Raw genomic sequence first — 72089 nt, forward strand, 5'->3', positions numbered from 1 at the left:
CCCGAGGGGAAGGGGGCGGGAAAACCGGCGGGAAACTTGTCTTCAGAGCCCCCCAGCGAGCGCCCGTCCTGCCAGGTGCGATCTGCCCCGCTTGCTCCTCTCGGGGGGTGTTTGCCTCAGCACCCCGTTTGCGAGGAGAGGGAGAAAACCGGACATTTTTTGGTTTTTTTTAAGCGTGTCGGTAATCGTAGGAGCGGCCCCGGGACCGCACCGGCGCCTCGGGGCACAGGGGACCCTCCTGGGGCCCCCGCCCTGAGGGAAGGGAACACTTGACCGCCCGTGAGCCGTCGTCACACTGCTCATCGGACACGGCGAGGTCATGCTGAATACAGTGATTTTAAAGTATTTGCCAGGAAATTAGCGGAAATAGATTGGATTACGTTGACCCTGCTCCTTGAGTATTCCTTATTCTGCTTGCAGACCCGGCAGCTTGAGCGCGATTCTCTGACAAAGGGGGACATTGTCCTCATCACCTAACATTGATATCACAAAACTCAGCTAATTATAAATGTAAAGCAAATAATGGAGGTGGGGTTTTTTTCAGAATAAATGTTCTATTTCATAAAGGAATATGTTTTTCATATTTAAAAAATACTGTGTTTGTTTCCAAAGCATAGCTGGGGGGGAGGTGGTTTGTTGAGCAGCACCCAGTTGTCATAACAGCCCACAGCCATTGATGGAAAAGATTAGGCACAGTTCTGTGGCACAAATGATCAAAGGCCCAGTGAAGCTCCTCACTCCCCCTCACCTAATACTTCAAGGAAGAAAACACCATTTAGTAATAGCCATGGAATCCTCTGGCCGTTCCATTTGTTGAGGAAACCACTGTGGCATGAGCGTGGAATACCATGAAACACACGTGAGTGTAGTAGAAACTCGGCATTTTGATGTTGAGTTGACATTGTCCAAAAGGCAGCTAGCCAAGAATTCATCATCCAGAGGAATCTTTGTCCCATATGAGATCACAGAGCCTTTCATTCTGCCCTAAACCAGATAAAGGTACAACAGAAAGGATCCCAGCAACAGAATATGGAAACTACATAAGAAACAAGGTGTTCACAGTGTCCACAATAATTTGTTTCTCAAATTGCTTCAGTATTTTCTTTCAGAGACTTCATCCTGTGTAGGCTGCTCATCAGTCACTCCCTAAACTTACATGTTTTTTTATTTCAGCTTTTCAGACAGCAACAATTAAGGCATAAAATTCCTTGCCACTTCACCATTGTTCTTGAATTTCCTTTTGTCTGAGGGGTCAGTATTCAAAGCATCTTACTTCTAAAATTTTAAGCAACTTGACATTGCATGTTTCATCTTAATATTAAGTCTTAGTGCATTCCATTCGGACTGTACTCTAGCATAGCCTGATCTCTGAACTGTTTATTCTGTTCACGTAAATTTTGCACTTTCCCTCCTCCCCCCTCCCAGTATCTGATGAGTTTATTCACTTCAGTAGGTTTTACCCTACTTCCCTCTCCTCTAGTGACAGATATACTATCTGCGTCTCCCATGCCATGTTGTTTAGAAGTCTTAAAACAGATTATGGGTTGTTAACTATTTGAGTTTTTTTTCTTTTTCCTTCAAACATTGTTCCTCACCCTGCTGTTAACCATTTGGTCTAGCTCAAAATCTCTTCATTTGAATTTTAGAAAGTTCCCCTGGGGGGCCATCACTGGTAGGAGGTTAAGCTTAATTGCACAGTGATCAGTTACTAATGGAGATCCAGCTGTAGTCTTTGCTGATAGCTGTGAACTACTCCAAACCTATTCAAGGCCTCTGCAGAGCACACTTCTGCTGGCAACAAAACAAGATCTGAAAACTTATTTATAGCATTATGTGTTGCTCCTCCAGACCATTTGTAGATGTTTTCAGTCAACCAGCCATTATAGGAATAGCTAATAATCTATTTGTCCATCGCATGAGTTAGCACACTAACATCATTGTTACTGCGACGGTGGTGGTGAAGCAAGAAAACCTTGTATGCTGCTTCTATTACTAGAAGTGTGTAACCAAACATAATAAAATCCACAAATAGCTCTTGTCTAATATCCCATCCCAGTGCGCTAATAGCTCCATAGAAAAGATGCTAAGAGTGTATTCAGTTCTGTGGGCAGGAAGGAGTAAAGTGGAGATAAATAAACTCTTGTAAAGGACTTGGAAAAAATGGATTGGTGAGGGGTGGAGGAAACAGCAAAAGCCACGAAATGTTTGAATAACAAAAGTAATCTCAGGATAACCATTAATACTCCATCTGTGCTGAAAAAAAAAGATTCCTGTTACAGATGGAACAGAGAAAATTACTCAAATTTCTTCAGAGACGCATAATACTGCACAGTTAGGATGTGCCAGAGTACTAGATAAAGGCTGGCAAAGCAGCTAGAAAGGCATCTTATTAAATACAGTCTAGAATTTAATTTGGTTTGCTCTTTGCTTACATGTTTTCAGCTTAAAGATTTTCAAAGTCTATTAAATAAACTACAAACTATCTTGCTGGGGGAGGAGGGGAGTTTTTTACCTGCAAACCTATCTGGTTTGAGAATAAAGTGAATGAGGATGGAGCTTTTAAATGGGGCTGGTTTGTCTTCTCAGAGACAGCATATCTTCATTCCCATGAGATCTTGCACTGTGTTGGTTTTGGCTGGGATACAGTTAATTTTCTTCGCATTAGCTGGTGTGGGGCTGTGTTTTGGATTTGTGCTGAAGACTGTTGATAACGCAGGGATGTTTTCATTACTGCTGAGCAGTGCTGACACAGCGATAAGGTTTCTTCTGCCCCTCACCCCACCCCACCAGCAAGTAGGCTGGGGGTGCACAATGAGTTCGGAGGGGACACAGCCAGGAGAGCTGACCCCAGCTGACTCAAGGATATTCCATACACTGTGGCATCATGCTCAGCATATACAGCTGGGGGAAGAAGCAAGAAGGGGAGACATTAAGAGTGATGGCATTTGTCTTCCCAAGTCACTCTTACATGTGATGGAGCCCTGCTTTCTTGGGAATGGATGAATACCTGCCTGCCCATGGGAAGTGGTGAATGAATTCCTTGTTTTGCTTTGCCTGCGTGCACGGCCTTTAAAGACAGTTAAACTGTCTTTATGTCCACAACCGAGTTTTCTCACTTTTATGATGCTCTTCCCCCATCACACTGGAGGTGGGGAGGGAACGAGTGGCTGCGTGGACCTTATTGCTGGCTGGGGCTAAACCACGACAAGCACAGAGAGGAGACTGAGGCCAAGGACTGCTGTTTGAGCCAATAATAGATCTGATTTCAGCAAGTGCCAGGTTTTTGCAGAGACTGCTCAAAGAGTAAACCAGTACCCCACTGCTAAAGGCAAAAGCCAGAGCAGCTTTCTTTTCTTTATGCAGTGATCTCTCCTCACAGGGCAAAAGTCTAAAATATCAGATATTCCAAAATGTTAGAAGCTGTCCCTGTATCTTATTTGCAGGTTAAAAAAAAAAAAAAAAGACTATTTCTACTTAGCCTATTCGTAAGTACATAAAAAGTCAATTAAGACAGTTCATAAAAATTGAAGAGGAAAGGCTTTAAAAGTTCACTGATAGGTTTTCTATTAGGCTAATACTTTAAAGCTTCCTTAGCACCTTCCATCATCTAATTCTTTCATTTACCTTTATGAACACCTCTGGAGCTATGTATTACATCTTTTTAATATTTGAGGAGATCAATAGTTTAAGTACCAGACCCTTGAAAAAGTCAAGCAACATTGTTAGACAATGTTTATAAAAGCAATTGGTCCCAGAGGAGCAAAAGCCTACTTAAAGCAGGAATAAGTGGAAATTTCAGAGTTTTTAGGTTTCTATTTAACTTTCAAGATAAGTCGTGTCTATAATACAAAAAAAGTAAGATTAGACATAACTGAGAATCAAACTACAAGTGGATGAGAACACAGGAACCATGGTCACCTTTAAAATATCTTTTCAGTGTTCAGAGTTTTTTTTTCGCTGGCTTCCCACTGTATTCTCACTGTATAAAATACAGATGGTTTTTTTCACCTTCACATGGCTACACAGCTTGTAGCATGTGTTCCAAGCTACCTGAGAGACACATAGCTCCCAGAACAGCTTCCGCATGTTGGATTCATCAGCCTCAACCACAGGAGCTACAGGTGCAGATTTTCCAATATTAGCGTAACAGATCAAGATTAACCAAAATTCAGCTTTTCTAAAGTACCATGGAATACAACTCCTAAACTTCAGTTATACAACATCATTTAAAAAACACAAGGTTCTGCTGAATGAAAATTGCATTCAGAAAACTGGATGTCAGTGAGCAAAATACAGAAAATGGACACTTCCCATCCACTGAACTGTGGAATTTATCAGACACAGATTTTTTTTTGAAGTTCCATTACGTCAAATATACTTCTCTTGATTGTACATATCACTGTAATATCTGAATACTTTCAAACAGTGCACTAAACTAGGTAACCAACATCTGCTCCTTCTTCCTCTCATCAAAAAGGCAATAGTATTGTGTTGGAGTCTTTGCTGCGTATGGTGAGAGAAGAAATGCTCAAAGAAACAGTCCTTAAAGCAGAAGGTCTTGAGATTCTAGATGATTATTAGTTACTGTTGAAATTTGTTTACCATCTTGTCATTACTGCACAGACAGGTTTTACCCTTATTTCAAAAAGTTCAGTTACACCCAAGAAATAACTCTCAATGGCTTTGGCACTCCTGGTCTCCATCCCGGAGCTGAGTCCAGGCTGTTAAGAGTCTTCAAGAAGAAAATCAAGACCTGGAATGTAACTAATTTTTTCTAAGTTTGCTAGATGGTGAGGATTGCATATGCTGCTGTGCTTCACTTGAAAGCTAAAAAGATAATTGAAGCTAAATGGCTGCTAAGATAGGATAGCAGCTCCAAGAAAAAGAGGGCGGTAGAAAAGTATTTTTTGTCAGTGCTGCTACGTGAGACCATCAGAAATGAGTAACAAGGTTCTCTAAAGCCATCTATCTACATGCAAAGACCAATTGAAAATATACAATCACCAAGAAAACGGTACATTTTCCAATATGTTTTGATCTTACCATCAGTCTATTATTTGTCTTGCCTCAGTTCAGATTCAGTTGCTTACTCTTCATCCATGAGCTAATTCCATCTCAGCAATCTAAGCATTGGGTCATCATGATAATTGAAGTTACATGAAATAGGCAACTGAATGAAGTAAAGCTGATTATTCAAAAAGAAAGAAAAAAAAAAGTGCCAGGAGCTTTAAAGCTAGATTACATGAATTTCTGCTCATCTCAAAAATGCAGGAAATTATTTTCCTTGAATTCTGCAAGATCAAGTGTGCCACTGATTAAAACTTTGTCTACTGAAGTGGAATAGCAGAACACTGATGAGTTTGATTGTCCTGCAAGCAAGATATTTTCAATGAGACTGTTAACAAAATGAAGCCACTATGATAATTTAATTCCTAGTTCAGGCCTTCCAGCAGCTTTTCAACATGAGTAATCTCCATCCGTTCAATACCCCCAAAATCATAAATAACAACCAGTGAATACGTGCCATTCAAATGTCAGCAGGCATGAACTTATGAGGTAGTTCATAACTTTTATAGCCTCACCACCAATTAACAATGTAAATAAATTACTAAAGCCCTATCAGATTATAATTTCTCCAAAATAACATTCCTGTGATTATGTTTCTGTGATTACAGTTATGAAGTAACTAATCAGAGGTGGGGGGGAATCCCCGAATAACCCAAATTAGCAGGAATCAAGATGGTTGGCATGAGTCCCTGCCTCTAGTGTAAAGTACCTTCACATCTGAGAATACACCCCAGCTATTCTGCCTGCTTCTGGGTACATTTGGCTCATTAGCAAAATACTGAGTGATACAACAGGAGTAGACTCAGCATTATTTTACCAATCATGGAAAAGATGTCATCTAAGAATGGATGCACTGAAAGGTATGATGAGATCTCTTGTCATCGCTCAGATAATGAAAAAGACAGGAGGCTTCACCGTTCAGCACATTATTCAAAGCTGATTGATAAAGCAGTAGCACCTTCTCATCACAAACTGCATTACAGACATTCAAACAATATTTGGCAACTCCTTTGGCACTGTATGCTGTATCATCTGGGGAGAAACGTGGAGGAGGGAGGAAGACAGACTCCCTGCCACACACTGTACAACTTGGGGGAATTGCATTTAACTGTCTTTTGCACAATCCCAAGAAAAGCCTTGATCAATACAGAATTCCATTTTTACACAAGAAATACCACAAAGAGGCAGCAAAGCCCCAGAAATAATTGATAGATATTTCAAAGGGATTTGACAGAACATTAACTTTGTATTTCTTCAGTGACATCATCTTACTCGAGCCAATTAAAAAAAAAAACAAAACACCTTGCTAGGAGAAAACCTAGGCAGGCATTAGAACCAGACACGGTTTTGCAGCTTGTAAGTACATGTCCTTTCTTTGACATATTGGCCAAAACCAAGGGAAAGATAAATCATTTTGCTTAAAGCCAGTTAAAGTTAATGCAATGAAAAGGCAATTACAATGGCTCTGCAATTTTTACTTTTTTTTAATGTTGAAGTTTTGTAAGTAGTAAGAACAAAGATTTGCTGCTGACTTTGTTCCTAATGTAGGAAGTTCTGTTCTCAGTCTAGAAAATATAGCATTGATAGAGTTGTTTTTATGATCAAATTAGTTTGATCAAGAGACTGCTAAAAAAAGCAAATTAATTTCTGAAACCTCACTGTACCTAATGAGAGATCTAAACATTAGTCTTATATCAAGCCAGTAGACTACAAACGTTTGGATCTTTAAGCTTTACTTGCAAAAATAATATCCATTGCAGGCAATTATAGTGTGAAGAACAAATGTGATTATGAAGGAGATCACGAAGTAGGCCATTACCATTTCATATAATTGAATATTTTCCTATTAACTTTTTTCCATGATTCTTCTCCAGAGACAAACAGGTTTCTGTAGGCTGCAGAAAAATCAGAACTCTACCACCACTTTACTGTTCAGCTTCGTATTTGACAGTGCTTGAGAATGGAAAGAACAGATATTTGAATAGTATTTGGATTTACATAGCAGCAAATTCAACAAGGAGCTTTAGAGCAAAAACTCTAACACTGGCTTGCTTATACAGAGAAACTGTTAATTGTCCACAAACTTACTGAAAATTAAATGTCTGTTTTCAACAAACAGGGTAGATATTATGGTGAACATCAAGACTGGAATTTTAAATTCTTGCCAATTCTTATATTTGATTTCTGCTCTTAATAAAATTGTTTGTTTAAAGTGTATAGAAGTAGCAGTAATTTGAGTTTTACTTCCATTATATTGTGTAACACATTGGAACAAAGCTGTCAATGCCCCCTTGGACAGAGAGATGCTCAGAGGAACATGTGACTCACACTGCGTCGAACCTGCTGCTGCTGCTCTACAAATTGTTAAGCCTTTCCGAACAAATTGTAAGCCTTTCAGGAAGGTTCACAGGGCATTCATTTCTTTAAAAGAACAATACTATCCCTGTCACAGAAAAGGCTTACCAGTTACTTCTTATTTAACATGCAAAATGAAACAACCTCAAAGATAGCATTCTAAGGATTGAAAGGTCAAATTTAGTTTGCAAGTCTTTAAAATCATACATGAATTTTGATAGCAAACACCTGCATTTTCATAAAGCTGAAAAGGTTGATGTTTTTGAGGTTAAAACTGGTTACTAATATAAGCAGAAGTGGTTTGACTACACAGCTGAATATTTAAATGGACAAAGTATTCAGGAAATAGGTCCACCAGCAGCCTTCCACTCTATGAAGCCCGGTAAGTACTCGATGCTCTCAAGTGTTTATTGTTTATGCTGCTAGAATCAGTGAGGCTGGGAGCATTAATGTGATATGCTTACAAAATAAACACTGAATTCAAATGGAAGGCAAGAGGCCTACTTTAGCTGAAAGAATAAGACCAACCCAAAATAATACATGTTTAAAGCCACAGGAAATATTTATTATCAACATTAATTTGTGCTATGTTTTATTTTTCTGTACAACAAAACTACTGCATAGCTTTCACAGCTGGAAGAACCACTCAGAGCTGAGATGTACACAAATGAAAATTATTTTATCATCTGTCCAACATACATTCAGTGTTCCTGAGAAACTACCATATTTGAGTTAAAACTGCAAAATCATAACACCTACAATCAGCAGAATTAGTCTTGTTACTGCTGCTACAGGAATGTTATTTCACTACTGTTACCATATTTAGTTTAATCCCTTGATACTGGAAGCTTGGATCTCCTTGATGCCAACCATTTATCTCAAACACATCAGTGCAAATTAGAGGCAGCCCAAGCTTGTCATTTGCAAAAGGAAAAACGAAGAGAGGGGCAAATGCTCTCATAATGGTTTCATTCTGGTTTTAAAGTTGCTCGTTTCAAGATCAAAAATATCTCACATTTGTATTACTGGGGAATAACACCCAGTTGTAGGAACAGTTCTAGGAAGCATACATATCCCAAGCCAAAGCTACCAGGGTCAGAAAGTACTAGTAGAAAAAGGAACTAGGTTGACCAAGTAGATCATTTTTCCCTCTGCTTCACATAAATCTAATGTCACATACATAGTCGTGAAGTTAAATAATTTTAAAAGGTCAACAGAGTACCAGAGTAAGATTATACTTCTAATAGTAAAATATGTTTATGTTTATTATTAAAACCTTCAGCTGTTCTAAAACCAAGATAAATGTCTACTCCTTACAAATTACAGTAAGTGAATAAATCTGTGTACTTTAGAATATAACTCTCTGCTTTCTACTGTCATAGTGTGGTATGGCTTTTTATTGCTATATATTACCAGAAAATGAACTAGACCAATCTGATTACAAATTAATAATTGTAGCTTGACTGGATGGAAGAAAAACTCTTTGCCCTTTGACTTTTGCTAAGCTATCTTTTCAAATTACATAGTGAAAGCTAATTTCAGCATTTTTGCTTTAATATGGCAAATAATGAGCAGTTCCCAGTATGCACTGTGTAGCAGTGCAGGTTGAAAATTAGACGTCACAAACCAATGCTGTGTCACAGGCCCTGATGCGAAAAGGGATGTGGTGATCAGAAATGGTGGCAGTGCTCTGTCATGAAAAACTGATGCAAGCGATACAGAACGTACCAACCTGCAGTGGCCCGTGCCTACTGCTCTCCAACTTCAGTGAATGGGCACAGCACAACTAATGGAGACACTCCTGTGAACCTTAAAGGAACTTCAGTACCTGTCTTTTGCACTGCACTACATAGAGATCTCCCAAAGGCAAGAGTGCAGGGGGGGTTTATGACATCGCGACATGGCGAAGCATGAAGTCACCACTTTTTCTTTTCTCTGACAAAAATTCTAATTGCTGTTAAATCCCTACAAATCTAAACACAGTATAACTGGTCACTTCTTCATGTCTCCATAATGCTGATACATACCTAAACCACATGTACTCAGCCATTAGTAACTACCTCTGTATCTAACAAACCTAAATACACTTGTTACATCACACCAATTATTAGCCCTTTTACTGCTTTGAGGTATTACACAGCAGCACAATTATGATGGAAGACTCTCCTCTTTTCAAAAAATATACCCCTTTCACTTAGTACTGTTTTCCTATTACCTAACCCATTCTGTATTTTCAAAAGTCCCACACTACAAATAGTTTATTATATACAAACCACATATTTTCAAAAACCACCAGAATGTCTCTGATAAAAAGATCACTGTAAGTAAACAAAGACCTTTTAGACCAATCTAAAGCAGATAACCAGCTAATCCTAAGGAGCCATTACTCAGTACTCCAAAACAAAAATGCTTACACCCTGGCCAGCAGTCTGAATGCTCTGGTGGCATTAGTAGGGCAGGGAACACGGAACAGCAAATGGCTGCAGCTGGTGGGGGCAGCTCTGTACTTTATCCAGGATCCCTCACTCCTCAGGCCAGCAGGAAGGGTCTTGTAGTCAGTTGTAGCATTTCACAGGGCAAAAAACAGGGGAAGCTGAATTTCTATTTGACACCAGCAAACTTTTGATTTCCAACTCTTCCCCCCACTTACTGCATTGTGCAGTATAAGCAGCCAGAGCTCTGATGATGGGAAGGACTGCGGGTATCTGTAACAGTTTTGAAGAGAGGCAGTGACCTTCATATGCTCATAGATAAAGCAGCCTCATTCCTACACCTCCTTCTTGGTTTTCTTTTGTTCCTCTGGGCAACCTTTTTTGACAGTTTTCCCATCAGAAAAATGGGAATGAGGTTTTACCTTTCAATACTGAACTCAAGAAAACCCAGGGCTATTCTCAAACCCAAGCTCCTCTGCATGCATCTGCTCTACCCCCGAGACAGCAGCAGCAAAGAAGGTGGCTCCTGATACAAGCTTCCCTTTCAGACCCAGGAAACATTGCTTGAAGAAGCCCTGCTATCCCTGTCACTACTCCTTCAGAGAGGGCCAGTAACTCCTTAGATACCTGGCTCCCCTCCCACTGCTATATGGCTCTAAAATTACATCATAAGTGAGATCTGCAGTAAGTCTAAGGTGTCCACAGTGATTTAAGTGAGTTTGTGTTGTTTCTCCCCGAACCCTTGAACACCTTCTGTTATTTGAGATCAGTACTGGGCACAGAACAGACTGTACATGCCTGCTCCCACCCCCGGGCCTTAGCGAAGGAATGACTGTGTCACACATGCAGTCCTCATGAGAAAATGCTTTGTCAGTTCTTCGGTAAGGGGAGCGTTTTTCAGAGATACACTAGTGTCATGCAAGCACCAAACCCACTAGGTTCCCCACATGTCTAGGTTTCCATATATTCCCGAAGCACTAGCCCCCAGACTCCATCAGGGTCCCAGCAGGTAAGCTGTTTCCCATTGCTCGCATTCCCACTGTCAGGAGGGGAGGGGGCACCGGGCCTGCTCTGTCCCTGGTGACAGCTGGGACACCAACAGCCTTCCAATTCAGTCCATGACACCGGTGCCCCCCTGGGCCTTCAGGTGGATTGCACAGGTGTCACCGGCTTAATTGGAAGGTGTCAGGGCTGCACAGCTGCCAGAGGACATGAGTTTGGCCAGTAGTATTTGCATTCCTGGTAGCAAAGACAGAGCAAAGTGAAAGATCCCAGGTCAGCTGTCACAGCCCAAGCTGAGTTTGTGGGTATGACAATTTTAAAAAAGGAAAAGAGAAAAAAAGGGCCAAAGTCTCTCCTGTGTCAAGTTCCACTCACAGCCATAGCCATCTGCTCCCCCATCCCCAAGGACCCAGGCTATGGCAGCTTATGTCAGCTGGTTCTGGGGTCCCTGAGGGGTTTCATGCAGAGAATTGGCTGTTTGTGGCCCTTACCAGACCTAGGAAAAGTTGTGCAGAAGCTGGTTCTACACTGTTCAGCTTGAAAGCTGCAGACGAATCCTAGAGAAATTCTCTTACCTGGGGAGCGGCCAGTTTTCAGCACTGCACAAAGCAGCCCCCTCACACTGGGGGATAAGCAAGTCAGGCAAAACCAGCCTGAGTCATCCTAGAGCAGGAATTTGCAAAACCAACATTTGTATGTTTAGGAATACTAGTATGAAATCCAGCTGCTTAAGAAGTTCAGAATCCCTGTTTTAAATAAAAACTCTTCCACCTGCAGTCAGAAAACTCCATCCAGTTCAACATTTTATGCAGAGTCAACCTCCCTCCTTCCTACTGAAAATGATTTTGTAGGGCAGGAGAGTCCAGACCCATTCCACAATGCCTGAAGTGGGGGAGATCCTCTACTCCCTCACTCACTTATCAAACTTGAGACAGACTCCCCAAGTCCCACTGCATATTATAAACCCACTCAAATTTTAATCTTCAGACATTTTTTCCTTCACAATTACTGTTTTAGTTGCTAACAAAAAGTTTTCAAAACTTCTCTATGCCCCATCATATAAAAGGCATTTTAGAAAAAAAGTTGGAATACAAGGAAGTCCTCAAATTATTCCATTCCAAGTAATTTTATAGTCCATTGCTAGTATTTAAATAGGATACACCAAACATCAGTACTTAAGATTCGTCTGAGGTTAGTTACCAGCTCACAAACATAACCTATTTTTACTTCAGCCTTAGAGTATAACAGCGCACAGCTCTCTTCCTAGGGGACCCAGTTTTAGCAAGAGCTGAACCAGCTTCTCTTTGCCATAAGGACCAAAGCTCAGTGTATGCCAGGGGGAAGGAAAAACCGAAATCTGATCAAATACATTAAAACACAGAATGGCTTGGGTTGGCAGGGACCTTAAAGATCCAACCCTCCTGCCATGGGCAGGGACACCTTCCACTAGACCAGGTTGCTCAAAGCCCCATCCAACTGACCTTGAACACTGCAGGGACTGGGCATCCACAACTTCATTGGAAAACCTGTTCCAGCACATCACCACCTTCACAGTGACAAATTTCTTCCTTATGTCCAATCTCAACCTACCCTCTGCCTGAGTAAAACCATTGCCCCGTGTCCTGTCACTACAGGCCCTGGCAAAAAGCCACAACTCATTCTTACAAAACCTCTGTAAGTATTAAAAGTCCACAATAAGGTCTCCTCCTTTTCTTCTCAAAGCTAAATAGTGCCAACTCTCTCAGCCTGTCCTCATAGAGCTCCTCAGGTGCTCCAGCCCTCTGATCAAATTTTACTACAAATTCCTCATGGGATTAGCCTTCCCAAATTGAAAATGCTGTCAAATCATATTTCACCAAAAATCCGTACAAAATTACAACGGTGCAGTGTGACCAGTCCTACAGTGTCGCTTACACTATTGTTTGTGTTGATCCTAAATGGTCCCTGAACACTGCCCAGCAGGGCAATTCCTAACTCACCACAGACACTCCACGTTACAGGACACATTACTACAGTTCTGTCCAAGAAATATTTAGGGCTATGTTTGAAGAAAGCATTCTCCTAACACATCTGCATGCATTTCATTTTTCCTAAATAATTTAAACAAGTTTGCAAGGGATCAACATTGTATGCATTACGCTGATGTCATCATCACTGTGCTGCTTAAACATCCGCACTTTTAATATTAAATTATTAAACTACTGCCATGTCAATCAAACAGCAGTTTACTGGGAGACTAAATGGCTTCTCATGTTTCAATCAAAACAATAGAAATACTGACATACTGTGGCACAAAATTAGTATAAATAGACTTTATTGAAGTCAGTACCTTTGTACTGAAGCTGAAGATTGTGTCTACAGAAGCACAAGTTGTAACATTTCACAACTTCTAAAAGGAATGTCAACAATTACAACGATCATGCATACCATGGTCGATAATCACATTTTTAGAAGCATTTTCAACCATTTCTAAAGAAATGCTTATAACATTGTTATATATAGAACTACTTTCAATAAACTGCAAAACATTGATTAGCTTTTCCAGTATGAGCTACAGTGTCAACACAAAAGGGAGGCATAAATGTTTAATTTATGAAATCAGAATGGAATATTTACTGTAAAGAAAAATTAAAAAGCTTTCAAATAAAGGCCATTATTGAACCAAAGTGAAGAGCACAACTTGAACTTTGAATCCTTTCATCTCTTAAAGCTGTCCTCTGAATAACTTCAGTTCAAAGCATAAATTCAGTACTGTGAGTATTCCTTGGACTGAAGTTTGGCAATGATGCGATCCAACTGTCTCTTTGCTTCGCACTGTGGAAAATTACTCATGTCATAATATTGAGGGGCAATTTTCACCAGCCTGTCAAAAAAGGAAAAGCTTGTTACTGATACTCAAACTTTAAGATGCATCTTAGAGAAATTCTACAACGGAGGGAAACAAACGTTATCCATTATTTTCAGCTCATTCTGCAATTCTAAGATTAATTGAATTTTACACACATGCACACACACCTAAAATCTCAGTGCCATCCTGTGCAAGTGCTCAAGTCCAAAGCAAAAAGCACTCACGAGTCTCATGATATGCCCTGTGCAGCCACGTGCCCCTTACAGACCCTCACCGCTGCTGCAGTACCTGCCACGGTGGCCCACACAGCCAGAGCTACTGCCTAATGTCCAAGGCCACCAGCCACAGAAGTCCACCCAAACGTCAGTTTGTGTCTGAGTACAGTTCAGCCTTAGGTGCTTTAAGCTTAAAAACATAACTAGGGCCATAGGAACCTGCTTTACGCTATACAGTGTTTGCTGAGAAAAGATTTCTAAGGAACCACATTTTTCATTAAGATACTACAAACTATATATGCTGCATTTTCCAGCTTAAGAATCTTTAAACTCTTCCTGCACAATAGAAAAATTTCAGCAACTGAAGAGGCTCCCATATCCCCAAAGCTTACAACTTGGCAGCTTAAGTATAACCTTAAAGATAGGCAAGACGCTTCAGATCTCTGCTTGTCTGCAGAGGTTCAGGCCTCTATTTCCTTGATATATGCTTGTTGAGGAATAAATATCATGACAAGGCAATTTGTACCACTATTACCACCTCTTTCTTTAGTATTTTAAGAAAGCACAAAATCCTGTTCAGCTTCTTCTGAAAGAAATCAGACAAGTGAAGTCCTAGATCTTGAGAACAGAGGCATCTACTGGAATCTCTTAACTCAGGTATGCAAGTGGGTGCTTGGGCATATCCCCAGACAGGATCTTTCCAAACAGGCTTACTGAAGTAACTGTTTCTAAGTCAAGCATTTCTCTGTGCACTGCGTACAGAGCCCAGGCACCACAAGTTCTAAACACAACTACCACAACAAAAACCTTTAGTGATCTGCAACATCTCAAGTCCACGCCACTGCCATTCCTCAAACCATTTTAGTAAAACTGGCTTCAGGAAGAGTGAAAAGAATTACCTCAAGTTAAGAAAACCAAAAAGGAAAACAAGAGCTGTACAGTAGATCACGACTGTTGCAAGACTTCAGCTTACCATTCTGGCTTGATGTCTGTACATGTCCGGATGTAATTCTTCGTTGTAAGAACAAACTCATTATACAGCACCCATTCTGGTTTGTGATCAAGAACAGTGGAGGGATGCAACTGCACCACCTGGTTATCTTTTACAGTTAAGTAATGCCCCGTTCGCTCCAAATGTGCCACCTAAATAAAAAGACATTCTTTCATTACCACAGGCAATTTTTAAATGAAGCAATTTCAAGCTGATTGTTAAGTGTTCTATACAAAACGTGCTATTCCAACTTTCAAACCCCCTCTAAATTTGGCACATTACTTGACCACTTCAACTATTCATGTTTTTTTATAGACACAATCAAGATGCCAGATGTTTTTGCTAACTGCCATGGTAAGTGTATATTCTAATATACAATTCAAGCAATATACAAAAATAGATATCACCCAAAGAAAAAAATCATTATTGAAACAACAGCAATGCAAACACAAGTACTGCAATGGAATTGGACAGGTTTGCAACATCACACAAAGCCAACTGTGGTCTACTACAGACATCTGCTTCAAACATTTAATTTGCAGTAGCCACTGTGGGACCAGTAAGCCACAATGTTATCCTTTTATGAGAGAGGTCTTGTTACAGCATGAGCTTCAGAGCTGGAAAATGTAGGTTCAGCAACACACTTCTGCTGTGACCTTGGTGAAAATCAATTAACCTCTCTCTGACTAAGCTCCTTGCTCTGTGAAAGGGAATAATGCCTACCTTGCCGAGATGCTCCGATACCAAATCTTAATGAGCTAGGTAAAGCAGACAGTTATCCTTAGAAGGATATCCTCTGTGCAAACAGCTAATCTAACAGAACAGGTAACTAAAATTAATCCTTTGATATTAGAAATTGAAGATAACCTCTCCACTCATTAACCACACACAAATACTGTAAAAAGATTAAACAGGATGGACGATGGCTGAAAAATGTCAAAAAAGACATATTTTAGATCAGATCACCATCAGCTGGTTTCCTTTAATATAGATGCATACTCCCTTGTTTTCTTCCTTTTTTTTTTAATTCCTACGTATAGTTTGTTTTTTTTTTTCCCCTAGTCAAAAGTGAATTCCACCTATTAGATTAAAACCTCAGGACTTCTAAAGCAATAGCTATCTCAAATTTTAAGTTAGAACAACTCCTTCGTAAGGAATTACTTACTTTGAGTGTGCTTCTCTTTTATATATTATGACATTATTATCCAGAATATGTTTTAGGACTAGAACAAAGTATTTCAATAGACTGCAAATCTTTTCACCCAAGATTTGAGAGATTACACTTCTACTTTATTTCAAGTCTGGGAAGCCAAGAGAGATTCCTTTAAATGGAGATTAACAGCACACTGTCTTTAACAATTTAGGCTTAATTTCATCCAACTCAATACAATGTTTGCAAAATTAAATAGCAGTATAGCTGCAAACCAGACTAGGCTAGACACTCATCTGTCACAGACCTAGCACAAAGACAGCACACCAGGCTGTAAGATTAGGCTTTTTTTCAAAGGATGTTCTGTTTAAAATCAATTCGATTTTTTAGATCAAAATACACATGCATACAAAAATATCAGAGTGCTTTATCTGTTCCAGTTCTTCCTAGAAAAGGACAGAACAAATCATTTATTTAGGTTTCATTTTAGAAATGCATGCTGTTAAATTCAGTACAATTTACCTTTAGCATCTCAGTCTCGCTCAGATGTACTGAAGTAGTAAAGTCTTATAATCTACCTTTCCCAAATACATACAATTTCCTTTTCCATGTAACTTATAATGATAGCGTAGTTGTATTTCTGGATTAATTTTTATTATTCTGAACTAAGTAAAAAGATTCCAAAATAACTAATTAAGCATACTCAAAGAAAAATGCTACAGAAACATACAGAGACCTTTGAATTTCCAGGGAAGGACAAGAATTGGAATAATATCAATTAAGAAGAAAATGTTTCCTTAGACCATTGATATCAGGGATTAAGCCATCTTTAGGTGGTTACATACTACTGTGACTGACTTCGATCCCAAGCCAACACTGACCCACAGTATTTATCCTATTTAGATGTTTCTAGAAAGTGTGCCTGTTGCCACATGCATCAGTGAAGAATTTCAGGGTCAGTAACAGCAATGCTATGAGAAGTACAGAGTGAAGCTATAGCTCCACAGCAAGCCATGGTGATGTGCCAGCTGCTGCACTTTTCTGCTTCCTCCTGGCCTGAGCTGTTTCAGCACAGCTGATAGAGCCCATTCTTGCTTCCCCTTTGAAGGTATAAGTGGTCTGCCAGGTCACTGAGCTGAAAGAATTTAGAATGGCTCAGGCAAGCACCAAGGGTGACATAAGGGAGCGAACAGTGACACATGGGAGGCAGCAGACATACTTACACTCCTTGAAACCCTGGCATGCAACCAATTCCAGTGCCTGCAAATGCAGGGGTAGTTGGACCAGGTAGTCCTCCAGAGGGCCCTTCCACCTCAACAATTCTGTAATGTTTTTCACAGCGTAAAAACCCACGAGCTTCCACAGAAACCACAGGATGATACAGAGCATGTCTAGTAAATGGGTTCATTTTTTGATGAGTAGTGGTAGTAAGCAAGATACTTACACACCTGAACCCCAAGATCATCAAAGAATCTGTCATTAGTTTAAAACTTTTGTGAATTAGACTACCTAAACATGACTCTAAAAGGATGGCCAAGAGTCAAGCCAGCTCATCTCTACAACAGATTACTCTGCAGCCCCAGAAAGCCCATCTGGCTGATGACTTAAGAGACAATTATAACGCTTTTATCAACACGACAAACCCAGACGACAACAGTGGCACATGCCACCATAGGAAAATGTTTTAGTTCAAGTTCTTGTCACTATTTTAGTAAAAATTACACATTCTTCCCTCTGAAATTTTAAATATGCTTGTGATTATTTATTAGCTATCATGTCATTGAACCTAGAGGCCCAGTAAGGGGTCTTTAGTCAAATATGTCTAACACTGTAAATACAAATGCATTTAAAAGGTCAAAAGCAGAAAGACTATCACAAGATCCAGGCTTTTTATATTTAAGGTTACAAGCTTCGGCAGGTTAGTTTTGACAGTTAGTTTAGATTGTTCCTTGTCTGTCTTTCTGACAAAAGAATACTAGCATGCACCAAAGGAGCACTGTCAGTTGCCTGGATTTCTGAAGTTTCTGCTTGCAGTGCACGCAAGAGTGTTTCTGAATCTATTAAAGAGTTTTACACCATTCTTCTGCACTCTTAGAGTGGAATGAATATCATTAAATGCACCAGTGACCACCTTCGTGTCATAGGTTTATTTTATTACCATTCTATTATTGTAGGAGCCTGATTATGTAAAGACTTCAAAATATACATAATTCCATACAAGAAATAGCACCAACAACTGAGTAGCATCAGGAATGAGATTTTAATTAGTAGGCAAATCATCTGACATCCAATTTTCTGTACAGTATTGGTCATTTAAGTTATCCTCTGCAGTGACCATGATATAACATGTGTTTGACTAAGCCACATCTTCTAGAAAAGGTTCCAAGTTTGATCTGTATACATTTGTGTCCAAGAACGCCAATGGCATCCCGGGGTACATTAGGAAGATCATTGCCAGCAGGTCCTGGGAGGTGATCTTGCCCCTCCTACTCAGCCCTAGTGAGGTGCATCTGGAGTGCTGTGTCCAGTTCTGGGCTCCCCAGTACAAAAGAGACATGGAGCTCCTGGAGTGGGTCCATCAGAGGGCAACAAAGATAATTAAGGGACTGGAGCATCTCTCTTACAAGGAAAGGTTGGGGGAGTTGGGCCTGTTCAGCCTCATGAAGAGACAACTGAGAGGGGACCTCATCAGTGTCTGTAAGTATCTGAAGGGAAGGTGCCAAGAGGATGGAGCCAGGCTCTTCTCAGTGGTGCCAAGCAATAGGACATGAGGCAATGGGCAGAAACTGATGCACAGGAAGTTCCACCTGAACATGAGGAAGAACTTCTTTACTGTGCAGGTGACCAAGCACTGGAACAGACTGCCCAGAGAGGTTGTGGAGTCTCCCTCACTGGAGATATTTAAGCACCATCTGGATGCAAACCTATGCAATGTGCTCTGGGATGACCCTGCTTGTGCTGGAAGGTTGGACCAGATGACCCACTGTGGTCCCTTCCAACCTGACCCATTCTGTGATTTGAAAACATCACAGGACTTGCTTCCACCTTTGAATTCTGATGTAAATTTTCAATTATCAATTCTTCTTCTACCTCTAATAATAGATTGGAAATACAATGATAAAAATCTAAATTCTTTATGACATCTGGTAAAAAACAAATAAATCACTAAGAGAAAGATAACTCATCTTTAAGATATTTTGTCACTTGCTTCCCTTTTCCTGTTCAATTTAAAGTTTCCTTAGCTTACTTCCTGTAGTATAACTTTTTTTGCTTACTCTTTACCACACAGTTACTTCAGCTAAGCTTAGTTTTCCATGAATATCATGGATAAGTCACCATTAAGTGGTTACATACTCCTGTGACTTAGTTCAATCCTGAGCTAACACTGAGCTACAGTATTTTACCCTATTTAGGTGTTTCTATAAAGTATACTTAGTTCTCCTACTTGAGTAAATAATCTACATCTAGTTCTTGAATTTTATTAACAAAGTACAATTATATTAGTTGTAGAATTTGCCAATTCCTCTCCCTTCTTAAGACAGGCTATGTCTGGCACTGAAGTATTGAAAAAGCAGTATTTCTCTCATGTATTTTAATTTCAATGAGCAGTTTCTTAGCAATTTTGCAAGCATCACCCTTGCTCTATTTTACATATATTTTGCATATTCTGATGTGTGATACAGAGACATATTTAAAAAAAAAGTTTTGCACAATAAAAACTGTAAGAAATCTTAGATTTAGCATGCAAGTTTTACAAGACACTTAACTTCTTGTCAATATCTATCTTTCCCAAGTTTTACTATACACAGAATTGTTGACATTTTTAACTATTCTACTACTCACTTTGTCTATGGCTATTTTACTGGAATTCAAGCTTGCATTTAAATATGAAGGGTAAAGAGATGATTCATCACCAACAGAAATCTCACATTTACCCATCACTAACACCGAATCGAAGGCAGGCAAACATACAGTACTTAGTACTGGTTATGTAATTAGTACTATTACGACAGTTAATACAGGCCTGTGCTGTCTGACATCAACCACAGGTCTTGGTTAGTGCAGAAGATTCTACAGTGCAATTTTATGACTGGTTTTAGGACAGTAAGCAATTACCAACATATAAAACAGTTCAGCCAATGAGAACTATTTCAGGACAATGGCTGCTACTGCTTTTTCCACTTCATACTGCATTTTTAAGCTTATAGAGTTTGAAGAATCACTGCCATGTGTTGTCCACAGACGTAGTAATTTACATATAGAAACTATCTATGGTATGTGCACACATTCTGCAAGTGCTCACACTTGGAATTTCACACATATTCTGTACTAAGAGGACAAAGAATGATGTATGCCTTTCACTACTTGAGTTTTCTGAACAAGAGCCCCAAAATGCCAGAGTCTAAGCATCAGCTTAGAGAGGGTATAATGCGTATACAGGCTACACTTTTAAGTACTTCAGCTGCCAGTAAATAAGACCTCTTGAGTATTTGTAATTTTTCTGCTGAAGGTTACTCAAAGCAACATGGAATTCATGAGGTCAAAGAGGTATCACGCTACCATGGAGGTTAAAGAGTCAAAGAAACCAACGAAAACGGACTCTAACACTTTAAAGCAGAAGAGAAACTGCTGAAATGGCTTCCACTCCAAATACCTTCAACAGGTCTTGCCATAGCTATCTCTTGATTCAGCCCAAAAATTCCATTAGGCATTGTGGGTGAGAGAGGTGGTAAACAATCCATTAACCATGAAAGCCCAAGGAGACTTCTGGAGAGGCTTTACTTTTCATCTGAGTCTACTACTCTATTCACAGCAAAAATATGAAGTCAAATCTTTCACTTCTGAGACACAGAGAACAAAAAGCTACCTGCACCAACAGTGCAGTTCCCCATCCATGGGAATAGGTGTTTTCTAATAGGAACTCTTCTTGAGGAAGAGTTTCACTCCGAGTAACATAAAACAAATTTGACAGCACACCAACTTCCAAGTGCATGACCTCCCCACAGGTCCAAGTAAGTGACAGAAGCCATAGGGTATGGTGCCAAACAGAAGCACAGCTGTGACACTCAAACATGTCTTGGGGCCCAAAATGGACTGTTGGGCAGAATTGTTGTCTTTCAAAACATCTATAGAATTAAAGGTGTAGGTGGGAACACTAAAGTGTTCCCCAAAAATATGCAGAAAACATGTCCCAAATGCAACACCGAACACAGTGACTAACCTGCTTGTCTGAAAGGTTACAGCAAGCCAGGCTTTAGAACCATTTTAATATTTAAAAGCAGCCAACAGCCCTAATCTCGTATTTGCATTATAGTGAAATGCAGTTCCTGACATTGATATTCTTGTATTCTGAAAACCCAGAAACAAGTGTCTGTTGCAGACTGGTTGGCTGAGCCCAGGGAAGGCAAAGGCACTGTTTCCTTGGCGGGGCGATTTAAACGAACACGGTGCCCAACTCCGTGCCCCAGTTCAGATGTGCTGTGTGGGTGCCTGTCAGGCAAATGGCAAGAGTTTCAAACAGCATACTACAGACCTGCTCCAGTACTCCAATAATCTGACTCATGTAATTTAAAAGTGAAATATAAGTATGGAAAAGCATACAAGAGAAAATACTCTCCTTCTAAAAAGATTACATCTAGTTAATGTTTATATACTATACTTTCCTGTTTTGTATCAGATTGCAAATAATTTAGAACTACATATTCAGCACGCCTTAGAAATCTTTATACGTAACTTTTTAAGTTACTTCCTCAGCTACCCAGAAGTTAGTGGCCATCTCCTGACTGGTCATGCCAGAAATGATATTCTGATACTAGTAAAACTGCCTACAAATTCTCTTCCAAATAAGATTTGTTTAAAGAACGTGCTACTTGAGTAATAATCAAGCAACCTGACAAAGACTAGGTGGCAATATAGTTAGCCATGTATAATTTAAGTAACGTTCATTAAGTTTTGACAAATTATAACAACCATACTAACATTATGAGTCACATAAACACTGAACTAAGTTACCTATGAGAATACACACATACCTGCATGAAATACCCAGTAACTAATGCCTTTCTGATGTTGATGTAATAGTCTCGGCTGGTAAAGTCTGTGCTTCTACGGGGCAAATTAAATCTATCCATGATTCGTGACAGCTGTTGGCGTACATTGTCTGCAGACATCAGGGACCTGTAGTTAATGAAGTTGTCATAACACCACTGAACCGACTCATGATCTGCAACATTAGAAAACATGAATCAAAATTAGAACATGTAAATAAAATAGCAACTAACCAACTGATCAGTCAGATGAACCAGAAAAAAATATCCATAAACTTTTATAGATGACAGCAGCTTTTAGTTTGTTCAGCTGACTTCCTGCATTAGGTAACTTGCCAAAACTGCTTTCTATTCAGGAGGCGTGTGGTCAGGACAGAAAAAAAATCAGGTTTTTTTTCTCCTCACCAACACAATATACACACAATCACTGATGTTTTGCTGAAATACCACACACCACTAAACTTTGGACATTTCAAAAATCACACCCTGCAAGTAGAAAAATCGTCTTCCAAACCTGCAGTGAAAAACATAACTTTATGTAAGGAACACTGCAATCTTTAACTGTAGCATGCAAACAAACAAGATGATTGTACATAACTTTGCTGTATTTTAGAAATGAAATTCCCTTAAATTAAGCATTCAAGTAACAGCTAAGAGCTATACAGACTGTTTTAATGTGATGCATCTCACAGCAGTTTAAGTAAATGTAGGTGGCTGGTAAAATACAGCAACTGTAACACAACTCTGTACTCTCATGTTACCCTTCCTACTGCTGAACGCTCTAAGAAGAAATCTGCTAAAACAGCAAGCCTCTGCCATGCTGTCAGGATAAATACCTGCATGTTTCATATTCCCTGCCAATTCTGTTACTTTTCAAGTAATGCCCTTCTAATCATTGTCAGTTTAATAATCCAACAAAGCCTGTCTTAACAAGAATTAAAACTTAAGGTAACTCTTGTACAGAATGAGACTTTTCTTAATTTGCATTGAAAAGAAGGAAAGTTACATAATTTGAGGTAGGTCCAAGTTCTTTCTGTGCTTTATCTTACAGAATATATTTTAAATCAAGTATGAATGATGAAGCTCTTGTACAGTTAGGATTCTACTGTATAGTGAAGTACCACAGCATGTTACTTTCTGAGTCATCTGAACTGTGCATCATAGACAACCCATAAATATTTTATATTGTTCTAGAGACAAACAGTAACGATATTTTATCTTCTGAGTCCAGAAATCAATTCACAATTTCAAAGCAAAACTGAACAAAAGATGAATCCCAAAATAATTCCATCCCTCAGTAACCAGAGTATGAAAGCAGCAGCTTTCAGAAACATGCCCACACTGGATGTTTGCAAGACATCTTGGATCCTTGTTAACTAAAAAGCTGACAGAAAAACACAAGCAACACGTCTCCAATTTACAGGCATTAAACAAAAGTTTCTCAGTTATTGTTTTAAACACATGGAATAAATTTGTTGGGACTTTTACTCTGAAGGTATCCTTATTTTGGATTGTCACATGATGACAGTGTTAGAAGGTTTCAATACAAGTTTTCTAAATCAAAACTGAAACAGAAAGGAGCACTAAGTTGCAGGGTTTCTACTCAAGGTAAAAACTGTTGCTTTTCTGTTTGCTTACAGGAAAATGCAACTGGAGCATGTAATTTAACCTCGCTGGCAGTTAATAGTAATCTTTTTACTGGCCACCAGCCTAAGTCACGTAAAAAAAGTGCGACACTTAGGTAGTCATTTTTTAAGAGAACTAGCTTTACCTGTTCATTCCTATCTTTTTCAAGCTGCTAAAATATCCTTCAGCTATGCTGTGGAGGACCACACATTTTCTCTAAATTCCATACACAGAAATGACACAAATTAAATAAATGTATTGCATGGTTCTAAGTTACTTCTTGTTGATGCATCATCTCTTTGCCTCTCATCTATTCTAAAGCCTTATTACAGAATTCCTAACTATATTAAAAAGATAGGATTAAAAAGGGTTTGGTTCTAGGAACATATCATTCTCCAAATTCACAGCACTGAATTCACACCAATTTCTGCACTGCTTTCTCTGATAAATCACTAAGCAATTATGCAGATTTTTTTATAATTAATGTCAGATAAACTTCAAATACTTCTTAATTATAGGAACACTTGCTTCCTTCTGTCCAAGGTTACTCGGCATTGATTTAAAAGCCTGGCCTGTCTCCATGCTCATCAGTTCATTACATGATTTCTTGGGTAGTTTTTTGGTTTTGTTTGACCCTCAAAGGCAAGTAGAACTTAAATAATAAAACCCAAGCCCAAGCCTTCCAAACTGCCCTTGGAACCCAGGAACTAGAGTTGACAGCACAAAGCATTATAAATAATTTCCCAAAACAGATAGACTTACTTTGCTTGAAAGCATGGTAGACATTCAGTAACGTCAAATGATCTCCATCTATGTGGGCAAACCTCATCTTGGCTTCATCTGCTGCTTTCTTTGCTTCCGTGGGGCGAACAAAACACTGTGGGACTAAACAAGGTTGGTATGGGCCCAACACAAACGCCCATATCGATGAGTCACGCATTCACAGATAGAGGAACAAGGCCTAGCTAGGTCAGTTCACAGAGCATAGGGCAGGGCAGGATGGCCTCCAACTGCATCTTGGACTGTTTACTACCATGATTTGGTACATCAACACCTAACCACATCTGTAAGACAAGAGGGTTTCAAAGCTACAGAGTACCTGATTATTTTAATAGAACTATATGTAGGCATCAAAATCTCTAGTCTGAAGGCCATCAAGATTACCTGCTGGAAGGCTAAACAGATCTTAGTTCAAATCCAGTGCTGATAGCTCTACCAGGAGCTAGTACCCCATGGAATAAAACACTTTAACTGCAAATTTGCTTTTTCAGAAAGCCCCTATAGACAGAGTAAAGAAGATAGTTCTGAAACTGTACTGCACAGTACAGTCTAAACAAACATGAGTTTTAATTATCAAAGGTCTGTTACTAGCCAGAACACACTCAGTCAAGTCTCTTCCCAGATGGTATTGTTATCAGCACTGGTATACAGAAACATGTGAATGAAGGTATTAATAAGTCTAAAGGCTGTGATGGTAGCGGTAGTGGTGGAAGGTTAAACTGTCCTTTGGCACTACTTCAAATAAAAAACATTAAAAAAAATGCAACATGATGAGCTTTCTCCTATCATTTTATTCTCTTACACACATCTGACTCAGTCTGACTTGAATCAAGAAATCATGTTTTTCCACCTCCTTTCCAAATACAAACTAGCAAAGACCACAAATAGTATTGCAGCCAACCTAATTCACGGTCTGTCAACATTCTAGTAAGTTTGTAAGATTGATACTAATTCAGGAGATCTTGGAAGTATTTATAAGAGGTCTGCTGGAGCAGGGAGGTTGGACCAGGTGACCCACTGTGATCCCTTCCAACCCTATCCATTCTGTGATTCACTTTACAGAGATATACAGTGGAAAAAAAATCAATTGTGTTTAAAGTAGATGTAAGTTTTAAGAGGTTAAATTTCAATAAAATTAATGCTAAGATGTTACAAATCCTTTATCTATTTCCATCTGTTTGAGACTACATTAGCTTTCGCATAACTGAAGCCCAGCAATCTCATGAGAACATCTCTTTGCATATGATCTATCAGATGAGGGCTTTTTTGTGGGGTGTTATGTGGTTTTATTTAATTTTATTCTTAAATTTGCATAAAAGCCCCAAAGCACTAAATATGTGAGCTGAATACTGGACGGAACTTGAGAAAAAAATAGACACTGCTACAGTGAATCACATGGTAACAAATCAACAAAGACCAATGCATTAAAGAAAATGGAAATGCAGGTGTGAAATAAACACCCTGAATAGTGGGTCCTGCATTTGAAAAAAGAGATAACATAACTTTAATTTCAAACTCAGATTAATAAAAGCAAAGTCCAAATTATTTTATCACTGTCTTAACTGTTTTGAATAAGTAATAGCACTTTCCATACCACAGCAAGACACCAAAGCTCTTAATAAAATGAAGTACAATCATTTGATCTGCTCATTTATTCAATGCTATTTTTGCTCCTTTCTGGTACCTAGTTTCCCATTCAGTCCAAACTTGGTTTACTATCCAAAGCCTGACAATCTTTATGAGGACTTTAGGCACCAAAACATAAAATTATGCTGCTGGTTTATAAAAAAAGTGCTTACTTTGGGAAATAGTCCTCACAAATACCAGGATTATGTGAGGAGTTTTTTTAAGAGTAGTATGTTAGTTATAACACACACATTAATCATCTTCAATCCATTTTTTATTCCTCCCCCCCAACTTATTAATCAATATATGAATTGTGCCTTAAAACAAAAAAAAGCTAACATGACCTGGGAAAAGGTAGACTGGAAAAGGAGTAAGGCAAATCAGTTGAAAGCCATTGACAAAAATATTAAAGTGACTTGTTCTGTAGTAGTTATTGGCGGGAGAAGGAAAGAGAAAGACAGGCACCAACCTACCACCACCTCCGCAATTAAGCCTACCATTTAATTAAAAAAAATATTATGATTCTGCCCTGCCCATCTGCTCTGAGTCTGAACAATCATAACTCTGCAACAAACATTATCTTGTTCTTAAAAACTTTCATATATATATATACACTGTAAGACTAAACTGAAGCAACAGATTTTACACTTAGTCAAAATGTTTTTTTTTCTCTATCCAACCAAGTTAAGTATGTCAGCAGCACACCTGTGCTGTGGAGAGCACTGGTAAAATAGCACACCCCAAAGACAAAAGAGTACTTAGGAGTAAGAACATCCCCATTTGTTGCTGTCCTATGACCTATAAATATAAACCAACATCAGTTCTATGTAACTGGGAAATTAAATAGAAATTTGTGTGGTAACATTTTCCTCCCCATCAAGTTCTCTCAGCAAGCTGACACAGAGCTATTCATGTGACACAGCAGCAAAGTACAGCTGTGCACTTAAGTCAATTCTTATAAAGACACATCCTCACCCCAAGTTTCTTTTTTCCCTTTAAAAGTAATGACTGTTCTCCAGTTTCACCACTTAATGACTGAAAAGTGCACTTCATGTAAAAGCTTGTGGTTTAATATAAATTAGACTGTAATCCCTTTGGGAATACTGAGATTTATCAAAGTGCAGAAGAATGCACAATACGTAACAGATGTCACTGCCTTAAACTGAGTGGCTGAACTGACGTTTCTGATCCTGTCTATGAGCCTGAACAGAAATTTCAGTTCCATTACCCTGATTCCCTCCCCCCACCCAACAACTCAAATATATACACTTTTAACTGATATTAGGAGTAAACTCTTCAACCATTTTATATGTCTTAATTTCTTAACATTACTACTGATTAGGCTCAAGATCTCTACATAAATCTATAATGACTGAACCCATATATGAAGTTTTAAAAAACAACTCTAATTTTATTAGAAATACATGATTTTTTTTATGTGGAAAACTCAAATTTCCCCCAAACTGAAGATCTGCATTTTGTTTAGTATCTCTTTTCCTGCTATTACCTGACAACATGGCAGTAATAGATAGGACCTCATTAGAACAGTTGTAGTCACAGCTTGCAATAACCATTTTAGCCAGCTGTGGGTCCAATGGAAATTCAGCCATCATGGATCCCAATTCAGTCAAGTCTCCATCATCATTTAAAGCAGCCAGGTAATTTAAAAGCTCTAAGGCTCTCATCAGAGTTTCAGGAGCTGAAAGAAAAAAAGTATGTAAGTAGGCACATTAACTAAACTGCTCTGAATCAGCACAAAATGAGGAAGCACAGACTATTATAAGCTATCTTTTTTTTTTTTTGTTCTCCATTCACTAGCATCCAAACACAAAACTGCTACCAAATTCAGTAATACACACCCAGGTGTGAATGAATACAGGTGCAGGGGAGGAAACAAAATTCATTTACAAAAGCTTTAATCACAAGGTTTAAATATTTGGAGATTACTGCTTTTCAAAATTCAGACAGCAGTGGCATTGTGATATACTCAGTATCATAGTAATATCACTTCCTCTCCCTGCAGATACCTTTTCCCTTGTTCCATACCAAACAGATCAATACAGCCCTAAACTCTCAGCCATGTCAACTTTAGGTATCTGCAGTCTTTCACGAAGCCAGCAAGAATGTTCTCTTAATCCTGCATCTCTCATACAGAGTCTGTATTAACCCACAAAATAAAAGAGAAGGAAATTCAAGTATTCAATTATAGAATTTATAGAACTTCTAGAATTCTAGAAAAATAGAACTATTTAAAAGCTTACAGATTATGCTTTATTTTTATTTGAGGGGGAAAAAACCAACTAGCTAACATATTTATATATGGGTCATCTACATTTTTAATTAGCAATATAAACCAGTCATTTTGGAAGCATATATGAACATTTAACACTTAGAAAGAAGATTCACATTAACTTAATAGTTTGAGCCAAAACCATGTATTCGGCTTTAACAACACTAGCCAATTTTACACAATTAGAATGTGTAATCAAGGTGATAAGTAAAAGAATTTCAAATAATAGACTTTCTAATGCCCATAATTTTCTCTTATTCTCTGCAGGCAAGGGGCATTCAGCAGATTCCTTGGTTCCATTAAAAGCTTTTACACAGACAGAAATACAAAAAGCTTGTTTTAATATGACATAGAACACTAAATTTCACGATAAACAAAAGACATTCCTTACAGACTACAATTAAAAAAAAAAAAAAAAAAAAACCAGAAAAAGAAAAGGTAAAGAATTTATTCCATGTTGTCATTATATAAAATAGTCACAAAAATAAAGATTGGAAAGATGGAAATAGATACCTGGAGGATCCATAAAATCAAAGTGCACCAAATCATCTATACCAAGCTTCTTGAGCTGTAATACTACAGATCCTAAGTTAGACCTCAAAATTTCAGGGTATGTGTTGTCCTGGGGGGGAGGGGAAAAAAAAGACAATTCAAAACACTTGTTCTTCCAAACCCTGTATAGTCCAGAAGCATTCAAATTCTGATTTTGTTTAACAGCATGGTACTCAACTACCTGAATCAGGTGTGCTCATAAACGTAATCTAAAAGAAGTAACCTTACCTGCATTTCAGTTTTGTAAGCCTTCTCTGTGTAGAGCCTGAAGCACTTGCCTGGTCGAGTACGGCCAGCACGGCCAGCTCGCTGCTGAGCAGAAGCTTTACTGATCGCAGTCACCAACAGAGACTCCACTCTGATACGAGGGTTGTACACCTATTTGAAAGTGGAAGCAGAGCAGAAAAGAAGGAAAAGAATAAACGGTTCATGGATAAGTCAACTATCTGAAAAAAAAAAGACTGCTTTAAATGTACTGTCAAGCACAGCTTCTGAGTAGGAAATCACAAGTTGTATATATTTGAAAGCAGAAAAAAAACTTGCTACAAAATGCTCTGGATCGGTGTCAGAGAGCTTCAAATACAACTGTCTAGAGAACAGCATTTTTTATTCATCTGCTAACAGCAACTCCTGCCAGGCTCCTTGTTCTCCTTAAGTGCGTGTATTTTTAGATTAAGATTTTCATGGCAAAAGGAACACGTCCAATTTGTTCTAAAGAGTGCTAAACAATCATGATGCTCTAAAAATTCCATAAAAAAAGTTGTCTTGATGTAATTATGAGGTTGAATAATCATGTTCTAGAGATCAGAAAAATCTAACATTAAGGTTGAACGGAACTGTAAAAATGAGGCTGATGACAAAACAAAACTCTATTTCAAGGGTACATGCAGATTGCCACAGTAAAAAATACGTGCTGGTATTTACTGTAAAATTTCCACTGCAGTCATAGATAAAACAGCAGCCCTGCCAACTCAATAGGGCTCATGGAAAGGAATATACTGTAAAAAAAGGCAGTATCAGATAGTAGTTTCAGTTGAAGATGTTCTTGGTCCCTGTTTTAACACCTTTCTGGTGTAAGCATAAACTATGTACAAAAACTTTAGTTCTTTCCACAGAAGGTATTCTTCTGGTATAAGAACTACCTGTGAAAAAAACTCAGCCTAAATGGTGATGGAAACTTGTGCATGAAGATGCACTGGCTTATTGTACTCACATTCTGCTGTATGTCTGCCACATTTTGCCAAAGTTTAAAAGGCTGACAGTGTGTATCAGTGTTAAACAAAAAGTCTAAGAAACCAAAGTGTAAAGAAAGTTACAGTTAGTGAAAAAACTAAATTACGATTACGATATGCGTTTTATTCTTTCTTTAGTTATTGGGTTGACTATAGGCAAACTACTTCTGTTCCTCTGAACATCCTATGATGTTCCAAGAACCACAATACAAGCTTGATTACAATCTTCAGGACTGCAACAGGACATGATAAATACTGATATAAAACAGTATGTATAATTTCTTTCTTCTTATTTTAGTGCTGGAGTTTTCTATTGAAGTAACTTAAAAGAAGAGGAGGCTTCTAGCACCAGTTTTAATTTACTTTCATACAATTTCTTGGTTTTACTTGAGCATTCTCAAGCATAGAGACAAAGTACAAAACCAACTATTCTAAAGTATCTAGAAATTCCACATTCCAGGTCCAATTCTAAGTTCCCACGTTTCTTTTTATTTTTTAAAATAAAATTCTTCTATCTAAAATTTGCAGACTAAATGCAAACCTGCAAGTTAAAAATAAAACAAAAACTCAACAATCAAGTTTAAGATTTCAAGTGGAAAAAAGACCTGGTGTCTGCAAAGGGAACAGTTACCTGAGCAAACCAGATTCCAGCATCTTTCCTACTATAAAGAAAGAGAAGATAGAATAGTATTTACCTTCTGTTTTGCAAAGCCAGGATCAATCACAAACACAACACCATCTATTGTTAATGATGTCTCAGCAATGTTAGTGGACACAACCACCTGTCAAGAAAACCCAAAACACCAAACAATTAAATGAAACTACTGCATTGTGACGCTAAAGAACTCTGATTTTGTCTCTGCACAAAGGATTTTCAGCAAACTTTCCTTCACTGCATCAGTAATGACCAGAGCTGCACTTTAACACTTTCACAAGATGATCTGAAATCAACCAAATGAACTTCTAGTGAAAAGAGCAAATTTTGTCCACTGTTTTTGCTCCCCTGTGAGTCTATTAACAACATAACAAATATTAATTTTGAGAAAAAGAAACCAAAGAGCAAAAATTTTACTTATGAAACCACTATCCAAATTTTTTCTCACTTGTCTGGTACAAAATGACAAATTACACTGGATCCCTTTAACATCATCTGTTAATTGTAGCTTTTTACCTTTTTTTGAAAGCCTGAACAGTACAAACTGGTTAAATAATATTAAATCAGAGATTATATACAGTACCAGCACAGTATTTTCTTTTATTTGATTTGCAATAAAGTGGTTATCAATACATTCCAGCTAAAATCCTGAACAATGTGTATTAATATTAACTTTGTCTTTTTCTGTCTCCAGATGTTCAAACACCGTTACAGATCTTTAATGTTACATTCTTAAATTTCTATAAACTTTCCGAAGGCTACATCTCATGTAAAAATTAAAGGCGATACCAGAGTTTTGAGGCTTCATTTGCCACCATTTAAATTTTGTGTCCAGAGATGCAGTGTAACAGTCTATAGATACCATTAGCTCTCATCCCAACAGTAGCCACACTGAATCTCATTATTAGCACGTTTAATCAGCTATCTCAGAAAAGACCCAAAACTTGTTCAGCACTTCATCAAAACTACTTACCTCTCATGTCTTAATTTCAGAGCATTTTGTCATCACTGTTTTCAGTTGAGCAATTAGAAGTGGAGAGGCCCCTAACACTTTGTTCAGTATTACAATGAAGCCAGTGGCTGGACTAGATTGATAATCCTGCTGATTTTCCTTCCTGCTGGCTGATCATTTTGCCAGTCAGCTACTTATTACACTCAGCTTGTCTCTTCTTAAGTAGACTTAAGGTCTAAGCTTGCCCAAATACTACAATATATTGAAAGCAATACTTTGGTGGAAAAAACACTGTCAATTTGGAATTATGGTGTTTCACTCTGAAACAATGCACTACTTAGAATTCCTCAAACAAACAAAAAAAAAATCCTGTACACATTTAATTCTCATGTAACCTGCACATATTATAGAAATAGATATAGAAATAAAGGCCGCAAACATAAATGCAATTCAGTGCAAAACTGCAATACATTTTCATAAAAAATTTGCAAGACAAAAATATGCAAATTAAACTGACACTTCCATGTTAAAAGGCCAGTCAATCCACATTCGGCTTGCTGTTACAGAATGTACCTCATCAAAAAGGTTCCAAGTTTTTCTGTATCTGCTAACGTACACAACTATCCACACCCAAAATCTTCAAACACCAATTACAGAGAAGCAACAAGATTTTGGTCCTGCTTTTAATCACCGACTTCTATTAGGGCACTTCAATACCAAGAACTCAACACTGTCAGTATGTTTAGTCCAAAAAGGTACAGCAATTTGACTTGTACCTGAATTTACTTAATTTAAACTTGAATCATATAGAACTTTCCAAAGGTAGAATGAAAAAAGTTATTTACACAGTGGATTTTGTTGTATGTACAGATATTATTTGTAAATGTCACAGTACTTAAAAAAACTAAAATTCATTAATGTAAAAACACAAGGAATTCAAAAAAAGAAAAAAAAAGATGATGAAATTACATCACAACTTTCAAGCCTAAATCAAAGTACAAAGTTACCTGGAAATCAAATAACTGAAATTAGCGCTAAACTACATAAAATAATAAATTGTACCTAAATAGCTTTAGCTGCAGTTTTGCAGTTACTGAGACAAATTTAAATACCTTATTTTCAATATTAAAAGAGATATAGCATCTACATCTAAAAATACTTCTATATTGCATATGTATTAACCAGCAATGCTTAAGACTGCTGAAACAAACTAGAACAGTTTGAAAAGAAGGGATAAGACAGGGAGCCTTTAACATGGGATAAGAATAGAAATGTTCTTTGTTAAGTCATCTTCATATTCCTCCACAGTATCAATTAAATACTCTGATTAACTGTGGTTTTTTATCTCTAATCTTAAGCTTTCTCGCAATAATAGCTGCTTTTTCCTAGCCCAAAGAGGAACAAAAAAAAGTGTAAAGTTATCAAGCTGTGTCACTACTAGCTGTTACCATCACGGCTACTGGAAGATGCCACAAAACTTCCAGTATCTTTCCTTTCACAAAGTTAAAGCTCAGGAGACACTGCAAGCACTTCTCTTACATTTTTATGACCATCAGAGCCTTTGAAACGATTCACACCACCTGCTACCTCTCTCTTCAGCAGTTCTAAAACCTAAGTTTGACTCCCACAGGAGACTGATTTTAAGATATGGAGGCACAACAACACATGGTTTTTCTTTACACATCTTGATCACCAAGACCAACTGAAACTAAACCAACATTTAAACAAATTTACAACACAGATACACTTTCACTGATAGCTAGATTTGTTATGAAGATTAAAAACTAAAACATGGAAGCCAGAACATTTCAGCCAAAGCAGGCAAAGAGGAAAAGTAACTTCCTAAGTCTGAGTCTGCTGCCTACTTATTGTGTCTAGAGTTGGCACCCTTTGGGTGTAACAATTTTTCTTGTAGTGAAATAGCTGCTACACCAAGAGTGTCTTCCTCTCAGAGACTGGTACTGGCTCTGTCAGTTCAACATAACGAAAGCTACACTCTGCACTTGTTATCCTCTTATGCAGAAAACCAAAACCTGTCTATCTTGAAGGGCACAATTTTAAATATGAATGAAAATTTAATGAAATACACAGCCACCACTTGTTCATTACTTAAGAGCAATTTCATTCATTTCAGTCATTTACTAATACAATCTTGGTGCAGCATTAGTTTCATGATTTCAGACCGAATGCTTCCTGCAGTCAACTTCAACAAGAAAACAAAGATAATTTCACTAAATTTATTAAGTGATTTACTCTTCCAGAACACTAGAAAGTTGTCAGTAGTATTCTACATGCATTCTATTGCACAAAAAAAGCAAACAATCAAGGAAGAAGCCCTGCCTAGAGCAGCTGGTATGATTCAGCTTACACCTTCAAAATCTTAGCTTTGTGATTGCTGGTTTCATAGAGCATTTGTTTAATTTCAGGAAGCTCCAGTACAACTCCTTCCCAGTGTTCAGTTTTAGCGAAATAACCACATAGCTTCTAATGTGCATTATGTGAGCACTGACATATTAATTTTATGAAGAACATTCACTGTGCCCTTTTAAGTTCTTCAGTTTCTCAATCCATCTTGTCCAATGAAAGAACCTCAATTCCTCATTTACTACTACAGAAAACACAAACCTCTAACTTTAACATACTTGTTTTAACTTGCATCTTTCTCAAAAACTTTAAGTAACAGAGAAAACCTCCCCTGAAGAGAAGTTCCATTTTATTTAAAAAAAAAGAGCACGTCTCAAAATAATTACCTATGGAAAAAATCCCATCCCTCCACATAAATCACATTTCTCATAAGAACATTATATGAATGCTACTTCCCTGCAGTCAAATCAAACTGTTACTACAACATCCTGGCCTTATATAGATGGAAGACAGAACTTTGATTTACACTGAGAAACAAATTCCAAGTTATCTAAAAATTCTAATGTGATAAAAACTTCTACTTGTTGCTGTTCAACTATATCTAAAGCAGTTGAAACTCTTATTTCATTGCCCACACAACTGTGAGCAGATACTTACAGAACAGCATAGTATTTACCTTTCTTCCTATTGCTCCATTCTGTTTTTTTGGTGGAGGAGGTTCAAATATCCTTTGCTGTTGCTGTGGAGGAAGGGTGGAATACAATGGAATGATTTTGATGTCACCAACTTCAGGACCTAAATCATCAATTTCTCGTTTTATCCTCTTGCAGGCTTCATCAATCTCCTACAAAACAAAAATATTGTTTAAAAGAGAAGTCCCTGAAAAAGGAAGTGCGTTTTATTTTAGAGTGCCTATGACAATTAGATTAAGTCTACACCGTGAAGAACAATTACAATAACTTCTATTTAAAAAATAAAAATAACTTAAAAAAAAAATCATTCAAGGTGCTCACTACATGTGCAATCAAATTTCCACAATACTTCAAGATGTTTCAGCCTCTATACTCTAATGAACAGCCTAATTTGTATTCAACATCCTTTTTCTTTTAGTCATGTTTCCTAATTAAATTTCTACAAATTGTACTAAAATTGAAATCTCTCACCCTGGAATATCAAACTGCACTCATGACCTTTTCAATTTTCACAATCTGAAAAAAATTGATGTGCAAGATATTTTAAATAAGCCAATTAAGCTTTAATGTCACGTATCGCTAATGCAATTATGTGCAAGATTTGCTTCATTGTACCTAATGAGAACAAACACCTTTACAGTATAAACATGGATGCTCAAAACCAAACCTCTTAATTCTGCACTTCAGATTTTATTTTAAAATTAACTGAAATCCCATCTAAGCTTAAGAAAAGACAGTGAAATACTCTGAAGATTAAAGACTTTTCATGCCTTTCTTAACCTTAGTATTTTCTAGCCTATTTTCTGCTTACCATCCAAAACAGTTCCCCACAGCCCAATCATTTACAACTCCATTTAGTTTTAAAACAACTATATTTAAGCCAGCTACATGACCCATAATTATGGCAAGATTTAATGAAAATTGAAGTGCACAGAAATTCAGGTTAATGAATAACACCATTCAATAGCTTCAACTTAAAAATCACAACAGAGCCCCCACTAGTATAACTAAGAGACACAGTGACCAACTATTGATCTTCCAGCTGAACTACTGATGGGAGAATAAAGTTATCATGACAAGAAGCAATAGTAGGCAAAAGCGAAGAAACAGCTACAACATACTCTGAGAAAAGAGGGGAGACCTCCCTTATCATAAGGTGATGTTTAAGACCCTAAAGCAAATACATGGAAATGGTAACCTAAAGGCTCTGTAAAATTACTGCTTTAAACTGTAATTTGAAAAACAAAAGCAGTCTCCCTTTTAAAAACCATAAATTCAGACAGATCTGCACCAAATCTGGGTCTTTCACTTCTTCTTAAAGAGACATTTAAGCTTTCAGCACGACTGCATTGAGTAAGTTTTAAAGCACAGACAATACTAGTTCTGTATTGGTCAGTCTATATAATTAATGTAAGCATGGCAAAATGCAGGCTCTTCCTCTCTAGTATCCAAGAGCCCTTTTAAGAATAACCCTAATGATCTGGCATTGCCTTGCCAATTTGAATGAATTGCAGATATTTACCAAAAACCTCATTTAAAAGGTGCACTTTGCCAACAAATCCAACACATCTTCATAAAAGGCAAGGGGTATACCAGAAACTGAGCTGCAATGCCCATTACTGGTTTACTAACAGAGAATGAATTTCTTCATACAGGTGTCAGTACCCAGTGTTCTCCTGATAAATTCCCTTTTTAAGTTCAGTAATAGCCTTCCAGTGAAAAGGGAGTTAAATATTTAACACAAACAAAAATAGAGCACAGACCTTAGTTCCTGGTCTGAGGGTCACTACATACTTGCGGAATTTGAGCAGATTATACTGTGTAATTGTGGAAGTTGTGATGCTGGACAGGATGCTTAATCTTCAACAGTAATGACTAGAGACTCCAGGACAGGTTTATTCTTAAGATAGTAAAATACACGCAAGCAGTGATAAATGAAAGCACTACACTCTACGGAACACGTGTGTTCAGAGCCACTGATCATCTTTCAGAAGAGATAAAAGTACTGTTTCTCCCTAGAGTTTCCCAGTGTAGTTTCAAAGTATCCCCAAATCAGGATTCATTAAAATACTTCAACATAGAGATGACAAGTGCAAATACAGCCATTACTCTCTATAGATTTGCAAGAAGGATGCAAGTCACCAAGAGCCACTGCCACTCATCTAAAGACAGTAAAAGAGAATTCTTTAATAGCAGTAGTCTTAATTTTAAAAAGGAAGAGTAGTTTCCTTTTATTTACCACTGACATAAACCAGTGTATCTACTTCAGTATATATACTATCAGTATATTTACTTGGAAGTGGTCACAGGAACAAACTTGCCAGTTCAAGAAGCACTTGGACAAGGTTCTCGGGCACAGGGTGTGATCCCTGGGGCTGTCCTGTGCAGGGCCAGGAGTTGGACTTTGATGACCCTAGTGGGTCCCTTCCAATTCAGGATATTCTATGAATCTGACTGTAACCAGAACCACCCAGATGATGACCAAAACTGGTATCCCAGAGTACACAATCTAGAAGGAATATGTGTGGTAAGAATAGTCTGAAAGTGTTAAGGATTCTTTCAGGTGTTAAAGATTTGTTAGGATCATGTAAAAACATTTAAATCCAGAGATATGAGACATACAGTTGAAGGCACAATTCTAACTTTAATCCTCTGAAGATTCAGCAAGTCTAATTCAATGGTCCCAACTAACTCAAGTATGAAAAGCTTTTTTTTTCTTAAAAAAAAGGAACAAAAAAAAAATCAAACAAAGAAACCCTCAAAACCCCACCACATACCTTTAAATACTTGCACACTATCTACTCCGAACAAATCCATTACAAAACCCCTTCCTTGAAGAGGGATTATTCCATCAACATGCACAGAAGAGGAATTTTTTCTTCTCGGGTGGAGGAACAGGAAGGTAGAGTGAACATGCCTTGCATTTAGATTATGCCTGAAAAGCTCCTCAAAGCCCTGACTATCCCACTGACTACCTGAGATAGTGGGTACCAGGGTATGGGAAGCAGGAACAGACACAGGATCAAAGAACCCACATTTAGACCCATGACTGCCCAGTGCATCAGCACAAAGACCTGCTTCACAGTTAATCAAAGAAAACAGGCCTAAAATGCACAAAGTGAGAGGCTTAGGTAATACCAAAGTTACTCAATTGAACTTGATCCTAGTTCCTCACAAAAAAGATTTCTTAGGACTAATCTCAGTAAAATTGTAGTCAATGAAAATGTCCATCGATGCACTCATTCTAAAGAGCTGACTATCAAAAGGCAAACAACAAACAGACCACAAAAAGGGGAAAGGTTACACTGCTAGCTAAAATGCTCATTTATCTCAAACTGGAAGTGCCACAACACACACATCTATACTTCACAACACCTAATCATCAGAATTGTTCCGGTAGTCTTAAGTACTTTAAAACTTCCAAAAACTTCTTGTTGATCCAATCAAAATAAATGTACACTACAAAGACAATAACTACAATTTAGCTGAAGCACTATGGAAACTAGAATTAAGCAGCAGTTATGAACTCCACAACAGCACATTCTGAATACTAACATGGAGTTCTCAACATTCTTCCACACCATCAACAGCCTAAGTGATTTTCCTTGGAAAAGCTCCAAAGACAGAAAATAATCAGCAAAGAGAAAATATTTCTTTTTATACTAGTGATCAAGAAGGTAATGGGGTGTTGAATATTTTTCAACCAGGAAAAACAAAGTGATCTCAACATCCAAATGAGAGTCAACAATTTGTATTTTGTGCCTACAGCTAAACTGAAACAGGTTGCAAAAGGGAAAAAAGCTGGAACCAGGAAAATAATTTTATTAAGGTGACTATTATTAAATCAAATTTAAGCTAATTCACACAGTGTTCCTTCCAAAAAAATCATGTCATTAAGAAGACTGGTTCTAGAAAAAAAATCCTGAGCAGGCTGCTTTGTTTCCAAACAACTGGTGGGCAATAGGCAATATTTAGAAAACCCATCAAATTAGGTGGATTCCATTCGGGAGCTCAAATATCAGAAAGTAATTCCAAGACACCAAAAAGCTTCAGGATTTTAACGTGAACTTCCATTTGTGCATGGAACTTTCCTGATCTCAGCAAGGCCGAGGTCTGGATAGGAATCAGTGCTTAGCACTGTCTTGTTTAGAAAACAAAGAACAGGGTGCACAGTTTTCTTCCACTTTATTACAAACAGAACTGCAGCCATCTATATTTTGACATAACAGTAAATAGGTTACTTATGCCTCCTGAATCTGACAGGAATTTTACTCCATCTTAACCTACTTTTCAAAGAAAAGGTAAGCTGATGGCTAGTGTCAAAAAAAAACAAAAAAAACCCCAAACCAAACCAAAAAAAACAAACCCAAAAAACCCCAACAAACTCAACCCTTGGATGCACTAATTTTTATTCCTCTCACTAAAGCTGTGCTTCTGTGCAGCTAAAAATGCAATGGTCCACCAGACCAGAAGGAAATTCTTGAGTTTGAAACCTGTTGACAAATGGAGTCCTGAACTCTTAGAATGCCAGGATTGCTGCTTATATTCCATTATAACATCCTCTGGATAGGGATAGCAATATACTTGACCATTAGCAAGAATAACAGAAAAAAAATAGAGGAGCAGTTGCATATATTATTAATTCACCACATCTATAAGAGACAAGTTTGCACTGAAAAAAAATACATGATTCTTATTAGTTCCACTACAAGTTCCATTGAATGGTAGTAATAAAACCCTAAACACAAACATAAAAAGAAACCAGAAAGACAAGCAGCAATGTAGTTCACAGAACACAAGGTTGGAAGGGACCTCAAAGATGATCTGATCCAACCTCTCCTGGGTGTCCTAGGTTTGCCCACAGAAGGTGGAGCTTAGAGCCATGGGGGCATGCCTGGGTTGCTATTCCATACCACCCGTGTCATAGCGGGAAAGGGGGAAGGGGGGCATGGTTTCAGGGGAAAGAAAAAGGCAATACACCCCAAAGTGCACCATTTTGTTCCCTCTCTTCCTTGGGGAAGCTGCGAGTTGCGGCAACGCTGCCAGCTCTCACCGACCAGCACTTCAGACTCTGTCCCTCCATCACCCATTCCTTCCTGTTACTTGGAGAATGCAGCTCCAGGAAGTCAATGCAACTGGGACACAGTTCCAAGAAAAGTGGCAAACATAGCAAGGATGTGGCTCCAAAAAGCAGCAGTGAGGCGAGTAGTGCAGTCTGGGAATGCAGCGGCAGCGAGCCTGAGCACAGCCCAGATGAGCTGAGTAGTTCAGGAATGAAGCAGCAGCGAGCCTGAGCCCAGCTCAGTAGAGCCATCCAGGAATGGAGGAGTGGCGAGCCCGAGCCCAGTGGTCCAGAAAAGCAGGGGGTGCAACACGGATGATCCAGCTTTTTGGGGGTTTGTCTGTCACTGTTACGTTGTCTCAGCCTTGGGGAGCACCAGCTGCAGAGTGCCCACCATGTTGTCTTTGTCTCAGGAATAGCCACCACAGGAAGGCCCCCCATCTTCTTTTCCTCTTGACAGCCACGTGTTACTGAGTCAAGGTGGTGAACACCTTTTGTGTGTAAAGCAGCTTCTCTTTTTCATGCTTTTGTTATTAATACTGTTGTTTTTACTGTGTTTCTTATTTCACTGCTGTTTGCTTTCAGTATATCTCAACCCACAGTCTCCGCCTTTGTCCCTCCTGCACCAGACAGGGGCTAGGAGGGAAGGGGAGTGGCTTATTTGGAGGTTAATTCCCAGCTGATGTTAAACCACCACACTTGGCAAAAGCACAGTCTAGACAAGATGGCTCAGAACCCTATGCAGCCAAATCCCATGTGACCAATGTTGTGGAATCCACCACTTCCCCTTTGAGATTATTCCAATGCCTGATTATTGTCATCGTGAAAGATTTTCCTCTTTTGTCTAATCACAAGCTCCTTAGGAGTAACTTTTATCCATTACCCCTCAACTTTCCATGTGACTCTTTGTACAAACACAGTCTCCATCTACATTGTAGCCATCCTTTAAATACTGGCTCATGGTGGTAAGTCTCCCCCAAGCCGCCTTCTCTCAAGGCCAAAAAAGCCCAGTTCTCTCAGCATTTCCCAGTCTTTTGAACATCTCTGTGGCCTTAAGTTACTGAGTTACATTACTCTTGCAAAGGTAACAATCCAATAACCTGAATTTCCTTCCGTTTTGTTTGTGTGCAAGACTCAACCGTGGTGCCACAGAGGAGGCTTCAAATCACATTGATAATAAACAGCAGTTACTGAATGATGGACTGTGAGCTATCCCGAGCCAAAGCTCTTCAAGTGCTGGCATTCATTCTGGCTCACAGGCATAGCAGTACACACAAACAGCCAGTTAACTTGCTGGGCAGGCTCCACTTCATCTTTATATCTTAACTTCTCATCTTTACAAAAATCATTTCTACAAAGAGATGGTTACTAGCGATGTCATTTTAAGCACAGTTAATGCAACAATTCACGTACTTGGCATGCAAAACAGAATTCAATGATTTTCTAAACATGGTCCTTGGTAAAATTATTTCAGAAACCCTTTTTTCAGCCGACCCTCTATTTGGTACACTTAAAGAATCTCATGGGATAAGCAAAACTTCAAGACTGCTCCAATTAAAACATACTATAAGCCCTTTTAAACAGGAGATGAGTCTTATCTACAACACATCAGCTGCTACACTACACAGAGTTAGATTTAGCTTTACCTTGGATAAATGAGTCAAGTAACTGTAAAACCCTGAAGGACACTAATGCCTAAAACGTGTGAGGCAATTTTACCTTGTGTAAAATGAGTATGTAGGAAGGGAAACAAATGCATAGACAAAAATTATTTCACAAACCAAAAATATCTGGCAGACACCTTAACTCGCTCCCTTCTCTTTTGACTTCTATCACAGGCAGGGCACAGCTAGACACAGCTGGCTTGGATGCCATGAACCTTCCAGAAATGCCTTCTGTGACCTTAAACCTGCACGGAACTTCCCTAATTTTCCTTTCTTCCTCTGGGAATAAAAGCAGACTGCTACAAGCTAAAATGAGGACACAGCAGTAAAAAGAACTGGCACCAACAGCTGCATCACTTCCAGAGAGATCTCTGAACACAAATTTATAGAAAGAAAACTTTGTAAAGTTATGCACTCAGACAAAAAAAGTAATATATGGAAAAAGCCAACACTTGACCATAACTACAACTGCTCTGTCAAGTCAACACTGAACTTGCCTCAGTATAATGCCTATATTCAGGATCTTTTGAAATATCTGACATATCTCAAATGAACGAAGAGCAAAAAACCTTCCTCCCATTAGCACTTGAACAACATTAGTATTATTACTCTTCTTTCAGTTTACGCCACCCAATTCAATACTTTCTACGACAACTCATTAAGCCTAGTACACAGACTGGCTTAATCTCACCCAGTCACTACCACTGAGACTAAAAGTTGTCAATTTTTACTTCAATTTCCTCATAAGAAAGCCTCCGTTTTCTTTCAGTTCCACAGTTTAACCAGTCTTACTGTGATAAAAAAAATTGTGCCAATAAAATAAACTCCTTTAATTACAAAACTTTTTATCAAAACATCAAAAATGTTTTGCAACTCTCTCCTATGCCAACATCAATTTTATCAATATCACTTTAAGCCTTTGTAGAACACTGAACTTTGCAGCAACATTTTTCACTATAGTTATCTACAATCAAAAACACCACTGCTGATCTGTATTTCAAGTCTCCAGATGCAGCCTGGATTCTCCTTCCTAAATGTGTAATGATGCATTTGGCTTTATAAAGAAAAGGGCACCAGACTGACAGAGAACACAACTGGCATTTGTAAGTGGCTATGTTACCAAAACATGTAAGACATATCTATACAGTTTCTGTGTCATTATTTCTGCCACCCCCATTCCACAAGTTTTGTCTGTAAGGATGTTACAGCTACTCCCAGATTACTGATCTTAATGGAGTATAAAATCTAATAGTGTTTTAGCAGAACTCCAGTAGACAATAAACCAGTTGCCTCTCAGATCTGCAGGTGAGCCAGTCTTGAGACACCTGAAGTCAACCTTAACAAATGTGTATCTACACAACTAGACTACCAAATTTGTAATCTCAATGACTGAGAACAAGTTGGACAACACCTATTGTCTAAGAAAGACATGTTGACTGAAATGTAATTATGCTTTTCCCTTGTGAACAGAAATCCGTGTCAGAGTGTCCAATTTTGCCTGTGACTGACATCAGACAACCTAGCTTACAGCTACCCAGGTTATACCTTTTTTGAATATTGGCATGAAGCATGAACATTATTTCCATATTCTGGAATCTTCCTGATAGACCAGGGTGGTTTTTTTGTTTGGTTTTAAGATGAACAGATGAGCTTTCTTCCATACAGGGACTGTAGGACAAGTCCTGTTTCAAAATGTTTATTCCTAATAAATTTGGGGTTTAAACATCCTCTTTTGTTATTAATGGACTGAAAAGCAATTCATGCAACATAATCACATACTATTCCCCCTTTCAGGATTCAGGAAGTTTTTACTGAATACTTATTTCTGCACCATTAACAACAATTTTATCTTCATCCAGTAACAGGCCTATACAATTAAGATTCCTTTAGTTTCCAAATGTATTTAAGCTTCTTTTAATTTTTTGGGCATGACAACACAGATCTTTTACCCTGTTCATGTTGTTTTCAAGAATCCAAAAGAACTACACAGCATTTCTGTCTAGCATAAATAACTTTCCAGCAACTATGCCTCTTGAACCCAAAGCATATAGTGGTAAGCACACCTCCCAGTTCTTGAGAGTACAGTAGGTCCCATCACTTCAGATTCAACAGTGACACATCTGCAGGCTTTTATGAGGCTCAGCAGAGGCCCCAAAATGTCATTAATCAAAATGGTTAAAACACTTCAAAGCTTCTCTACAGAAGCTAAATCAGACTTCAATTTCATGCTAACCACCTAAATTCAGAGTAGCCTGAGGCAGAGCCAACTCCAGTGCCCCTGGACAGTACCATCAACTGAAATGTGGACTGAAGAACTGTAGACTCCAGAGCAGAGGATGGTATCTTACCAATGCAAGTTTTAAGTGATTCAGTAATACAACATGGTTGATACATTTATGCATAATTTTATATATATGAGCATGTACTATATGCAGGATTTTATTCAACATTTGTTTATAATACATTATATCCTGCAGATTAACTCAGTGGAAATCAAAGAACCTGTTCACACAAAATAACAGAGTAGGTCTGTAGCACAGGCAGGTACCAGCCCAGTTCAGTGTGGAGCCATTTGCGAAATCAAAACTTAGTCATCCCACGCCCTGCTGCAATTGTTGCAATAGGTTATTTAGAGTAACACACAGCAACTGATGTAGCAAGGACATAATTTATAAATCAGAAGGACAAGTATTTGTGCCTCATGAAAGGTTAAAGACAAGCCTGATTTAGCATCCTGGTAAGAAAACAAAATCTGCTGAAACAGCTGGTCAGCAGTGTTCCTTTCTGTTGCCACCGATTCGTTCACCCATTTGCAACAGCTGTTTCATTAATTCACACATTTACCTGCCTGACTAGTCTGAACTACAAATTCAAGCTAAAACCAACGAGGTAGACTTCAAAACCACAACTGTTGAACAGTTTCTCTACCTGTACTTTAACTCACAGCAGTAATCCAAAGAAGGACAAATTTATAGGCCAGAGTATTTGCTTTTACAGGGACCGCCATTGCCTTGTTTTTCAAGGGAGGAGATGACCTGCCAGAAAACACTTTAATCAAATGTCTTAAAACTCACCTAAGAGGCAACACATCTTTATATCTGACAAAGCTACTCAAGAAGCCTGGATACCTTTAGCATCACAAGTTATTTGTGCCACTTTCCTCCCTTGGCATAGTTAAGATTGTGTACACTTAGATGAAAGACACTGAATTGTATCACATCCTTTGAAAGGAGAATGAGTTGGAAAAAGATTTTTGCTAGCTGCCTTTCTTCCCCTACTTAAAACAAACTTCAGGTTGACAAAGTCCAGCAAACTTTCATAATGTAAACTTTTCATATGGGTTTTTTACCTCTTCTCCATCTCAGTCTACTAATAAAGATACTCATAAGAGTTTCAAAGCAACAGAGTAGGACTACAAAAATATCCTAGTTTATTTCAAGTAAAGCATTTAAGATGTCCAGAAAACTCTCATTTCCTGATGTAGTTTAGCTTAAGTGCTTTTATACAATCCTCTTTTGCAAGGCACCAAGTCCATTTCTGAGACATAACTCCCTGAATTTGTGGTACATAAAGTCTACAGCCTAATACTCAAAGTTATTAATTAAAAAAAAACCAAAACTTAAGCATTCTTATTAAAACTAATACCAACAGCTAAGTAGCAGAACCAAAGGGTTATTCTTCAGGTAAGTTGTACAATACACATCCAGAAGTGCAGAGAACTACACCTTTTTAGTAAAAGTCAAAGATGCTATCAGGTACCCAGAAGTTTTGAGTTCACATCAGTACAAACCTTGGGATCACACTGCAGGTTTCTGAAGTACATGAGTTAATGGGAATTTTCATTTTAGAGAGGGCTGGCATAGCATATGTATATTACAGATATGTACAATGTAAAGGACCCAGAGCATATGGCAGGGGAAAATATCTCAGGTCACTTAAATGATAAACTACAAAAGGAAACTAAAAATCTCAGTCTACACAAGACACTTAAAATAGTTATTGTATGGAACAATGGATAAAAAAGGGAAGAAAGTACCTCTTGTCCAGTAAGAAAGAGTAACAGATCTCCCTCTTCTTCTTCACACATGTGAATTTGGATCACTGTTCGAATGGCAGCCTCAAGGTAGTCCCTTTCTGGTTCTGGAGTATAGAATATCTCCACGGGATGGGTGCGACCCGGGATAGTTAGAAGAGGACAGTTATCAAAATAGATCTGAAACTTGCCAGCATCTAAAGTAGCACTCATAACTATAACCTGTAGGTTTGGAGGACAAGAAAAAAAAAAAGTTATTCAAGAGGTTTACAAGAATTTGTGAAATGTTACATGTGCAATATGTAATTGTAAGAAAGTAATCAACTATTAAGCATGCTTTTATCACCTGAATACAGCACCCTTGTTACAAAGGTCCAAAAAAATTCTTAGTTCAACACATAAGGTTAAGCTACAATTACATTGTTGGTAGTAACTTGAATACAAACCACATTATGAATTTCCTAGGGTTATCCTTCCAATGTAAATTATCATAGATCAAAAAACAATTCTAAAAATCAGCTAATGGTAAGCACACAGATACTTTAACATGCCTGCAACTAGAAAGGAGATGCTTTTGGACTTCATCATTACTGACCTTCAAATCAGATCTTTGTCTTACAACTTCCTTCAGAACTCCCATCAAGATATCCGTAGCCAGTGTTCTCTCATGGGCCTCATCAAGAATTATAACACCATAGCGCTCCAGCAAAGGATCATTCATTGCTTCACGAAGTAACATACCATCAGTCATATACCTGAACACAAAGAGAAACAATTTCAACATACATTTTGTTTAGTAAGTCTGATACAGAATCCTTATAATTTAAAAGTAGAAACATCAGTAAACTATTTCCAACAAGGTAACAAGGCCATTTTAAGATTTTAAACAGAAATTACTTTAGAGTATAAGTGAAATCTGGGATTAAGGGAGGAAAACTTGAAAAAAAGAGGGGGAAACAAACTTCAGTAACATTTATAACTAGTTTGTAGACTATTACTGGCAGACTTCCACACCTACAATCAGAGACAGGAAGAAAAGGAAAAAATCCTCTGAAATCCTAGAAATACTGCTTCTGCAAGAGTTGCTACTCTTTTCTGTTTGCAGATCATCCATTCACTTCCTGCTTTTCTGTCTCAGTTTCTTTTTACACATTAACTTAATTCTCTACCCTTCAACTACCTGTATAACAAAAGTGAATACATCTTTTATAGAAAAAGCATTAATCCTTGAACCACACTATGTGGTGCTTTTAAGTGAGCATTTTGAATGTAATCTGCAAATGACATATTAAGTGCACCTGGTTCCACCGACACAGCACGGGAATCTAGAGCAGCTGATAACTAAAACGCTATGGATTATGTGTCCCAGAGCCAGTTTTGAAACTCTGGATAGTTCTCCTTACTGAAATAAACTACTGAACTTCACCAGAAGTAGCCTGAGTAGAAGATACCACAGACAAATGTCTGAATGTATAATAACAAAGAGAAACTACATGCTGAAGGGCTTTATTCTGAATAGCACCTTAATTATAAAATACTTCTTCAGATCACCTTCTTCTTTATGGATCATTAAAAATTAATTTCCATAGAGTGCAGTGATTTCTTAAGAAGGAAGCAATAATTTCCAACTCTACTCAAGCCTCACACCTCAGGTTTCTCTCAGCTCATGCTATGGTTCCAGTCTCTCTTCCCCACTCACAGAAAGTACCTATCCATAGACTCACTCCCTTATTACTCCTTTCATACCTTTGCTCACACCTTTCACTACCCTGCAATTCCCTCACCTCCGAGTATAATGTTATAGCTTTACCTGAGAGTTGCCATACTTACTTTAAAATGGTTTTTGCACTACTGCAATCTTCAAATCGAATGGAGTAACCGACCTCCTGCCCCAGCATGACATCCATCTCATCAGCAACCCGCTGTGCCACACTCATCGCGGCCACTCGCCTGGGCTGGGTACACGCCACTCCCCTCTTCGGGCCAGGTAACGAGCGCATGTAGTCAACACACCACTGGGGGATCTGTCAAGAACAAAATTCAGTTATAAACACACTTCAAATGGCCAGATATAATCTGCAACCTTTGTACAGGATCAAGAGTTAGTTAAGAATTCCACGGAGATGCCAACTGCATGCACAAAAAGATGCAAAGCAGGAGAGCAGACAGACTAGTTAGTTTGACCTAATGTCACTAAATAAAGCCCACTCACATTAAACAAGTGCATAACTATCTTTGAAGTCATCAAGAAAATACAGAGGTTCACAGTACATTTAAGCACTGATAGATTGGTACCTTATACAGATACTTAGCAGCAGCCAACACGCTCCAAAGCAACCAAAATTAAATCTGACAACTCAAAAATTGAGATCCATAGCACAGTTTGTTGTTAAAGTTTTACAGTAAGCAAACCATGTTTTGTGTCTTTAAAAAGTAATGCTTATTAATATATTTAAACAAAAATAACGGTTTCAGTGATATATAAAAATTGTCTAAGCTAGGAGGCACGACAAATAAAATGAACAAATAATTATGTTCATTAGGTTAATTATTGTTCTTTTGAAATTTCATCAACCAGACATGAAACTCCTATGCTTTCTTTCCTATATTAGCACTCGTTTTATTTGTCAGTCAGCAGTTTTCTGTAAGAATCATCCACAGTAAGAAGTTTTATTCAGAAGAACTCCTAAGGTCAGTAACAATTTGATGAAGATAGAATATTCTCAACATGTTCTTAGTGTGACACTTTATGAGAAGATATCTCCAGACACTACTAGTTCCAAGCCTACAAACCAGAAGAATCCTCTCCTTCTTAGCAATTACTTTTCAAGTTTTTTTTAAAAGCTCACAGAGGAAAAGAAAACATAGCACTTATACATTGTACCAATGAGGAGTAACAGGGAAAGCAGTATAATTTGAATGAGGAAACTTTTTTCTCAAATACTGTATTTTCACAGCAAAATTGACATAAGTGAATGCCAAAATATACCCAAAAGCAGACAAGTGTGTTCTAATGATTTTTTTAATGAAGAATATACTTCCACTATAAACACAGGAAAAATAAAGCAAAGAGAAACAAAATATGACAGGAGACTATTAGACTGCTGTGAACAACTCAAATTTCTGAAAACCCTATTCAAAACTAAAAGTAATAGCAGTTCTTGAACACTAACAGCAGTAACATAAAACCCATGTAACATATACATGGCTCCTTTAATATGCAGTGTAGAGAAAGCAGTTTGCTTCCCAAGTCACTAGTAACAGCTCAACTTTAAGCATATTAGGTGAAGCTTCTTGACTTTAAACAGAGCAAGACTAGAAATAAGTTTTAAACGAGCAGGTCTGTCAGGTCACTGCAGAATGAAATAAAAGCAATTTAAAAGTGGTTTTCCAGTAAACAGCAAAACCTTCAGCACTGGTGTCAAATGAAAGAAAAGGGCTACACAGACTTCACTGTGCTAAGCTGATTTAGACAACCCCCCAAATACTTTTCCTGTCCAGATTCCAAAGACATACTAATACTGGGAAAAAGGACTGTGCCATACTGCATTTTGTACTTCAGTCATGTCTGGAAATATACTGAGCATTTCATATCACCCGGTTCTTATGAAACCTAATGTACAGTAGACTCAACACCACTGACACAAAAAACCTATACAATTACCAAAACCCTTGACTTTCCCTAAAAAAAAAAAGTCATTTGACCAATATCAAAAGCATGATGACCAGCTTTAGCTAGCATCATTTAATCTCAAGGACTTTCTCATTTAAGAGAGATTTTAAAATATAACTTTCAAGTGAGAAAAGTTTCATCTTCTGTTGTTTCCATTGTCTAAGCCAAGCACTTCCAAAGCTGGGTGCTCTACAGGACTAAAGGAAAATGTGCATATAATCACAGAATTGTTTGGGTTGGAAGGGACCTTAAACATGATCTGGTTCCAACCCTTCTGTCATGGGCAGGGATGCCACCCACAGACCAGGTGGCTCAAAGCCCCATCCAACCTGGCCTTGAACACTTCCAGGGGTAAGGCATTCACAACTTCTCCAGGCAACCTGTTCCAGCATCTCACCACCCTCACAATGAAGAATTCCCTCATAACATCAAATCTAAACCTCCCCTCTTTCAGTTTAAAACTCATTCCCCCATGTCTTATGTGTATTTGTCCATGTAAAAAATTACTCTCCATGTTTTCTTCAAACTCCCTCCAGGTATTGAAAGACCACGAGGCCTCCCCAGAGCCTTCTCTCTGCCAGGCTGGACTAGTCCAACTTTTTCAGCCTATTTTCATAGCAGTGGTGCAGATAATAATCAGGGAAGGGACTTGACAGGCAGCAGCTCACTATCAAGAAGATTATCTACTACTATATAGCCTTCTACTATCACCATGGAAGGAAATATAGTAATTTTGGAAATAATTATTTTTCAAATTATGCTTGCTTTTATTGGTATGAAATTGCCATTAATAACTCATGTACACCTGCAGTTTGAGCATTAGAGTGTTTCTTAACCACAGAACATTATTTATCTTGCTCTGATCAATGAATCTAAGGAGAAGAAACCCACATCCCAACAAGTTTTGAGACAATACTCAAAAAAGGATGTGACACTCACATGCAAAATAAGGTTTTCTTTAAGTGGCAGTGCTATGTTCCCACAGAGACACTCTCACTTGTTTCAAAATGTATCTGCCACCTCACAGAGAGAACTCAGAGGAAGCAGGGAAGCTTTCAGGACTTTTGGTAGCTTAAATTCCACTTTTAGGAAAGATGTCTTAGGTTTCTTAAGTCCTTTCAGAAAGCAAGGGTTAAAGTAGTAGGATAATTCAGGAAAACCTTTATGCCTTTGGAATGACATGACAGTAAGATGTATTTGAAGTATAAGTCATAGATATTAAGAACACACAACCCTTAGATCTTCAAATTTTCAGATCATGCAACAAGTAACCTTGTTTTCATATAGATAAGCACCTTTTAACATAAATATTCATAATACTGTATCTTCCAAATAACTACATAATCAAACCTTTCTGAAGAATTCTGTAAAACCCCAGTCTCAGCTTACATAATTTAAAAAACAAATACAGATAACATCATATTACCTTCTAAACAAGACACCAGTTCCTCAAATGGGAAGGTCCTTTACAAGAAGGGCACGTAACTTCAGATATTTCAGGTACAGCTGTGAAAGGTATCCAATGTACTAATACGTCCTTCACATTTTCTTGACATCCAAAATTTTATGACTAAAAATATTCTTAGTCTTTAAGACTTACTGTAAGTTAGCTATAATCCATTTTATAAAGACTAAAATATCCTTCAGTTTTTATTTTCTGCCTAGATGAAGGGAATTTATCACATTACAGAACAAAGAGCTTTTTTACATCACTTTTCCACACAGACTTTAAACAGCAAATCAGAGGATAAAGTTTTGAACAAGTCTATCATGCTATAAATACACAGGTATTCCTTGTTATCTTAGATCCTCCCTGTTTACTGACCCAAAATTCTTCTTAAGGATTGAAGAGGCTCTGCAGATCTGTTATCACTATTTTTGGTGCTGAGAAAGACTTTAAAAGCCATTAATTCACACAAAAAGTGATTTTTAAGTATAGCACTGAAAAGCTCTATGACCTCTGAGAAATTTCAGTACCAAGGAAAGACAAGTCTTTACCTCTCAAGTTTGAATATCACCAAAACATATGATGCAATCAGATGTCAGAACTGTATCTGACATTTCAACTCCTTTAAAGTTTGTATCTGTAGCAGTAAGCTTCCTAAAACACTAACAAGTTCATACTTTGCAGCTGTATCTACACAAACAGCTAAATAAACTATTTGGAACCACTTCATTTTTGTGGATTAGTACTTCTGTCACACCATTAAACCTCTTATCTCCCCCTACCAAACAGAAATAGGGCCAGGGAACAGTACTGCATTTCAAAAGGTGGAAGATACTGTAAGATTCTTCTCACTTTTGCATTCATTAAAGCAAATAAAACATTCACCAAATTAGTTTCAGTTACAGTTTGTGAGGTATTCTTACACAGTGAATTTCAAGAAATCAAAGCAAGTTTCATGCACATGCACACCTAGCAACAGCCTAAATCTTTAAAAAAATGCAGTATCATATAGATAAGAACTCACCTGTGTTGTTTTACCAGACCCAGTCTCTCCAACCAGCACAAATGACTGATGTCTAATCAAAATATCTGTGAATCTTTCTTTATATTCCCAGACAGGAAGTTGTAGCCTTTTTTTCAGGATGTCATAATATCGTGGTGTATGTGGTAGATTTGTGAAAGGGTTAATACTGTGTGGAATCATTGCTGGTTTTATAGCTGGTAACCCAGCAGCCCCATAATATGTAGAGTTGGATGTAGGTCGAAGATCCTTTTCCTTGTCCCTTTCTCTGTCACGATCTCTATCTCTGTCACGATCCCTGTCGCGATCTTTGGAACGGTCATCACGGTCCCTGTCCCGGTCACGATCTTTCCTGAAATGAGTTAAGAGACACAGCAGAAAATGAGACACTTGAATATTTAAATGGAGAGGAGGAATTTAAATACAACACAACTCTAAAGGTATCCAGTATAAAGTGGATACAAACCAAAGCTTTTAAAAAGCCTTGCAGGCAGCTACCCAGAACGATAAGCACCAAAGAGTAACAACAGTATGATGCACACTCAACACTAGAAGTATACAGATATACATTAGATATACTCCTTGTACCCAAACACTACAAAATTCCTCTCATTACAGGCAAGACTGAACAAAGCCATCACATGGAGAGAGGATCATTTTAACCCTCTTCGTTTAATAACTATAAAGAATCAGCTGTGCATTCTAGACTTCTCAGTTCTTCCCATCCTTACTTGCTGCTGCAGAAAAATAAGATTACACTTCATAGTCTTTCTGCCTACCTATCCAAAGTATTATGCTCATCCACAAAAAATTAACTCAAGATAATAAGCAAGCCATGGAAGAGAAGCTTGATTTTAATATCCCACTATTACTTTGTAGCTTTTTTTTTCTTTCAAGTCTTAAGATACAATTCTGACTCAACCAACTTTGATATACAGGTTGCTGAGTCTGGAACTGAGACTTAAAATCAGCCACTACAGTTCATGGGATCAGATTCATTTAGAGTGCAAATGACCCTTAAGATCATAGAGTCCAACTGTTATACTAACACTGCCAAGTTGTGTATTATCTTCTCCAGTATCACCTCCTACCACACATTTAAACAGCTTTTATGTATTCCCATTTGTTCCAAATATTAAGTAAAAAAAAGTCACTGCACTTGCAAAACAAAGACAGCATTATTTTCAATCTCTGGCCACAGTGTTAGTGAGAGTTGCTCATTTTGCAAGTCCATGTACTTGTTCTTGCACATACAAACACACACTCACAAAAAAAATCCCTTGTTTGACCCAAAAAACTACAGCCACATGCTTTAATAAAAATTCCTAATTCAGGACTTTGAAACAAGCCCTGCTTTATAAAATCAGCCCATCACATTCTAAACTATTGTGAGTTAAAGGATTAGTGGCATCTTTGCTTGCAAAACTGAGGATACCCTCAGCTTGGGCTCCTTTTGTGCACTAGCTGAAATCCTATCAAAAAGGCAAAACAACAAACTAAGTCAAACCAGCTTTATAGTAAGTGCGCACATAAACACTTCCAGGAGCATGCAGAAAAAACAAAACCTCTCATCCTTTACCAACACTCAGGCATTCCTGAAAGTAGAGAGCTTGTCCAAAGAAAACTGTTGGTCAACACTCCTCTGCACAGCTTTTTTTGTTTACAACATGCAGTTGGCATTGAAATATAACTGTTGAAATAATACACAAATTCCTACCTACAGAGAAGATACAGTAACCAAGATTATATTAGTACTGATTCTATACATTTTAATTCAAAATGTGCTGTGCATTGGAAACAACCACCACTATTCTTTTTAAATTGAACGAATGCAGGCTTAATTTTTTCCTCAATACTTCAACATATTATGGCCACAGAAGCCATCAAAATACAATTTTTTTAAGACCATTTCTTTTAAGACAGACCCATTGAAAATAAAGGATTACAAAACACTCTGATTACTGTCCCTTAACTCACTTGTATATAGATTCTCCTGAAGTTCTGGACACTGAATTGTCTAAAAATGAAGAGCTGTTTAGAGCATTTGCTTGAATCTGAGATACCCTAGCTTCAACAGTACTTCTAGCATAGTCAAATATCATACAAGCTAGAAATCTCTTCTCACTGTAAAGTGGCAGGCAAATATTGCAGAACAATAGGTTCATATTCTCCCTATGAAAAAGTTACCACTGTTATAAAGTGATGGAACTAGGTTCCATTATGCTACTTTTAGTAACATGTATCACACAGGAACAAAGTTTGGGACTTGCAGGTGAGCTATTTACCATCAGATTTTCATATGTCTGCGGGTACTGGGATAAACACATGCATGGTCAGACAGTAAGGAAAGTAAATAAAGGTATGAAAGCAATTTAAGAACAGTGTAGTTAGGGTAAAATGCAACAACACACTTCCTTGAAGGTAGACTAAGACACATTACTTACAGGTTTTGATTTGGGGTTTTTTGCATGTGTGTTTCTGAAGGATTTTTATCCTTCACTGCTATCCAGTCAAAGTATAAAAAAGCCCCACACCAACAAAAACCATTCCACAACCATTTACTTAGACAGCATGATGTCAAAAGCTCCTGCATTGCAGACCACCAAGTGCACCTTCAGATATGCTTCAGCCCCACATGAAGCAGCACTACTGCTAAAATGAACAGACCCACAATATTGCCAACCCTTCCCATGTGTTGGCTCAAGCATTTCACTGGCCTTGTGAACAACAAGCCCCTCCACCAGCGTGAATTCTAACTCGAATCAGGTCTTGTAGCACTGTTATCTCCTGTACTGGTAGCTATTTGTATGGGCTTAAAACAAACAAAAATACAACCTCGAGAACAAAACAGTGGATTAAATGGACTACAAATACAATCCAGCATGGAATGTCCCATTAATCCCCCATTTCTCAGTTTCTTCACTGAGCTCTTACAGCTATTTAATTGCTCAAACAGAAAGGGAACCTATCAAGCTCTATCTACATTTCAGAAGTAAAAAACTATTTGTTTTTTATGTTATTTAAGAGAATTGAGTCTTTTTCCTATTAAAAAGCAAAAGAGAAGCAAGGGGAACCGGATCCCAGCATAGAAACAACACAACATACAACATACCTTCAAAATTACTCTCTAACACTCATTTTATAGCAACACTTTTTTTCCTAAAACTTGGTCAACAAGAGAAAAGAGGAATGACAGTTATGCTGCCATATGAATTCCCTAAAATTTCTAAAAATATAACTTGGCAGTTCTTAATTTATAAACTGTCACATTTTAGTTACTTTTCATTATTGCATAGGGAAAACTGAACTCCAACCCGGAAATTAACAGTAAAATAATTATAATTTAAACATTTGACTTGTACCTGACTGCCATAACAGCCTCCAGAGTCAGAAAGTGGATGGGGTTTTTTGGTCTGCTTTTAAGTGAAAAAGTCTGGTCTGCTATCTGCCCTTATTTCCTTCCATTCACTCATATATAATATATGCACACATGAATACAAAAGAAATACTGTAGCAATCACTAAATCAGAGGATAAAAAGCATATAAAAAATAAAAATGGAAACAAAGGGCTCAATGTAAACGACGGATCATCACAGTGAAAGTCTGAACACACCTAACAGCATCACTGTTATCTCTCCATTACTAAACACAGCAACAGTTGATGCAAAAAAGGCAGTGCAGCTAAAGGAGAGTTTCTGTTCTATACATTAAAAAATCAAAGTACAATTAGTCTGAACGATACATCCCACTAAATAACTCAGATGTTACACAAGAACTGAAGTATATTTGCAAAAAAATTAGCATATTTTAAAATAATATGTATGTAATTCACACACTGTAACCAAAAATCTTCTTTACAATTTCCATTTTTCCAAGAAGTTTTTTACTTCACAGATGATACTTCAAGTCCAAAGAAAACAGATGTCGTAGGATGCTTAAGGTTACACCAACAATTACAAACCTGTTGGCCTGGCACTGCTGCCACGTAGAGCCACACAGCAATAGAGGAGTCCATTAAAAAGGGACTAAAACAATAGAGAGTACCTTGATACAACCTTTATATTTAGTCACGTGGTCCAGTTTGAATGCAAGATAAACTACTATTCTGAATGTGAAGTGGTAACCATGCAAGGAGCTAATTCAGCTTAGCCCAGCTCCAAAACCATCTAAATTACATGAAGGCACTCTCCACACAGAGGAGGACATGTACACACACGCTGTTGACAAGGCCCTGTGCATCTTCCTTACAGGTTTGCACAAGCTGCAAAACCAAACTACCCTAAAATAAACCAACCATGTAACTTTAGTATGCCTCGTGCTACATGAATTAAGATTTCAAGCACTGTAAGAAATAACCATGGTCAGTAATTATGCTTATAGCGAGTTGTACTCAGTCCTATGCCATTTAATGCTTTTACTGGCAGAGGAGGAGGGGACAAAGAAGGGGCACAGGACCAGCACTTCTACAAGCTTTTAGGTGCCATAAAGGTCAAAGTTTTCCGGTTTAAAAATGTTACCACTAGTGGGAACTCATTATAGGATACACAACATGGTAAGACTAACAGTTCAGCACATCCGATAATCAGTAAAAACAATGATAAATAAAACCACACCAAAACTATAAAACCCACGAACACACAGACAGGGAAATACTGACCTATGGTTATCTTGACAACCAGATGTAACAGTCGCACCACATTTAAATAACAGCCACTTTTGACACAACCACTTGAAAATTTTACAAAAATCTCTACAAACAGAAAAGCCGCATATGTACAACTTTTCTGTAGACTCAGAGAAGCTATTTCAACCTCTGGCAAATCATACAAAATTGCATCAAAGGAGACAAATAGCTCAATCCACTTATTCTGAAATATATGATTATGGTGATCCTACATACAGGAAACAGCCAATCAATAATAAATTTTGTTCCGCTGAGAAAAATGCATCCAACTCTAGGGGCTAAGCGTACAACCTCACCTTAAAAAATGAAAAGGCAAGTTTTGCAAAGACTGCTTATCAGTGAACATTAACTGCTACACCAGACTTACTATTACTGGAAGCTTTCAGAACAAGCTCAAGTATTTTTCTTAGATAAATACTCTAGTCCAAAACAACACCGATGGACTCCAGTAATTGTTTAACTCTCGGAAGTCTTCTGTGCTCCGTCAAGAAGGCCAAACTAGATAAATAGTGTATATTTTTGTACTCCTTGAGACCTCAGAAATTTACCTTAAAGAGCCGCCCATGTTCCCTACCCCTCCCGCCCAATTAGAGGATAAAAAATTATGCAGAGAAGGCTGTAAAGCAACTGTGAATCAAAGTACAGTACCAGTGCATTGTCTGTGTTCTTGCAATTTCATTAACCTTAACGAAAACGTGCTGAAGCGCGTCCAGTACAGTCCTAAAACTTTAACCTTCGCGAAACTAAGGAAGAAAAATCCCTCCCTTACCCTTATCGTAAAACCCACCTCACCATCGATTTTTACTTCAAGCCAAACACATCCCCGACGGCGACTGAGTGTAAGATGCTAACAAAGGAACACCGCTCCTACCAGGTCACAAGGGCTGGACAAACCTCGCGCTCATCTCTAGGCCCAAGTCTGCCAGGCCTCTCAAGGCAAAGAGAGGAAGAAGTAAACAAACATAAAAGGAAGGGGGGCAACAGACGTGTAAAGGTGGCGAAGCGCCGCAGACAAAGCCCGGCGCGGGGGCGCGGGACCCACATCGCGCCGCCCCCGCCGCGGGCGCCTGGCCCGGCCCAGCCCAGCCCACCCGCCCAGGCGGCCGGGCCCGGGCCCGCGCCCGCCTCCCGTGCCCCGCCCCGCACCGCCCCACCAGGCCCTCCCGCCCCCCCGCCCCCGGCCCCCCGCCCCCCCCCCCCGCGGGCCCGGACGATGCTAGGCCGGGCCCGGCGCTCCGGGAGCCGCGGCGCTCGGGACCCGCCCACACGGTGGCCTCTCCCCAGCCCGCACAGCAGCCGTCCCGCGCCCCGGGAAGCCCCAGCCGCGGAGGGGCGGCCAGAGTCGGGGATGGGGCGCGGATGACGAGTGGGCCGCCGCCATCCGCCCCCCACCGGCCACACCCCGCCGCGGGCCGCGCCGCCCCTCACCCGTCGGTGGTGCGTTTCTTGCTGGAGCTGTAGTCGTCCCCCAGGTCGAGGCGGTGGCGCTTGGACATGGCGGCGGTCGGGTGGTCGGTCCGGGCGCTCCGCGCTCCCTCCCCGAGCGGCGGCGGCGAGGCACGGCCGACAAAATGGCGGCCGGAAGGAAGCGCCGTGGCCGCGCGAGGCGCTGGCGCGCGCGCGGAGGGGCCTGTTGGCGAAAGCCTCCCGACGGCGCGCGCCCGACGGCACCGCCCCGCCCCGCGCGCTCCCGCAGCGGCGCGAGGGGACCCGGCTGGTTCCCCGGGAAAAGCCCCGTCGCAGAATCGTAGGGTCATAGCATTGGCGGGGCTGGAAGAGATCTTTAAGATCAGTCCAACCATCAACGTAGCACTACCACCGTAACCCTTAAACCACTAAGCCATGTCACCAGCGCCAGATCCAGACACCTCTTGAACACCTCCAAGATGGTGACTCCACCAGCTGCCTGAGCAACCTCTTCCAATGCCTGACCACCCTAACACTAAAAAATTTTCTTATATCTAATCTGAATCTCCCCTGTCTTAAGGCCTTTTCCTCTGGTCCTCTCACTACAGGCACAGTTGGTAAGACCGGCCCCCACCTCACCACAGCCTCCTTTCAGGTGATTTTAGAGAGCGGTGAGGTCACCCTCGAGCTTCCCCTTCCTTAGACTAAACAAACCCAGCTCCCTCAGCCGTTCCTCATGAGACATGTTTTCCAGACCTTTGACAAGCCTTGTGCCCTTCTCTGGACGTGCTCCAGCACCTCAATATCCTTTTTAAAGTGAGAGACCCCAAACGGAATGCAGTACTGGAGGTGCAGCCTCACCAACACTGGGTACAGAGGGAAAACAGCCTCTCCACAGCCCATCCTGAGTGGAGGACGGGAATTTCCACAGAGGGGGGTTGAGCCAGGATAACTGTCATGAAAAACCTCTGTTCTAGGCCATTAGAGACTTCCCCGGCAACGCTCGCCTTGTGTGTGGAAAAAAGGCAACCTTTTACAAGTCATCTGTGGCAGAAGCAGTGCTAGAAAACCAGGCACATTAAAGCTACATGCTGTAGAAGCACATGCAGCCTTTACCCAAATGTCAACAATAAGTGTTCATGGTAGTGTATTTCAGGACGAGAAAATTCAGCTATCTCTCAAAGACCCAGAAACACACTTACCCATGTTTGCCATTTCAGCACAAGGGAAGCCTGAGTTCATAAATAACACAAACTCCAGCAGACTTGTTCAGTCCTACTGCATCCCAGTCTTCTCAGCATGAGCATGGCTACAATAGCATTTAGTAATACAGTTCCTGAAGTGAAACAAGACACGAGTTCGAGCACCATTTCCTCATGGCAGTTAGGTTCTGCTTGAATAGTTATAGCAGTAATTAGTTACTTTTTCACACTTCCAACCAGCTTTAACTGCCAGCAGAAGTCTGCAAGCTTAAGTGTGGTCCAGAGGAGTTGGTCCTTAGGGTTGTTTCTTGTGCCCCATAGCTGTTCCCCATCTCCTGCCACTCCCAGCACCTTTTAAGAATTGGGTTAACCCTCCACACAAGAAGCATTTGTCCTATAACTGAAGGCACAGATGCGCCTGGGCAGGAGAAGATGAAGTCAGGCAGATAATGAGATGCTTCTAATGGCCATGCCTTCAGGTCAGAAGCACACTTAGTGCTCACTGAGCAACTTCTGCTCCCACACAATTTCATTCAGCCATTTCTGCTCCCTCTAAGTGTCAGCAGCTGCCTCGCTTTCCAGTGCAGTCACTTGATACTTCAGCACAGCTCATAAAACCCATCTCTAGAAAAGCACTGTTCTTGATACTTCTGACAGCTATTTGGAGAATATCAGCCACTGGACATTCTGTTCTCTATTCCTACCCTCTCCATTCCCAGCCTATATCATGGTCCTTCAGCACCCCTGTAGCAATTTAAATTCATACCATAGACAAGTAATTTTAAGATAGAAATTAAAAGCACTACCATCATATTGGTAACTCTCTTCAACTAGGTGCATTTGTTGAAAAACGTGCGCATTGCAAGCATTGCTCCCTGTCCCTCTTCACAGTCCTTCTGCCAGAGATTACCACAAACTTCGCTCAGCTACTTGAATGAGTGCTCACTCCTGCTATCTGACTGTCAGAGCAAGGGTGCATTCACATAAATGGCTCAGTTAACAAACATGAAAGTGGTCAGGAAGGATCATCTAGTAACAGTGACCTGTTCCACAAGTACAGCCAGCTCAGCAAGTGGGTGTTTGTCCATAGCTTCATGTTCCAAAGATTTGATGAAATTGAGTATAAGTCCTAAAATATTTCATGTAGACAAGTCCGTAGATTATGTTCTTTAATAGAAAAGCATTTCTGCCCCTAATTTTGGATAATATAACAAAATGGCACCCACAGCTCCACTGGAGTTCTCGACACTAGTGTAATAAAAGTAACTTTTTTCTGCTTAGAGTTATCAACCAAAATAAATATTCCTGGAAACTGGATTTTGAGCTTTTCCTGTGAAGCTGGAAGTACCTTTTCAATTTATATTACAAAAACCACTGGAATATCTATGTCAGAGATTTCCAGAGAATAAGTGTTACAGAGTGACTCTCTCTATCCCAAATATCAAGCTTAGTTTTTGTGATGCTGTGATAGTGTGCACAGACCTGTGTTGGCTGAATACAGCTGAGGGAAGACTTCCTAGACATCTTCCCAAGTGGATTTTAAATTATGTCTGTCTTAAAAGAAAGCAAATGATCATTGAAATGGAGTACTGGAATAGCACCCATTTAGAGGGGAAAAAAAACACTGGCTAGGTCTCCTTGGAAAGTAGGAAAACAGGAGAAGAAGATAAAAGCATTAGTTGGGATGAGAAGATACTGCTGGGCTCTTTAGAGAAGACCCAAGTGTCCAACAATGGGAGCTTGGAGAACTCTGCAGCTCTGTTACAGATCTGTCTTGTTCTTCCCTCTGCAGAGCAGCATAAAGCTACTTATGGTCTTACTCTAGGTTACCTCATGGCCAACATCAGGCAAATTTCTGCTTTAGGAGGTAGGAAGAAAGGAGCAGGTGTCTCAGCTGGTATGAAATCTTAGGCTAGAGCTCAGCAACAAATGCAAAACAGGAGGGAAGAAGATTTTATGCTAGTTGGGGTGAGCAGCTACTTGCACGCTATGCCCCAGACTGATATCCCACAAACCAGTTCAGTCTGTTAACAACTGTTAACTTTGCAAACTCCTGAACTCATCCTCCACCCAACCGTGCTTTGAGCCATATGACTGCATAATATCTGATCTGGTCCCACCCCAAAGGGTTTACAATGTAAGACCTTCATCCTGCAAGCACACACATGCCTTATTTTACTAATGCAAGTAATCCTTTTAACTTCAAAGGGATTAACAAGGAAAGAGTAGGAAAACTAAGCATGTATGTAAGTGTTCGCAGAATCACAGCCTAAATATAAGATGAGACAAGAGAAAAAAAGATTGGTAAGCACAAATTGACATAATGACAAAGTGATAAGCATTACGTCAAAAGCCTAAAGGATGAAAGGAACGTGTAAAATAGGGCATATTTAAGCATATTTTCTGCCTTTTCAAAGGCATTTGTTAAATAAGAGGTTTTTATTTCTCCCCCAAGTCTTTTATATCCATCTATAAAAATGAAAATCTTAGGCTAAGGAAACACAAGACATTTGTATGAGCTGCCACTTGACTATCTACTCTTCTACTCTCCATTTCTTACCCTAGTTTTAAATTCATTGGTATCAAAATCCTCTTATCCAATTTCCGGTGAATATTTCTTCACATTTGTTACGGGCATAATATTTAATATGCTCTTTGGGTTGAAAGGAGGGTTAACGTTTAAAACTGAAACAATGGCTTAGGAGAATAGCATCATGTCTAATTTTTTTTCCTGATTGTGCAGTGCCTTCTCCCCTGAAGAATAAACATGGATCTCAGGCAAGCCATAATTCAAAAACCCTGGAACTTCCACCCTGGATCAGGTGAGGTTTCTGACAGAGAAGCATAGTGTCATAGTGTCACAGTTTAGGTTATTATTGCCCAAGACTAATTGCTTTATGCCTTTTCTAGAGATTACCAAGTCTGTAAAGCGCATGAGACCTATCCAGTGTAACATCTTAGTCAAAACACACCTTCTTCACTGGCTTAAGCTAAAACAGGGGATGTTTATGGTGAAGTGACACCATAAACCTCTGCTGCAATGGAAGACATAATAATGAGCAGGGTGGTAAGAACGACATATAGGAGAGGTTAAATCTACTAAAGCTTATGTGTTAGAACCCTAAAACCTCTGTAGTACATATTTTTTTTTGTGGCTGGCTAACTTGCAGTAGACCCTAACCTACAGCCTATATATTATCCCAATGCTATGGCTACACTTTTTCTGCCAATTTTTTTTATTTTGTAGTTTGTTTTTTTAAAAACAAGTCTAACTCCTGTTTAGTATAAATCTACAAAACATTATAGGAAAAATTTCCTGCAAATGAATTCAAATATTAAAATTAAGCTTTTATGATAATTATAACTGCAATCACTGTTTTAAAATTGTATATATGTATATAAAAATGGGTAATGCCCTTTGAAAATTATTCAGGAGCCTTAGGTGCAAATCCTTATCACAGACAAGCTCTCGTTCTATCCTTCCCCACCAACCCCATGTGAATAAATGGATATTATCCTCATGTTCTGTCATATCATCAGAGAAAGAATCCTTGAGACAAGAACCCACAATCAGAGCATGTAAAAATGTCAGACTTCCACATCTTTTAAATTTAAAAATATGAAGATGAATACATGAACTGATCTCAATTTCTTCAGTGAAGAAAAGAGACAGCTTCTCTGTAATTACAGAAGCTAAACTTTGCAACACTTCAAGTATATATAAATCAGCGCTTTGAATTGCTCTGGGAAGTACACTATAGGAAGCCAGCATGGCAACAGAACTATTGCCATGACAGCAAACTTTATCAGCCATACAGACACCCATCTGAATTTGTGAATGGTTATTAAATGTTATCCCATATAGAACACACCACCATGACTCAGTCTGCAGGTCAGAAAGGTCTAAATAACTTCGGTAAAGTTTCATAAAGAAGAAAAAAAAGAGAGAGAGAAGGAGAGAGAGATTGCAGCTTTTTTATCTACTACAACATTAACCAGAGTAAAAAAAATCACTTTTTAAAACAAACCCCACTCTCTAGAAGGAAACACATTGTTGTAGACAACCAGCTGCTATTCTGAGCCCCTCGGTCACCTGCTAAGGCCTTATGATCACCTTTAATCCTCTCAGAGAAACTCTGCAAGAGCAGGTATTCATTATGTGCTTTGAATAGAAATGGAAGAAATTGTGTAAATCAAACCATCACCCCCAAGTAAATTAAGTCATATGTCTAATTTACATAAATTATACACAGAATTCACACGTTGTTCTCATAACTTCTAGGTCTTCATGGTAGAAGTGGCATTCGGAAACATCTGAAACTAAGGGCTAATATGTTGTAAGTGAAGGCAGTTATCTTTTAAGCTCCTTACAATCTAACTGCTCTCTATGCCAAGTCTGAAATCTTGTGAGAAGCTCCTTAAATATAAGGTGTTTTTAGGAAGTAGTAACTATTTCATATAGAACTGTTTAAAGCCAGAGAAGACCACAGTTTCAAGCTTGTTGCTTGACCTTGTGCTAGAATATTGGAAGAAGAGCCAATGCAAGTTTTTCTGTTGGCACTTCTTTTGAAAAAATCTAATTCTTTCTTGAATTTTCTTCACAAATTTTTTTACATCATCAGAAAGAAAAAGACGTACTACATTGGTCTACATTTTTCATTTCTTTTGTGTTGAATACAATAATCTCTTATTCACTACTGCATTAGCTCCTTAAAATCTTTTTTTAGGTTCTGTCTTTAATACAATCTGTGCAACATTCATATTCATGCCTAAAATTAGGCAAGCTGGAACTATCAGTGGTACATCTTCACTCTGAGTATCTGCTAAATTACTAGGAAATTTATTTACTTAGTTTCTGCTATCTACATAGTGTTCCTAGTTTCAACAAACTAAGATTACAAAAGGCTAACAAGCAGTGAGACAGGTGATCTAATAACCTGTAACTCATGGGCTACTAACATCTAAAGTGGTAAATACTAATCCTTACCTTCAAAATAAGTTCCAGATTAAATTACAAAATAATAGCCATAGAAAAGTAAGCACACTAAAAATCCATCATATCCTGGAACTAGTCAGTAACAAACTATAAAGATTAATAATCATACCTTGACCAGGTGGGCCCAATTTTTTAACAAATGGTCTTACTTATTCTTTCCCCAGATGATCAAGTCTTTTTCTTCCAACTATATTAAAAGTCCATTTGCAGAAAAATTATCCCAGCTGATGAAAACACTGAAAGTGCACTTAAACCTCTGCAGCTACGTAACCTTCCTCTTAACATCTTCTTATCATAAAGCCCCAGCCTTGCAGAAGTGAGGTTATTTTGTTAGTGTGTCATTCTTCTACCTAAGGCTCCCAGCTGAGAGTAACACCCTTAGTATAATCTGAAAACCATTATAAGTATCATCAAAGAGCTGAAAGAAGACATTGGTTAAGTTTGGGGATTTTGGGGGGATGTGGGGTTTAATAAACTGATGCATTGTGAATGTACTAATGTCCTCTCTATTGAGGAAGATTGTTCTCAAAGGGGAAGGAGAAGGTGCTGCTCCTTCTTATAAACACAATGAATACAATGCTCTCATGAGTGACCTTCTTTGTAGAGATAGAGCAACTTGGGCCTCAGCTGAAAACACAGAGAATGCTATACCTGCAGCATTTTTAAAAATTACAACAGTCATACCTAGGTTTATATAGGAATTGTCTTATGTGCTACTAGGCTTGTTTTTGTAATTAGAGTAGTAGTGACCTTGTCTTCTACATAATTCTGCCTTTGCAAAGGTGAGCCGTATGTATGGCCTTTTCTTGTCTTGTAACTGGGCCTGCACATAGCTGATCTATACACGTGCAGGTTGGATTTATTAAATAACTGCTACTTTCTGCCCAGATCTGGAAAGTACCAGGAAAGAGGATGGTGAGGAATATGCAATGCCATAGCCTTGCTCAGACTCTTTGGGCCTGGACTGCAAAGCAGATTACTTGTTCTGAAGGCAGCAGCTTGCTTTCAGACTTCATTTTCTTGGGCTCTATCTTACATAATCAGTGAATATTTCCTTATTGTAGGAGAGGCCTCCTGGAAAGAGAATGGCTGGGACTTGTCTACACTTGTCGGGTGTTATTCAGACCACAAGGCCAACATAAAGCAATGCTGGTTCAAACTTGTTTTTGCCTTCTATGTATGTGAAAACCAGTTAGTTGTGTATAGTTTTGTATAGCATAGTGTATAGTATTTTCATGTACTATATGAATGTGAAACACCACTATTATAGCAGTACCATACTGTAATACTACTTTAATAAGAGGAGAGGCAGAATTAAGGGTATCAAAGATAAAGAAGTGCTTTCTTCTGCAATCTAAACACTTTCTTTGAAGCACCTTCTGTCTGTGCAATGGTACATGCAATATGTAACACACAGCCCAGTCTTACGTTATATTTAACATGCAGCAAATAGTTCCATGGGTAAATGAGGCATTTCAAGATTGTGCTGCAACACTACCTAAGCAGTCCCTGACCTTCCTTATGCTGGTGGCTCAGTCTCATCTCTGCAGTACCCTCTCCCTCACTATGGCATAGTTATTTGGGTAATCATGCAGTGCATCAGGCTGTGAAACAGATATGTCTTAAAAAACAACCTAGCAACAACAATGTAAAGAGAGTTCCTTAGCCTGTTTGGTTTCCTAACAAGGGAAACAGATGGAATAGCATGGGGACGCAGACAAGCAACTGAAGATAGGACACTGTCAACTGCCAGATCACCTGAAAAAGTCTATGACACAGCAGTCTGACACCACTCATAGTGAATAAAGTTCAGTGCTTGAATATATCTTTGGACAACCAGGACCGAAGATTTGTATTTACAATTTTTTTGTAAAAACAATTTTTTAATATGCATTTTTACATACCAGATGACTGATCCTACATTAAAGTGACATCTTGATTGATTTGGATATACTTACATGAATAATATTGGCTGCTCTTAGAAACACTTATTCAGCATTTTTTCAGAAATATTCAGATATTTGACATTAGCTTTATTTTTCATAGATTCTAGTGGAAATTAATTAATACCTTGGAGCAAACTTATACTGGAGAATCTTGGAGAATTTTCTTTCCCTTAAGAGAAGGCAGTGCTGCTTAGCACCTTGTGTGGGAGAGTGATGGGGTAAGGACTGCATCTTTGGTACAAATATTCCATGAAAAGCATTCATATTCTAAGAAAAGCATGTAGTATCCTACAGTGAAGCATGTTGATCTGTGGGAACAGTAAAGTAGGGAGAAACATTTCAAGTCCTTAGCTGAAACACTGTGGACCTTGTAGAGGATCATAAATCAAATGAGATTGTCATGTACTCATCTTTTTAACAGTGTATCTATTTGGACACTCAAAAATAAACCTAAGATAACAGAACAAGAACAAGTCTTTCCATTGATAGATATTCATACAACAGAAAGTTCTAATACCCCTCCTACCCATCCTTTAACACTGAAGTTCTCCCATAGGTGCAGTTTTTATAAGCTCTTTGATCTACTTTTGTCAAATAAACGGTGTTAACAAAGAGCTGATTTTTGCACTGGTTTAAGTTAACCTTTCTGGACAGAAATGACTTAGGGAGCACTTACATAAATTGCTTTCTTAGAAGATTAGAGTAGCAGGAAAGTATTAACAGTCCAGCAGAGGGACATTGCTAGGAAGCTGAGGGTAATAATGTCTTCTAATCCCCAGGGTGGATCTAGGAGAGGTTTGCTGCTTTGTGCTTTTAGAATACCATTGCACAATAACCAGTACGGGTTCTGCAGGTGGTCTGTTGTAGCTTTGTTTGTAACGACAGCATCTCCCATCTCTATTCTGATTGAAAGTAAGTGTCACCCCAGGCTAATGCCATGGTGATTAATACTATTGAATTAAAATGTTCTCAGTAGCTAATACTAAGAAATAGCTAAAAGACATGTTCATAATCTTCTATATCTTAACAACAAATCATTTTCTATGCTAACTCTACAACAGATTGAGATTGATGTCACTGTTTTCAAAAACATCTGCTGACTTGATCCAAAAATTGTGGTGTTTCATAGAGTCAATATGCAAAATCCTAATTTATTTCAGCATGAAGTTTTTGAGATGTAGTTTGTCCTATGCACACTTGTGTTCACAAAATCATCCAATTCTGCTGATGCCTATCATCTGGATGCTCCCTAGAGGAATACCACTTCTTTAGGTTTATCTCAGTTCCAACATTGTGTTCCCTCAGGGGAAAGGAAAAAGAGCAGGATGTATAAAAGACAAGAAAGCCAAGGGAAAAAACAGTAGTGGTAAAGGGACAGAAGAACATAAGAGCTGACAGGTACAAGAGGAAGAGAAGCAGAAACAGAAGAAAGATGAAGGAAAGTTCAGCCTTCTGAACAGAGTCTCTTCTCAGAATTTCTGAAGTGATACAGATTTAAAGTGAACACGAAGAGTTATGGAAAGTAAGACTGAAAGACAAATCACTTAAGGAAAAGGAAAGCTATCACCTTCTTTTGCTTAAAGCCCCCATCAAGCATTTAATGTGCAAGCTCGTGTGTCTTCACCAGCACACTGGTATGAAATTGCAAACCTCAAACCCATTTCTTACCCATTTTTCCTCTGTTATCCTAATGTTCTAAAATACATACAGCTAATGGCTGAATGACCCCACCTGTCCTCAGAAGTCAGCCTCTGTGCTGCACACATGCACACACTTGCATAGGCTGTGTAGGTACACCCACAAAACATTTACTTTCAATCACAAGTGACTTGCAAGTTACTAGTGTTGAGAAATCAATTCTAAACGACAAAGGAGGGAGAAGCAGAGCTAATATTTCATTGGAGGAAAGAGAAGAATATAGATCAAATTAAGACAGAAAGTTGCAGGAAAAACTTTGGTCAGGGAAAGTGCAAAGTGGCCATATGTTCTAGGTACAATGTCACGGATCTCCCAGGAGATGAGCCCAGATGCTATGTAGAATGCAACTGTGACTTTGTCATTGAGACAGGTGAGAATAAGAAAGAAGACATAGGAAGAGAGAAATTCCTAGTCTTAAATGCCACCTAAATCTAATTACCCTGAACTGAGGCAAGGTCAGAACTAAGCGTTAGCCTAAACTCTGACCTTGCTGCTGCTCAGAGAATGCAGCTTTCTGAGTTTCCTAGTATTTTCTTTCAAGACATCTGTGATGCAACACATCCCAGTCTGCAGTGATGCTACCCTTAGTGCCTCTTCCTTCCTGCCCATTTCTCAATGTGATGTGTACCCCACATGGCTACCAGCACTGGGCTGCTGCGTTGTATTTTTTATTTCTTCTATCGGCTTTCATCTCAATTCAAATAGATTTGCTGCTGTTGTCAGCAGCTCCATAAACCAGGTCTGTGCTGGAATATTACAAGGACTTCTAATTTTGAAGGGGACATGAATAGGGATTTCTCTATCATATATCACAGTGTTCTTGTGCTTTTGACACTAAGGCTCTCTTCCAGTGTGCATTCTGTATTTCTGGATAGGTCTTCTGTGAAAGAAATATGTTAAAAAAATTATTAAATGTAGCTCTTGCAATTAACATTACAAACTTCCCCCCGCCCCCAAATTCCCCAAACCTGCAGTTCTTTCCCATCCCCATTGAAGAACTTATTGAGGTAAACAAAACGAAAGACTTAATGTTTGTGCAATATTTATTTGAGAGGTGCCTTGGCCTGCAAATTTACTTTGTTACCTTCTTTTCTTACCCTGGAGAAGGAATATGGACAACATATTCATGCTACCAGATAAACTTCCTACAGGAATAATCTTCCTGAAATGTGTAAGCAGCCCCAGTACAGCCAAGAAGCAAAGGCAACACTGTACTAGAAGTTATGCATTCCACCATAGTTCTCTAAGAACTAAAGCTCTTCATGTTTCAAAGTCCTAATACAGAAAAACTACTGTAAGAACTCAGTAGCCAACAGCATTGAATAGTACCAGCTTTTCTATGTCAGCTGTGAAAAGTGTGACTCACTCAGACACTGTCAGTGAGGTGTGCTGGCCAGGACTTATCCAAGAGTCTGTGTCCAGTTTTGAAGGGGATGTGGAGAAACTGGAGAGGGTCCATCTGAGGGCCAACAAGGAGGATGGCTGGTCATTAGCAATGAAGGAGATGGGCTTGTTCAGTCTGGCAAAGAAGAGCTGAGCAGAAATCTGTTATCAGCCTACAACACTTGAAGGGGAGTAACAAAGGTAATGAAGAAAACTGTACTCCGTACAGTAAACAACAGGTCTCAGCAAGGGAGGTTTGGACTTGCTAGGAGGACAATGAAGCACTGGAGCAGGTTCATACCATTATTTCAACAGGGAGACTGCAAAATTTCCATCCTTGGGGCTTTTCAAGTCTTACATGGATAAAGCCACAGCTAAGCTAATCAAGCACTGGCAAGAGTCCCAAGTCGCTCAGAAAGTTAGACTAGATGGTCTCTAAAGGTCCTTTCTGACCAGTATTTTTATGACTGTGAACTGAAAATAAAACAAAAGACCAGTTCAGTCATGGAAAAGTGAATTAAGCAACATCATCAAATTATTGTTTGGCTGGTGTCGCTGACATTTAAGGTGAAGTAACTATATTTGATTTACATAATTCAGAATCTTCAAGGGCAGTCTCAGTAAGAATTCTAATAATGTAAGGTACATGGATTTTAAATCACATTACCCTTTCAACTCTAGAAATGTAAATTCCTGTGGAGTACTAGTGGATAACTAACATTAGTGATGTCCAGGCCAAGTTTCATTTATACAGGAACTGCACTATTTCTTAGATTTATCATGCTTGCATTTTTTTTAAAGCTAAATTCACTTTTAAATAAAAGCACCAAACAGACTGAAAAATTTATCTCCCTCTAAAAACAAGGCTTTCCAAAGAAATCCGCCAAAAGTGAATAGAAAGGAAAAAGCAGCCAAGGAAAAAAAAAGGAAAACACAGATTAAGGAAATTTGTTTGTTCTATGGTGGGATCAAACAGGCCAGCACCACAGGCAGTGATAAAAGAAGGCAAAGTGCTGCACAGACTGTTATATTCATGTGCTTAAAATTCACAGGTGTGAATGAGAGTGCTAGAATAATTTCATCCACACCATCTGGCAGATATAAGAAGTAAGAACATGTAGTGGGGGAGAGGGCATGGGGAAATTTTCTGCATTTCTATAGCATCTAGAGATAGTGTATTGGAGTTTGCAACCTATGTTCAATACATTAAGGGCACAGGTAAGCTGTAAACAATCCAACAAATGCTAATTTTAAAAACATTTTAAAACAAACTTACTACATTAGTATAATCCCACTCTTTGTACTTTATATTTGGACTCAGAATATAACACAAGCCATGAAATGCAATGAAACAAATCAGTACAGGTATTACTCACTGGTCAGTATGAATGTCAGTACAATGTCATTCATTCCCAAGATAGAGAGAGTATGACTGTTGTAACTCTCAGATAAACCTCTTAGCTTCACTTATAAGTTCAGGTTTAAAAAACTTCTGCTCACAACAGTGGAAACCTCCAGCATGGGTCAAGAAGGGAGGCATCACAGAAGCAAATATTACTAGTAGATTCAAGCTGCTGTGGGATAGAGATATGTAGAATGAACTTGTATATCTGAAGGAAATATGAAAGCCAATTTTCTAAATGTGTTTTCTAAATTAGCCATTTTATAAATTCATTTCTATGTTGTCTCTACAGAGAACGTACTATTCCAATACACTCTGCTTTCATAGTTTGGTATGCAGGTTATGTAGCTTTTTCTAATTTTGATTAAGGACTGAACTTGCTTTCAGCCAAAATTATGTAGACCTGTTTAACAAAGGTCTACAATTTATCCCTCAGCTTTTTTTTTTTACACTGTAGAAACCATGGTATTTCTATATTTTTCATTATAATGACTGTGCAACTGCATGGAAGTTTATTCCTATAGAATAGAATATCAATTATCAGAGTGAGCAGTTCCCAAAGTTTGCCCTGTCCTTTCGTTACCAAGGAATTCTTAGAGAGCATAGAAGCTCATATTGCTTATGGGTATGTACCTGTTGTTCTCAGATTCGTGCTTAAAAACCTATAGCTAATAAGATAGAGAGCAGTAGCTGAGTAACTGTTTTCTCTAACGTGAAATGTCTGTGGTGGTGATAACCTGACAGATGGGTTCAAGAGGATTCAACTGGGACAGTTTTGGATGTTCCTGGTCTGCCAACTTTTCCATTCTGTCTAGGAGGCTGCTTATATCTTGTGGGAGGCCTCTGTGTGCCCCTGTCACTCCTCTGCCCCATGTGTATTGTAGCTGCCATTTTGACTATGGCACAAACACACATCCCATCCTACTGTCTCTGCCCTTGGAAGTGTAACTACAGAAGACTGCGGAGAGTAACAGTCTCAAATGACTAAAGCTAAGTATCCTGAATCGCTTACCAGACAGCTTTAAGAATTCCATCTTCCATAAATACAAAAATTTTGACCAATAAAATATAATAGTTCAATCATTGTATCAATACAAGCTTATTGGCTGAGCTGTGTTTGTGGGAGCTTATGCTGCCACATTACAGTGCCTGAGAAAGAGTTAACCCTTATGCACATCTCAGTCCCCAGGGTGGTACTCTACTACGCAGCTTAGATGACCAGAGTATTTCCGCTTCTCCAGGCTTTTGTGAAGGGTATTTAATTACAGCAATACTGCTGTTCCAGTGCTATTACAGCATTGCAAGGCAGTCATAAAGGCTGAGAAAGCATTCTCCTTCTAAGCTTCTGTTGTTAAGTGGCTTATAAAGTTTCCAAAATGTGACCTTTAGAGCTGAAATTTATTATGCTTGCATTCTACCCAAGACACATTTAATTAGGCAGTTTAAAGAAAACCTGTTTACCAAATTTTGAGTCATCTAAGTGGTAAAGAAATATTTTTCAGTTGCTAAATAATTCTTCAAATGCAGGAAAAAATACCAAAAAAATTTTTTTTTCACTTTAGGCATGACACATGCTGAAGACTAATCTCATTTC

At 38.7% G+C, this 72089-nt stretch overlaps 1 protein-coding gene across 1 annotated transcript; it reads right to left on the bottom strand.

Moving 5' to 3' along the window:
• Positions 1-7965: 7965 nt before the first annotated feature.
• DHX15 (DEAH-box helicase 15) lies at positions 7966-58043 on the bottom strand. The gene is made up of 14 exons (XM_027686320.1): positions 57890-58043; positions 51780-52128; positions 47466-47659; positions 46231-46390; positions 45639-45857; positions 34861-35028; positions 30909-30995; positions 29210-29359; positions 28943-29051; positions 27647-27838; positions 24496-24618; positions 22093-22283; positions 14893-15062; positions 7966-13719 (listed from the first exon to the last, which is right to left on the bottom strand). The coding sequence occupies exons 1-14, from the start codon at positions 57955-57957 to the stop codon at positions 13602-13604; spliced, it is 2298 nt and encodes a 765-aa protein (XP_027542121.1). The 5' UTR covers positions 57958-58043; the 3' UTR covers positions 7966-13601.
• Between the last annotated feature and the right edge of the window lie 14046 nt (positions 58044-72089).

The sequence above is a fragment of the Neopelma chrysocephalum genome, unplaced genomic scaffold, assembly GCF_003984885.1.
Source record: "Neopelma chrysocephalum unplaced genomic scaffold, ASM398488v2 Primary Assembly neopelma1_71, whole genome shotgun sequence".
NCBI classification, from domain to species: domain Eukaryota; kingdom Metazoa; phylum Chordata; class Aves; order Passeriformes; family Pipridae; genus Neopelma; species Neopelma chrysocephalum.

What these genes read in the sequence shown, in the direction of transcription:
- DHX15 (XM_027686320.1), bottom strand. Translation starts at nt 57,957, where the DNA reads ATGTCCAAGCGCCACCGCCTCGACCTGGGGGACGACTACAGCTCCAGC. An exon ending in CTGGCTTTGCAAAACAGAAG is followed by an intron (nt 29,360 to 30,908) that starts GTAAATACTATT and finishes ACTTTCAAATAG; the next exon opens with GTGTACAACCCTCGTATCAG. An exon ending in TGATTTTATGGATCCTCCAG is followed by an intron (nt 27,839 to 28,942) that starts GTATCTATTTCC and finishes TTTTTCTTTCAG; the next exon opens with CTCCTGAAACTCTGATGAGA.